Here is a 72,089-nt window from a genome sequence, read left to right on the forward strand (position 1 = left end):
ACAGAACAAAGAATACAAAATAATTATGCTCCAGCATGAATGCAAAATTCACGTTTCTAAACTTATGATAAATTTTAATTTGCACAAAATTATTTATTTTGCTAGATTCAAATGCTCACAAAAATTCTTAAATAAATCCAATTAATTTCTATTAATTGAAATTCACATTTTGGGTGTTACAGTGATGATGAGGTGCGTGCATTGGGACTGCGTTCTCACAGACTATACCATGGAATGCCTTGATGGCGGTGTCATGTTCGTTGTCCCTCGCAGACCATGCTACATAACACCTCAGCGACCAAATGGGAATCGAGGGCTTTGTGGCAGCGAGGGCGGAGGTGTGACACATGAGTGGTGGAGTAGGCAGCAAGAAAAAGGCGAGCTAGCTAGGTGGGCGTGGAGATCGGGGAGCATGGACAACTATGGAGTGATACCAAGGGAATGACAGCAGTGGTTAGTAGGCGAGTGTGAGGAAGAGAGAGAGGGGGGGGGGAGAGAGAGAGAGAGCATATAGGATGGTGTGGGCGTCATGTGGATGGCGTGGAGCATGACCACGGGGGAGGGGGGCTCGTCCATGGGTGGGAGTGGTCGTTACGTTTACAAATTACACTGAGCTAAATTATTCTTACTTACAGTTACACATCTTTGGACATACCAAGAAAAACTTCAATTTCTAATGGGTCTTTTAAAATGAAAATACTCTCATCAGAGCATCTTCAAGAGTGTTTCTCTTAAACTCATGTTGATATCGAAATCATTATGTGGAGAGCTATTTGAATACAATTTGCTATCTATGTTTTTGCAACCTCTAACAAACTTCTCTATATCTTTTGCACACTCTAGAGAGCTAGACCCACTCTTCATCTTTAGCTAGCGAAAAATCCGAAATAGAGAGATGATAACTATTGTGAAGATTTAATTAGAAAAGATATTGGTGTGTATTTTTCTAGCAAAATCTCTATTCGTATCATTAGAAACAATATAAAAAAGACTTTTACACTTGCTCTTAATATTTGGAACATCGATCCAAATCAGCGCTTGGTAGTTTGATTTTACCCAGAAAATTCCATTTGAAATTCTGAGAAGGATGCATGTGCCACTATGTGCGCTGGCCTTAGACTTCGGCACGAGTCCTCCCACGTCCGCTTGGAAAGCATTGACGTTGGCGCAGGAAAAGCCCACGAAGCATGGTCGGCGAGTGAGTGATTCGCGGCAAGCAGGAACACAGGATAGGTAAGACTAACTGGACTCATGCATGGCTTCCAAGGTGGAAAAAATTCATATTACGTTACAAAAGTCTGTTTTTACTCCTTAAACTAAAATTAGATAAAATACTTCTCTAAACTTTTTAAATCGTTTGTTTTACCTCCCTAACTGATTATAAGTGGTTTTTAAAGACGGTTTTATATTTTTCTTTTTTATTTATTTTAGTTAAATCTTTAAAAAATCATAATAAATCACGAAAAATTATAAAATTAAAATTATAATTTTATCGGAATTCATATGAGGTGATTTATGCAGCGAACATATAATATAATATTGCTTTAGGCCGTGTTTAGTTGGTGAAAGAAAAAATTTCGTATTGTTTGTTTGTGGTAATTATTGTCCAACCATGGACTAACTAGACTCAAAAGATTCGTCTCGTAAATTTCAACCAAACTGTGCAATTAGTTTTTATTTTTGTCTATATTTAATACTTCATGCATGTGTCTAAAGATTCGATATGATGGGGAATCTTGAAAATTATTGTGTTTTTGGGTGGAAGTAAACAAGGCCTTAGTATAAATTTTTCGTTGTAGGTTTACACACATATGCTTTTCTATAATTTGGAAGTGGAGCGAGGCCCATGAAGCCGTCGATCGGTGCCTTGTACCTATTGTATTTTCCTTGCCTGATAAGACAAAGTTTACACTGGACTGTACTCTACTGCTTCATTAGAAAAGGCCCATTGTCTGCCCTATGAGCAGAGAACGTCGGATGCCTATGGGCGACTGCACCGACGACGATTACGGCGGATTTTTTTTCACGGTTTTTTCCAGATAGATCGGATCGTGTCGCCGTGTTGGTCTCGACTCTCAAACTCGGCAAGTCTCTTGCATAAAATTCGCAGCTTCAAGACACTTGCCCAAGGAGAGCACTCGTGTCGTGCATGCACAGCACAGATCGTTCACAGGGCAATGATGGCGCTGTCGTCGGCGTCGCAATCCTCCCATCTCCGCGGCGCCGGCCGGCGACAACACGCCAGCCGCCGCCGCGACCTCCGACGACGAGGACGGCGGCGTCCTCCCCCAGCGGCTGATGCGCGAGGTCCTCGTGCGTCTCCTGGCCAAGCCGCTCTGCCGCCTCCGCGCCGTCTGCCTGTCGTGGCGTGGCGGTCGCCACTCTCGGACCCGATCGACCTTCGTCGCCGCGCACGCGTCCCGCCACCCGGGGGCCGGGGCCAATCTTCGCCGTTGCCGACATGCATGGTGGACGCGTCTGGCCGGCTGCTCAACTAGGTGCCCGCGGGTGCTGGTGGCGCAGCAAGGTCATGGTGCGCACGGACCACCACCTCGCGCGGCCCTCGCCGTGGAGGACCGGCCGGTGCCTCCGCCTCCGCGTGGTCAACCTGGCCTCCGAGGTCGTGTTCTTCGTCCCGATCGAGCCGCCTCCCAGGGGCGGCGACAACGACGACGCGCGCCACCGCCGCCGCAAGCCCCCCCGCACCTGTTCACGGGGCTTGTCCTTGGCCGCGCCGCCTCGGGGGAGCACAAGGCGGTTCGCGTCCGCGGCGGCCTCGCCAGCCACACCTGCGAGGTCGTCACCATCTTCCTGGTGGATCCACGCGGCCGCGGCGCCCCATTCGGGTACACCCTCCACTACTTCGCGGAGGGCGGCATCGCGTGCTTCGACCTCGCCGCCGAGCAGTTGTCGCCGCGTCTCCTCGGCGGGCCGCCGAGCACCGGCGGCACCCGTACGGAGGAGCATGACATCTCCTACTGCCGGAAGAGCCACGTCAGCCTAGCCGCGCTCAACGGCCACCTCGTCGTGGTCCACCGCAACGACGACGGCAAATCCCTCGACCTATGGTTCCGGACAGAGAGCTTCGCCGGCGAGGAGGACCGGGAGGCGTCGTCGTGGATGAGGAGCAATGTTTTAAATAGCGGCTAAGCCTCTTAGCGGCAGCCTCTCTAAAAGGCTAAGAAAAACTATAACGCGCTAATAGCGGGCTAAGCCAGCAAAAAATTTCTCAAACATCATATAATTTTATACATAATAAAGATGAAACAATTATGAATACCAATAGAAATAGATATTTCAAAGTCTTACTAACATATTACTTCAAAGTTCGTTGTTCATACATGATATATCAATAATAACATACATCACATGGTGACATATCGCTGCTATTTGGGCCTCCAAGTTATTTGGGCCGATAGAAATTAAGCCCAAGGCCAAATAGCGGCGCTAAACTAACCCAATTTAGCGAAATTAGCGCGCTATTAACTGCTAATAGCGGAAACAATCATTTAGCGTTAAAATTTTCATAGCGTTCTCTTCTAAAAACGCTAAATTAGAACAGGGATCAGGAGGTACGCGATACGGCATTACGCGATCATGCCGGACGACAGCGACCGGGGTGCAGAGCCCCTGTGGGAGATGGCTGACGGGAGGGATGGCCGTGCGGCGGTGTGGGTGTGGGAAACATACTCGTCGACGGAAGGCCGACGGCGACTGCTGCGGATGTACGATCTGGCAGACAACAAGGTCTTGTTTAGTTCCAAAAATTTTGTAAAATGAGCATGGTAGGATTTTTGTCTATATTTGACAACAATTATGGACTAACTAGGCTCAAAAGATTCGTCTCGCAAATTACTGGTAAACTATGCAATTAGTTATCTGTTTTATCTATATTTAATGTCTTATACATGTGCTGCAAGATTCGATGTAACGTGAAATCTAAAAAATTTTGTAAAATTTTTTGGGAACTAAACAAGGCCCCAAGTGCGTGGATGTGCTCAAAATGTCCAACTGTCTACACGCCGGGTGCTTATACAGGCAGCATGCTGTCAGAATACTGTTTTAATTAATATACTGTACTTAATTAGCATACTCATGTAGTAATAACTTGGTACCAAAATAATAATGTCACTAAATCATAGAATGGAACTAGGAAAATAAAATCACGAGCCGCGAGGACTTTGAAGCCGAGCTAGTGTGAAGGTTCCACCGCAACAAACAAATCAAATCACCTGTGCAAAGCCCGATTCGCCCAAATAGCTCAAAGTGATCTACTAAGCTAATATTTCATCTGACCCAAAAAAAAATATAATTCTCACTTTTCAAGAAATCACCCAGTTTGAACTTCAACCTCTACTATATGAATAGAAACTAACATTTTATAGCAATAAGATTGATTATGAAAAATATTTACATAGGAAATCTATATAAAGACATAATGCTGATACTTTTTTACTACAAAGTATATAGGTTAAACTTGAGAAAGTTTGACTAGTCTCATGCTATAATGCAACTAATTTAGTATTTTGGACAATGAAACTTTCACGAACCATGCTGTAATGTCATATTGGTATTTTGTAATGTTACCTAAACTTGTGAAAACATATTTTTATTCATCAAATTCGTATTTACCATGTCTTTTTTATCAATTACTCGTGTTTTTCTTGTATTTCTTATAAAACACTATATATAATAGCGCCGCTATAGCTACATAGCTCCTGAAAAAAGTTGCCGCTATTTTCAATAGCCCGCTATTTTAAACTTTGATGCCCCCGTTTGGATACAAAGTTTTGTGTTTTAGATCAATACCATGGTTTTTTAAAATACCTAGGTATCCAAAAGAAAAAGGTGTTTTGATGTAATTAATTTGGAGTTTTAGAAAACTAAGGAATTAATAAAACTATAGTTCTTTTGAAGTCTAAAAAACTCGGTCCGAACCATCTTTATTTTTGACAGAGCTCAGCCCGCGCGTCGACCTCTGATGGTGTGTCTCATTTTCAGTGCTATTTTTAAAGATATACATGCTATTTGTAGCAGCAAAGACACAACAAACTAATTCCAAAAGCAACGTGTATTGATGTGTAGCTAAACACGTCATGACTTTTCTTAAACAGAGAAACAATGCGGTTTCTGCATACTATATGTTATTACATGTCTACGGTTTTTTAAACTGTGGTTTCACAATACTACAATTTTAGAAAACAGCAACACCCCCCGAATAGGACCTACATCTCTAATCAAACTAAACCTCTGTATATAGACCCATTGGCTAGATAAAACAGTCTGCACTATTAGTCACAAGCAGGACATAAATATAATCAATGTTGTCGTCGTGAGAATACTTTTACTATATATATATTTTTCACATTTTTGGGGGCAAATACTAGTACCACATTGAAATATGAAAGAGAGCGATTGGAAGTCGCATGCCAGAGATATTATATTCCAAAAACCTGTGTTTTTGTGATGAGCATCACCCATCTCATGGTCCATCATAGTTGTCAGTTGTTGAAATAAAACAGTTATTAACCGATCGAGATCCAGAAGGTCATGCATCAGCGCATCACCTAACTAACGAAACAAGCTCGATGCATGAATTTACTAATGGAATATCTACTACAAGCAGTCGGCATGATCACCTGGGGGAATCTTTCTTTGGCAAGCCAGCTAGGTTGTTCCACATGCACGCACACGCGAGGAGATGTAGATTAAACTTAAATTTACGGCAGATTACGTACAGTTGAAATATAGCTAGAGGCCGTTGAAAGCTAAGCGCAGCTTCATATGTGTATTCCTGGAACCAAATAGGAAGCCAGCAGCACTGCAAACGTAGGCACGGTATATCTAACCGCTTCTTCGGCGGCGATCATCTGGAGAGAATCATATCGATCGATATATGCACATGCACTACCAGTCCAATTAGATTTGAGTGAGTTTGAAGAAGACGACATGCTAATGCTGCATGCCGGCCGCCAACAGATACGGATCGGAGCTGCATAACAGATGGGCAGATACAATGCACTCGATCGTCCGAGCTAGCACAGATAATATACTCTATAAGTACAATGTAGTAACTGAAAAGACACCAGAAAGCAGGGTAATATAGGTACTACTTACTAGTATATATAAAGACACACCTCCAATGAGGAACAGCAGATACACTGTACTTATGGGGATGGTCCTTCGAATAGATACTCGCAGTTCTTCTCTAATCTAACTAACTGAACTAAATAAAAAAAATAAGAGAAAAAATTGTCTATTTCGTCCATTAAATTAGATTAAAGAAAACCACGGATACCCATTTGTAGCACCGTCATACTAGTTCATGTTCGTGCCGCCTGCGTGGTTCATCAGTTCAATGAACAAGCTAGCGAATAAGGCCTTGTTTAGTTCCCAAAAAAATTTGTAAAATTTTTCAAATTTCCTGTCACATCAAATCTTTAGACGCATGCATGAAGTATTAAATATAGACAAAAATAAAAACTAATTGCACAGTTTGGTCGAAATTGACGAGACAAATCTTTTGAGTCTAGTTAGTACATGATTGGATAATATTTGTCAAATACAAACGAAAGTGGTACTATTCCTATTTTGCAAAAAAATTTGGAACTAAACAAGGCCTAATTAACCTACTAGTATATATGATAAGCTGGCAGTAGGATTTTGTTGTTATTTTACGGAGGAAGCCCTGATGTGGAATTTTCTCTAATTTGGCATACAAATATAAATATATTATTGTTTGTGTATTATTGTTAGTATACATTAATCCTCAGAAAAAAAAGCCTGGACATTGGTGTTGCATCAAGTAAGTTTCCCCTTATTACTTCTGTATATATGACTGCATTTCATCATTGCATTATATTTATATATTGTATGATGCAAGTTTTCTAGCTAGTAGATGTTTTTGTGTCTGGACATTTGTCTAGGGAAGGTACCTTATTTAACATATGCATGAGTTGTTAAAAGACATCTATATATGTCAACGATTTTATATATGTACATAATCTGCACCATCTTTTAGTACCGCCTACTACAGGTACTACCATGTACTTTAATTTAAGCATCATCTCGATTTGTACTTCATGTACTACGTATACTATAAATGTAGCAACAATAGTACATGTATATATATCGAGTTACGTATATTTGTTAATAGCTCTGTAGCAGCCATCCGCAGCTTCGTATACACTCGATCCTTCACGTGCTACCGGTTGCTTCCCAGAAGGCCAGTACCATACATATATGGCAACTAAATGTGTGCGTGCAAAAATCTATCTGTTACAGGATATGCGAGCTGGACTGCACAGGAGCAGCACCCTGCCACTACTGTACTATCTAGCTACATTTCCAGCAAACTTCTATCTCGGCTGACTGCTGAGGCAACTGCATATATCTGAGAAAAAGTTTCAGAATATCAGATTATGTCGGCTGCTGCGTGCAGAGTTTAAAGGTTTGAGTTCAAAGTGTGGGGGTGATAGTTTTTTATTATTCTTAGTAGCCCCTGTTTATTTCAGATGGATAGATTACTCTGGCGCCTGAAATAAATATCTATATGTCTTTTAACAAATCCACCACCACCCCCTCCCCTTGATCCACAATCCAACAATCCAAAACTCTATACTAGTTTTTTATATATATCCAGCTAGGTTGCCTTAAAGGAAGCCCACAACAAACAATAATCCAATGTAACATAACACACCTGAAATCTGGATTCTGGACCATGCATGTTTGTTTGAGCTTTATTTGACCCTCATTTTCGGCACCCATCATCATCTAAAAGCAAACTTTTAGAATGGCAAAGTTCAAAAAACACTCAAGCAAAGCACACACGGCAAAAAAAATTATGGCAAAGGATGCTTTGCCAAGTGTCCTTTGTCAGGTACTCGACAAAAAATTTACCGAGTACCACTTCGACACTGGGCAAAGTAAAGTTGCCGTGACGGGAAGGGGTGCTATTAGCGTTCAGTTTGCCGAGTGTCGACCAAACTAGGGCAGTTTCCGGTAGTGTACGGTAACTGAGTGATAGACGGATTCGGTGATAAGTCCTATAAGAGCAGCCGCAGTGTACGCGTCGAAGGCGGTGCTATACATTTAATGCGCCTATCGTACCCAGTACGATACACTGTGGCCTCGTTTCGATGGAGAAGCAGCTCCCAGCCATAGAACCAACCGCTGTGCAATAAAAAAATATATTACTGTAACATATGGCATGGCTCCAACGGCTCCAACTGCCATGAGCAGATGAGCATTCAGATTTCAACGGTCCTTTGCAATACACGAAGTCAAGTGAAATGCAGGTCACTTGACCGTTGCCTTGAAAAAAAAGTGTTCGTTGTTGCTTCCTACAGCACAACGCTTCTTCAAAAGGAGCCCCAGCAGCTTGCTTCCTTCCTCCCAGCAATCCTCTACTGCCTCCTTGTTCCCAGCAGCCTCCTCCTCTGCTTCCAGCAATCTTTCCCTGCCTCCTCGTTCCAACAGCCTACAAAAAAATAGAGAAGCAAACTCAAAACAACTCAGTACTCATATTCTTAGTTCATATGGAGCCCTCAGAGGGAAGTTTTGGTAGGTTGCTCGCCACTGATCCTAGAAATCCAAGAGCAGATAACACAAACTTCCAGCACATCCCAAATTTCACACCCAACACTTTCAACAAGACTCAATTCCCCACCCCACCACCACCATTCAATCACTCCCATTATTCCCAACATAGTCAACCTACTTATGGCATGCACAACTTGAATCCCTTTGGTGGTGTAGGCAACCTCCAACAGTATGCCCAGTTTTCACCAAGTTATCAAGGTTTTCAACCATTACCCAACTTTGGCTTTCCAAGTGGAATGGTTGTAGGTGCTGCTGGTGGTGCATCTTCACATGGCTCAGATTCCTCAACCCCGCAATCACAAATAAGAGAGCCGGAGCAAGATGAAGAAAAAGAATATTCAAGCGCTAGCAGCCCCGATGAAGGAAGGAGGGCTGTGAGAATTAATTACACTGAGGACGATAACCTAAGCATCGTAAGTCTCTGGATTAAGCATTCAGTAGATCCAATTCGTGGCACAGATCAGAGCAGAGAGGCCTACTGGAGCAAGATAGCAGAAGCATTCAACTCGGGCCTGGCTGAAGGTGCAAGAAGAAGGTCAAAGGGACAACTCAAAAGTCATTGGGTAAGAATTAATGCAGCTGTTACCAAGTTCAATGGGGTCTATGGTCGAATGACCTATTGTAGTGGGGAATCTGATGACATGCTAATGGACAAAGCACGTGCTGCATTCAAAAGAGAAAACAAGAAAAAGCCATTTACACTTGAGTATGTCTGGAAGATTCTGAGAAAGGAACCCAAATGGTTCAGAAGTATACCTAGTATGGATTGTTCAGAAAAGAATAAAAGGACAAAAGTAGATGAATCTGGAGCATACACTTCATCTTCCAACCAAGACACAGACGAGGGGGAGACATTCAACGAAGTGCGGCCTGAGGGACAGAAGAAAGCAAAAGCTTGGATGAGAGGGAAGGGGAAAGGAAAGGCCATACCACAATCTCCCCTAGGCTTGCAGCCAGATGAAGACATGGTTTTGTTTCATGATGCTATGTTGAAGAGAGCTAGTGCACTGGAGAAAACAGCAGAAGCATCAAAGGAGCAGGTTAGAATGGAGAAGATAAAAAACTACATGCAACAGTTTGATAAGGATACTTCGAACATGAGTCCAGCAATACTGAAGCTGCACGAACAACTCTTACAGAATCTAGCCAAGGAACTATTTCCATCTCCAGAAAACTAAGCAGATCATTATGTATTAGTGAGGACAGTGTATGTGGCACTACCTTTATGTATTAGTGTGTGGAATTTATGTTATAGTAATTGTATGTGGCACTACCTTTATGTATTAGTGTGTGGAATTTATGTTGTAGTAATTGTATGTGACACTACTATTATGTACTATTTTTAATTATTGAAAATATCAATATTGGTTTCTGCCTGTTTCTGCAATGTGCCACCTGCTCTCCTTGTTCTCAATACCTGAAAAAAAGAGACGTGAAACTCAGAACTAGCTGGTGGAAAAATATTTAATGTTGTTGCAGAAACTAGCTGTTGGATAAACTAGTTGTTGGAGAAACTAGCTGTTGGAGAATCTATCTGTTGGAAAAACTAGCCGTTGGGAAAACTAGCTGTTGGAGAAGGCAGCTGCTAGAGAAGCCATCTATAAATATTGTGAGCGACAGGAAACACACAACTCATTCATTCTCATATGCTACAATTCCTTGTACTCTATTGACCAAACTAGACCTCTACCAACAAATGGCTGAAGACTCTGAAAACCAGTCCATCACTAGTGAGGACCTCCAAAAACTCATGTTGGAGGAAATCAATGACCCAATGGTGGCTCAAGTTGAGGCAAAAATGCAAGCTCGGATTGAAGCTAAACTTCAAGCACGGTCAGGCAGCAGCGTCAACTCGCGAAGGTACATTAATAGGGATCATGAAGCTGGCCATGCAAAATTAGTTGCTGAATACTTTGCTGAGAATCCTTTGTACACTGAGTACCAATTTTGTAGAAGGTTTCGGATGAGAAAGCACATATTTTTGCAAATTGTGAACGCATTAGAAAATTGGTCCCCGTATTTTCAGTTAAGGAGAGATGCATTTGGTAAGGTGGGTCTTTCACCGCTGCAGAAATGCACGGCTGCCCTCCGAATGTTAGCTTATGGATCACCAGCAGACCTTATGGATGAAGCATTTGGAATTGCTGAAACTACAGCTTTAGAGTGTCTAATCAAGTTTGTTCAAGGTATTAGACACATATATGTGGAGAAATATCTTAGAAGACCTAATGATGAGGATATCCAACGGTTACTCCAAGTTGGAGAGGCACGAGGGTTTCCAGGGATGTTGGGAAGTCTAGATTGCATGCATTGGCGATGGGGAAATTGCCCAGTTGCATGGAAGGGACAATTTACCCGTGGTGACTACAAGGTACCCACTATCATGCTCGAAGCTGTTGCCTCCTATGACCGCTGGATTTGGCATGCCTTTTTTGGCACACCTGGTTCCAACAATGATCTAAATGTGTTGAACCAATCTCCATTGTTCACACAAGTGCTACAAGGGAGAGCCCCAGAAGTTAAATTTACAATTAATGGTTCAGAGTACAATATGGGTTACTACCTAGCTGATGGAATTTATCCTGAGTGGGCAACATTTGTGAAAACAATTACTTTACCTCTAACTGAAAAGGACACACTCTTTGCTCAGCATCAAGAGGCAGCAAGAAAAGATGTGGAGTGTGCTTTTGGGATTCTACAAAAACGATGGGCCATTATACGTCATCCAGCACGTCTATGGGATAGGCAAGAGCTAGAAGATATTATGATGGCATGTATTATTCTGCATAATATGATAGTTGAGGATGAGAGGGACTCCTATCAGTTGCATCTAGACACCACATATGAAGAGGGTCGAGCTACCCGACCAATTGAAGGACTAGACCATGGACCAATTAATGGATTTACTAGAATTCTAGAGATCAATGATATGATTCATGACAGAGAGACTCATAAACGCCTACGCGCAGATCTAGTGGAACAGATATGGCAAAAGTTTAGTGGTCGACAACCTTAGAACATGTAACCTGTAGATGTCCTTTACATGTATCTTTTGTTATTTTTAGTTTTTCTATTATTGTTGTAAACATAAATCTATGAAAAAGTACTGCTTAATAGATTACACAAAAAGATTCATTCATCGATGTCAAGGTCTGCAACTCTGCATCCATGTCCATGGCTTCCCTACTGAAAGAAAATCATCAAGTTCTTACCCTGATTAGTGTGCTATCATCGCTGTCTTCACTTCAATCGTGGCCGTCAGTCCCTAGGACGACGGAAGAGGTCACCGTGTCATCCTCCCTCCTCGCAGCTCGCCAACGCCTCCGCGGCCTCCTCCACACGGTCGCGCTGGCTGATGCCGTCGCCTCATGGACTGCAGCAGGCGGCCATGCCCTTCGTCAACGAGAACCATCTGCTGTCGCCGAGGTCTCCCATGGGCACCATCGCGCGCCGCCCCGCGGTACACAAGGAGGATGGGGAAGTGGCGGAGGGCGGATGGGGACGAGGCAGCGGCGGATGGGAAGTGCAGCGGCGGCGGATGGGGAAGTGCAGGAGGGCGCCGCACGAGGCTTGGATTGGCCGGATTTGGCGGATCGACGAACTTGGATGGGAGCCGCAGCGAATCGGCGAAACGGAGAGCGAAGATGAAGAATGGGGAAAGAAGGCTGACGGAGATATTGCGCGAAAGAAACGCTTCGTGTCCTTTTTTTCTATGTGTGGGTCCCGCTATCGAGCCGGATTCGGTTCTATACATTGTGAGCTGAGTACCAGGACCCGTTAAATCATTGGTGGAGCCCTCTATCGAACCGAACCCGGTGCTTCCCACTACGGCTGCTCTAATGTTACTCCCGCTTGATACGAACTGAGGAGAAAGTGTTGACTATTATTACGATGACGTGTTGATGAGATGAATCTGAAACCAAACTGCATCTGTTGCCATATGCAGGATGCAGCCTACCCTAGCTACATGCTGGCTGCAGTACTGCGGGGCACCTTGCACTACCAAAATGGTGGAGTTCTCTTAGTGTTTTTAGGTAGTAATAAAACACTACCACTAGTCAAAACACTAGAGAATCCTCACTAGGAGGTATTTACTAGGGAAAGTTTATACTAAATTTTGAATGCTAAAATACTAGGAGAACCCCACACTACTAGGAGAAATTTAAAAATCTGGTTGTGTTGTTCCTTCCTATGTACAGTAGCCATGCAATGGAAGCATCCATGACAATTCTGCGGTGCTTCTTCCCTCGCTCGGTACGCAGCCATCCAATATCTCTCTCCACACATGTGTTAATTAGCTAGTAATTAACGAGCTAGCAGTAATCCTCTTCTGAAAATATCTCATGTACTACACTACTAGAAAAGAAATAATTGGACCAATGCAAGTGGAGAGTAGTATAGCTGCAGTTGTCCCCCTGCCAAGGTAGCATCTTGTCGATGGACTCGACTATCGAACAAAGTCAAAACTAAACTATTCCATCAAATTTGGGCTGTCATTAGTTACTTGTACTATCGAGCTAGCTACTTTTTAAAGCATGTCATTAGTACGAGAACTGTATATATAAGCACCTAGACCGCGAGCTTTACTTGTTAACACAAGCCTAGCTAGCTATTCTAGCTCGTTCGTTAACTTGGACCAGACCATACTACTCTAGTCATCAGCTAGCTAGCTAGCTCTACGCATAGATTGCCACACACATTTGAACAAATTGTGGAGTGATCAAGTGCATCCATCCATGGAACTCCAATTCAGCAGCAGCTACTACTATGGCCATGATGCCGGCGCCGTCTCCGCCGCCTACGCGCATTGTGACTACGGCCTACAACGCTACGACGACAGCCCCTACTACTCCACCAGCGCTATGGCCTCTTCCGGCTTCTTCCAGCCCTCCTCGGCCGCGTACTACGACGACGATGCTGCTATCGCTTACAGTGGTGATGGTGACCATCACCCTTCTTCCTCGTCGACGGTGTGGGGGGCGTCGTCGTCAAGCGATGCCACACCCTCCCACCACCAACAGCAGCTGCTGCATTTTGGCGGCGGCGCTGATGAATACTACAGCTACCAGCAGGATGGCATGGGCGCGGTGGACATGGACCAGTTCAGCGTTCTCATGGGAGCCACCTGCATCTCCACCACCAGCAGCTCCTCGAGTGCTTCGACGACGACGAACACGCCACTTGCGTATCCCTCGCCGGCGACGACGACAGTGCAATCCAGCGCCGTCGTCCACGGGGCGAGCCCCTGCGACTACCTGCAGCAGGAGGCGGCGTCCGGCGGCGACCGCGACGCGCCGCTGATCGGGGTGCGGAAGCGGCCGTGGGGCAAGTTCGCGGCGGAGATCAGGGACTCCACGCGCAATGGCGAGCGCGTGTGGATCGGCACCTTCGACACCCCCGAGGCCGCCGCGCTCGCCTACGACCAGGCCGCCTACTCCATGCGCGGCCCCGCCGCGGTGCTCAACTTCCCCGTCGAGCACGTGCAGGAGTCGCTGCGCGCGCTGGGGCTCATCAGCGACGGCGCCGCGGACGACTCGCCCGTGCTTGCGCTGAAGCGGCGCCACTGCATCCGTAAGCGCTTGCCCAAGAACAAGAAGGCGGCGGCCGGCAAGGAACAGACGAAGGCGGCGACGAGTAGCCATGGCCATGGGCATGCCAAGCAAAAGCCGCAGGCAGCTTCTTGCGTGCTGGAGCTGGAGGACCTTGGGGCGGATTACTTGGAGCAGCTGCTCGCCCTGTCAGATCATCAATGAAGAAATTCGTCATCGAGCAAATCCTCTGTGTCATCCATCACTGACACATGCATGAATTATCGTGTGCTCAACAAGTAGGATGTTCTGTCCTGCGGTTGTGCGCGATTGCAAGGACAAACATACGCACACACGTGTCATGCACTACTCATGCTTTGTATAGTGGTATTCACATTTATCACTACTCACCAGCATGCCCTTTTGCTAGATTTTGTTGCTAGGTTCAATTCAATCCTAATAAGTTGATTTGTTTTATTTCAATCTCTAATTTGGGCCAAAACAAAAAAAAAAGACTTCCAAGCTAGGCTTATTAGATAATCTTATATAGCGCAAACGCCTAGCTAGCAGCAATGCAAATTGAGACATGGTAATAATCTTGTAGGTGATTTGTGCTAGATTCCGTAACGACGAACCGGTCAATCGATCGAATGAAGTACAATCACATCTGTGATTGCAATAATTTATCTGTTGTTTCATATTGTGCACATATGAATTGCCATGTTTAAGGTCATTCCTCCAATTTATGCAATTTGGGTTAGATGTTTTCATTAGTGTTTCTGTTTCAGCTATGGTTGTCATAACGGATACAGTTTCCGTTTTTCTCTGCTGCGTTTGATATACATCGAAAGGTTGTAAACTGTTAGAGATTCCGCAAGATTACTAATTATTTCCATTTGTGCATGTTCAGGGAAGCAGTACCCCTTCAACAATCTGTGAAAAATCAATTCTTACCTCTCTTCACCTAATAATGTTATGTGTTTAGTATAAAATCACAATAGGCAGTACAAATGTGGAGTTTTACTTGAATCTAATGTTATTTTGAACTACATATATGGGTGAGGCAAGGAGTGGGAGAAAAATTACTACTATGAATATATTTGTACATTCGTTAGAAATTGTTATCAAGTTCTATTGTTTTGTCTTAACCATCCTAATCTTGTCTCTCTAGTCATGCACCGTCCACCGTATTCTTCCTAGAAACCTGACCAATAGACCACAATGATGTTATTGCCGGTCTGTTCTTAAGCTTTAATTAAGGCCCCGTTTGGTTGCTCTTGGTAAAGTTTACCGTCCGTCACATCGAATGTTTGGACACATGCATGAAGTACTAAATGTAGACTATTTACGAAACTAAAAACACAGATAGAGAGTATTTGCGAGACGAATCTTTTGAGCCAAATTAGTCCATGATTGGACACTAATTTCCAAATAAGGCGAAAATGCTACAGTACCTATTAAACTTTAACACCTCTAACCAAACGCCCCCTGATAATACTACTACAAAATCAACTTTTGGAGACTCCAACTTTCATTAACAGAGGTGGCACATTTGTATGGTCATCGCTTAAAATGTAGATCCTTTTTGGAGAATCATGTTTCATGTATAGAGGTGGTCCATATCAAACCTCTATATATGAAAATCAAGCTCGACCCATATGTAACCTTAACTCTAGCACCTACCACACAAGTCTTACACACTCGCCTCCCTACCACAGAAGTCTCTCTCTCTCTCTCAACCGCACTCCCTTCCTTGCTACACTCTAGATCCCCAAGCGCCCTGTCTTCTGGCTTGTTAACCGGCGCCTCCCTCTCCCTAGTTCCAAAGCTAGTGCCCGTCTCCCTACATTGACGGCTCCCAGTTACTCCTATAAGGAGCTGGTGATGAATCCCTAATTCCCTATCGGACAGACTCCCAACTCTATAGCACCACACGCTAAGGAGGTTTTGTCGGTGAAACTCGCATATGAGCCAGGGACAAGATGATGATAAATGTCATGAGAAGGCCAAAGTGTCAATCTCAAGAGGTGGCAATGTTGGATCTCATGAGGAGGAGGTGGCACAACGGCGTCAAAACTCATAAGGGTGAGGCAATGGCAAATCTCGTGTGGTGGAGGTGCTGGAACTCATGCCCGCGTCAAGTAGGATGCAAGAGCGGTTCTCGTGAGCAAGCCAAGGAGGCAGTGGCAATGAATCTCACGCACAGGCAGAGGTGAAATCCTAGTGAGGTAAACAATTGGGTCTACATGAGCTCTGATCCCTCTCCCCATCCTTATATAAAATTACAGCTTCAGATTTAGTTTTGTCACAATCACAAAAAAGATTTAATTTTGTCACCATATACAAAAGAGAATAGAAAAACTACTACACATTCCATAAATTTAATAAGGAAGAAGTCAAAAGTAATCATTCATGGTCTATTTCTCTGTCTTTCTATGAGCTCATTTTGAATATATCAGATTTATCAACGAAATTTCAAATAAAAATTGATTCAAATATAATTCCAAGAATAGTACCTTGTTATAGGTATTCTCATGTTAAAAAATATTCAAGTTACAAAAACCTAACCCAACATGCAGTGTTGCAGCTACCTAGAACCTATACACCTGATAGAGCAACAAACAGATAATTTACAATACTAATATGTTGTCATTGAAAAGGACATGTATATGTATTATGGTGCCGGCACAGGTTCAATGTATATACTCCATTAGTATCATGCACATGCTCACATTACTATGCATCTGGAAGCAAGCAAGGAACTCTTTCCGCGAATCTAGCGCTACTTTACTCATTTTATATATGTAATCATAAGAAAAGAAAGTAGTACATGCTACAAGTATTTGTATGACTCTGTCTACTACCTGTTGTTCATTAACTAATCACCTTGTTCCGATCTGGCAGTGACCTATATCTGCTGCTTTTAGTTAATCACGCTTACAGCTCCATCCATGTTTTTTTAGGGCAGAACAGCATCATCGATGTGCACTACTAGCTTCCCTAAATCCACATGCTGACATACGTATATAGATTCCTGCTGGCTCGCAGTAGGTAACGTACAGCCTGTAATAATACCATAAATTGCTGATGTGAAAGCGATTGCCATGGAATGAGAGTTTATACATAAATAAACAACAAAGACCAGGGGGCTCTTTTTAATCTAATTCAAATTCAGTAGGAGCCAAAACTGACTCTCGGAGAACTCAAATGGAGGTGGACCTTGAAAACCACCAAGAAGCAAGAAGTGCAAGTTTCTCCTGAACCCTTTAGAAGTAACCTTATTTTTTTTTAATGAAGGGATCCGGCGCGTACTTAAACTCGTATAAATTTTGCAGAAGCTGTGCAAAAATTCTTGTTGTTATATGTAAAGCTAGTTTTGACAACAGAAAGTACGATAGTCTTTTGTTATTCTACCCTGATCCAGATATTACTCATACACAACTGGCAAGCAACCATCTGATTAGATAGTATACTTGAAGTGATAACAGGGTAAACAATTAACTAGTTCTAGTCCAACGTTTAATTTACATACACTCCATCCGTTTGTTTGCATATTTTGGTCAGCTATACGTACTATATACCTTTTTTTCCATCTTACAGATTTTCTTCATGACTATAAATATTGCAGAAATTAAGTTGACTAGGATGCTATATATATGATTGATCCAATATTATACTGTACTAAATATAGTGAAACTTTGTCTTATTTCTTGTAGTTAATTTTCAGTATTGTTGTTGTGACATCAGAGCACAAATTATAGAAGGTGTTCAGAATTTGATAGTCCTGGTGTGATATATGTCTATAACACAAGAAGGCTAATAATGTTTAGCTGATAAGTAACGACTGTGTACAGATGGACACATGTGACGGTGATGACGTTACGTATTTTGTCGTATCCAGCCGCCCTACGTCAGTCATATGTGCATGTGCAGAGCTGAGGTCTATGACATTTTTTTTGTCCTATATATACCTAGAACGGTAGTAGCTAGTAAAAGATTAGTATACGCTCGTAATTTAGTACTCGATTGTTAGTAAAGTAAAGTATAACCTGTCCCTCTTTTACTATTCTTTTTTTAGTACCAGTAGTACTGCAGTACTTGTAAATTTTGATATTGTCTTCTCTGTGTGGATCTAGCTGCATGGATAATGAATATCTATTATTGATCTATGTGAGTATTAGCATGTACGAAAAAAGAAAAGGTGAGGAGTCAAAAAGCAATTTCAGGTCTATCGTTCATAAAAAGCTGTTGAGAATTATATTTAATGAGTAATTAGTAGATAATTTTCATCATTAAAAATCCCCAATGACAATTCCCATAGAAGGTACTCCATCAGTCATGAAATAGAGTGCATTATGACTTCTAAAATTTGTATTAAAATATAATGCATTATACATAATGATTATGTTTCGATTTGGTAAGATTTGTTAAAAAGAAAGCTACGATTTGAAAAGAAGTTCTATAATTAGAATAATCTAGGGGGTATATGCGTCACTTAAGTATTCTCTTAAGTTGTTTTAAAATTTATAGAACGCATTATATTACATGATAGATGGAGTAGAGAGGAGCGTGTGCAGTCTATCCGCACGCTCTCTAACGAAGAAACTACACTCCAATTTGTGTATCTTGCTAATATACTCCTCGGTCCTAAAATATAGTGCATTGTAGCTTCTAAAATTTGTATTAAAATATAGTGTATTCTAAGTTTGTTAAAAAAAACCATAATTTGAGGAAAGACTCCTTAACTAAATATAATCCATGGGTACCTATGTCATTTGAGTATTCCATTAAGTCATCTTAAAAAATTAAAATGCTAGTACAAGACAAAGGGAATACTAATTAGAAGTTATAAATGGAGACCTCATTTTAATTTTCATCAGACAGGCTATAAAAAAGATGGAACATTCTCACAACTCCAAACATCATCACTAATAATAGTAATTGGATTTTTTTACAATTTATAAAAGAATTACCTACCACTGCAATTAAAAAATACATAAAGTTAACCCCACCTCCTATTTTTGCATCTAAACTACTCATCTGTGCTATTATGAAAGATAATTCAAAATAATCTCTAACTTTGTACATAAATTACCTACATATGTCATTATGAAAAATAATTCAAAATAGACCCCAAACATTGCATATAAATTATCTACCTTTGCCATTATGAAAGATAATTTAAATTAACATTGTAACTTTGTATCTAAATTACCCACATTGATGATTAATATATATATATATATATATATATATATAATACCCTTAATGATTTCATAGACTACCAACCTTTTTCACTATGAAACCTCCTAGGTCAGCATGCAAACTACCTATATATGTGAAAGATAATATAAAGTATTACTGTTATATTTATATTCTAACTCGGTCACTATAAAAAATATAAACAAAAAATATGTTAAATCTACATGTAAATGCTAATATATATTGTTACAAAAAAAAAAATTTGTATCCATGAAGTCAGGGGCGGGTCTAGGCCCGGGCTGCCCGGGGTGTGGCCCAAAAATCCATTTAATACCTCCATTATCCAGCCTAAATTAGCCCATGAAAATATATATATTTAGCCCTACCCGATGCAGCCCAAAATACCCTTACACTATTTTTTGCCCCCCTTAGAGATGTTTCTGGATCCGCCACTGCATGAAGTATGAGACATATATTCAAACTTCAACAACCAAGAAACTTGATAACCATAATGCTATGTTTCACTATACATACCAAATAAACACGTATACACTATATTTTCCGTGCATTCAACTTAACACGTATCATCCTTATAGGCTTCCTCCCAACTACCCGAGTGAATTGCCAGGGCAATTTGCTTTGCTCGCCAAGCCTTTCCATAAGTGACCTCTTACCCAACAAAAGTGATTATGGTCTCCTGCAAGAAAGACACTGATACGTCGTTGTCCTTATCTACAAGACCCAATATACGGCGAGCAAGGTACCGAGCCGTCAACTGGAGATGATACCGTTTGCCCTCGTTAGTCTGGCATCTGTGGGGCTGCTCCACTGAAGTTTCCTTCCACTTCCCATCACTCGACATTTTTCCGTGCATTCAACTTTCATGAGCACGGGAATCCTGCCTTACATACTATGTGGAATTTTACCTCCTTGTTGGAATGCCGAACCGTGTAGGGGCTATGATGATACACAGCATAGTCCTGGAGGAACAACTTCATCTCAGACATCGTATTAAAAAGCATTCCCTTCCTAAGTATTAAATTTTTATGGTTGTACAATGATTCCTTACATATCTGCAAACCCGTGTCACAAACCGCCATATGTGACATGCTGACATCCATATAATTTGGGACACCGGTAAAGGGCAAGCCAGCCTCCCTCAGCTAAGCTCTGCCGATGTATAAGAGGGTGGTGCAACGTAAGGTTTTGCCTCCCTAACCCGGCCCCATCCTTTATATTCCTCTCCATCATCTGGATACCCTGTGGCTAAAGTGCCCGGAGTCTGCACGGCATGCAGTACCTCAAGCGGCACTCCTGAGGGCATGCCACAAACAGGTGTACACATGGCAGGTGGATCTCCTTCCACATTTTCTGATTCGTCAGAATCAGTGCTAGCATCATCACCAATCATTTCTTCCTCTGCCGCCTCCTCCTCCTCTTGTTCAAACTCGTCTACATCAAAATCATTGCTTATATGACCAATTGGAGGAGAATGAACCCGCTCCTGCGTCCAATTACCATCCAAGTCCATACTCTCCATAGTTTGTTGGACCTGCACACCACAATCTCCTTGAGTACCACCGTCGAAGGACGGCTCCTCATTCTCAACATTCTCCAACACCAACTCAGCCATGCCGACATTCGAACCTTAGATGACCCTATTGTATCGGGACCGCTCAGCTTGGTTGCACAAGTCCATCATCACATAGTGTGCCCTATTCTTTCCAAACATCAAACCTACCCTTTAGTGTGAAAGCATCGCCAAACTTCAAACTCAAACAGTCACATAGAGCGCTGAAACTAGGGGGGCCATCATACCATTCCAATTCCTCATACATATCCTCAAACTTACAATCATCTCTCCTAACACTTCCTCCATAAAAAACTCTTACACCGTAATCCATCTACAAAACGATTTGACATCCGATGATCAACTAACAAATATGGTAGTACTAAATACTAAATAACTAACTAACTAAGTACAGTAATAACTAACTAAATTATTAACTAATTCCGACATAACCAACTAACTTACTAACTACTTACTACATAACTAACCCTAAACCCTAAATTATTAACTAACTAACTAAAAACATACTTAACTAACAAAAATAACTAACAAAAATAGCTAACAAAAATAACTAACAAAAATAACTAACAAAAATGACTAACAAAAAATATACCTTAGGCCGCCGGAGGGAGGGGGCAGAGGGCCACCAAGGCCGCTGGAGGGAGGGGCAGGGCGGCCACCAAGGCCCACGGCCACCAGGGAGGGGTGCGGCGAGCGGCGGGCGCGGCGACGTGCAGGGCTACGGGACGGGGCGGGGCGTGCGAAACAGCAGAGAAAGGGATGGGCGGGGCGGGCCATTTTGTCAGGGTATACCCCGCCATGATGCGCGGCGGGGTACCCTAGCCCGCCATGATGCGTGGCGGGGTACTCTTTGCCACGTACCCCGCCACGTGTCGGACACGTCGGCGGGCCCTCTCCGTATCCTGCCACGTCAGCAGCAGTAACCTGCCACCATGCATGGCGGGGTACTGTGCTTTTGCCACGCCATGCATGGTGTCGGGGCCAAACGGCCTAGATTTAAAAATATTTTCAAAAGCGGATCAAATTTGTAATTTGTTTTGAATTTGGGCTAAAAATAAAAAAAAAATTCCCCAGCGGTCGGTGGTTCTTCCCTGCTTGGCTCTCACCCTCGGTCCTAGTCATGCGACTCAATTTCAACTTTTCCCTTCATTTTAGGCTTTTAGCTATTTCTCTCTGTACATATATGGAGTAGTAGCTACCGTCATGGAAAAACTTTCTGGGTCCGCCGCATAGCGATGGTTACGTGGAAGAAGAAGACCACCTCAGAGGTGAAAGTCGCCGCGAATATGCTTCCGGTAAGCTCGAGTTGATGGCTTCAGTTCAATGCTAAACTCGGCGTGTGGCTTTTATATATAGGACGATTCCGGAAATAAAGTTCCCTATATATTTATAGGGCTTTTATAGGGCGTGTGGCTTCAATGCTAAACTTCCTGGAATAAAGTTCACTATCTATATATTTCCACCCTCTAACAATCTCTCTACATCTTTTAGACACTCTAGAGAGCTCAACCCACTCTTAGCAAAAAAGAGAAACTATTGGGGCGTATTTTTCTAAAAAAATCTCTATTCCTATCACTACAAAGAACTAAAAATACTTATAGAGTTGCTCTTATCAGCCCTTGATTGTTTGATTTTTCCAAGAAAATTCCATTTGAAATTCTGATATATCCTTGTCAGCAAGGATGTGCTACACCATGTGGGCTGGCCTTTAGCACGAGTCCTCGTCCTTGTCACCTCTGTAGCGCTGGCCGCCCGGCCCAATAAGCGGCACATAGGATAAGGCCGGAGGCCCAACTGAAGTCGGAGCCTGCCCAACCAACCAAACTATACTGCCTATTTAAACTAACGAATCGTTCAAGCGCGTGCGTGCAGAGCCACGACGAGCTAGCTGCAGCTGCACCCGATCTGCTTTCAGAGATGCCGTCGTCAACCCTAGGTCGTCGGAAGAAACAAGCCAAGCTCTCTGCTCCGGTCGCCCTCACCAACGAGAACGATGGCCAGCTGCCGACCAACGTGGTGTATTGTACGAGCTAGGTCCTGCTCCCCCTCCCGGCCAAGGAGCTCTGCCGCCTCCGCCTCGTCTGCTGGTCATGGCGGTCGCTCACCTCCGACCCGGGGTTCGCCACAAGGCCCACGCTTCCCTCCACCCGCCGCTCGTCGCCGGCATCTGGAACCACACCGAGGTCCACCTTCTTGACCTGACTGCTGTACTAACATCGTCGGGCGGTTTCGCTTTCGAGGAGTGGACGGCCCAGTACTTCGCGGACCACTGACTGAGCCGTAACAATTCGGACAGTGAGCTCAAGTTCAGTCGAAACAGGGAGAATCTCCAGTTATTAGTGTTGGATGGCTGCCTCTGGTCACGGCACATCACAAAAATCTGGATTGCTCAATGGATATGTGGTTTCTATCGGACATGGACATCGACAAAAGGGATCTGGACGACTGGACCAAGAGAGATATTCGATTCGTTGCGTTCCCTGTTGCAAGGAAGATGATGCATATATATAGGCCTTGGCATCTCCACTACATGTTTTGGACGACGGAAAGATACTCATGCGGGTAGCCCAACAGGAAAGGATCCTCGGAGTAATACGATCCAACAACAAACATGTACGCTAAGCTAGCTAGTATGGAAGAGTATTGTTCCGTGCGCGGTGCGCATGCATATAGGAAGCCTTTTGTGTTCATCATATCAGGCCTTCCGAGCTGAGCATTGGGTAGGGTGTAATATAATCACATCTAGGAAGCAGCGAATCGAGCTTGATCAGCAGGGTGTACCGTACGGTTCTAACCCGAGGAACTCACCAAGTCAAATTCCTATATATACTTAGTAATGCATGTTAGATTGATCTCAGGCCCAGCCCAACGGCTGGGGCCTTCTTCCCTCTGGATCGCGCCCTGATCGGGGGCGCCCAACCGATCAATGGTTGGTGGGCTCCCGATGCGCTGCGCTATAAAAACAGGAGTGGGGGCCGCAGGCACACTAACCTAAATTGGCTGTGCACACAACCCCACTCGACAAACCCTAGGCCATCCGATCGGCTTGCGCAGGGGCGTCGGGAAGCACCACTGCGCCACTCTACTACTCCATTGTCGTCGGTCAGTGCCGGTGGAGGCCCGAACGACGACGAGATCTACTCCGCCATCGCGTCAACAATCTCAACATGGACGCCGCCGGATCCGCTCTCGCCGGGAACGCTGATGGTCGAAACCCTAACCTATCTGTTTCTCTGTTTCTAGCAGTAGATTAATCATATGCATGTACCACTGTTTACTACCGTTTACTATTTGTATCCCGAAACCCTGTTCATCCTATTGCTAGTAGATCCTGTAGATCTATCAATGGTATCGGCCGATCTAGTAATAGATCGAGGTTTTTCGTGATTTACCCAGCAAGAACAGCAAGTAGAAGGAGGGAATTTTTCCAAATCCTAAATCTAACTCAGTCGAAACCAAGAACACCCTAACCCTAGCGCCCAGATCCAAACGCAAAACACTGAGAATAGGGTTATCCTAACCCTAAAAGCACAGATCACAAGCAAGATCAAAGGGACACCCTACCTGTCACGAGGGATGGAGGCGGAGCGGCCGGCAGACGCCCGGCGGTCCGTTTTCCCTCGTGGGTGTTGTCCAGACCAGCGAGGCAACGCGCTCGAAGCCGCTCGATGGCAGCGCGCTCCGCAAAAGCGAGCGCGCACACCGGCGAGGGGCTCGGGGCGGCGCCGTTTCTTCTCCAGCCGCCGAGATTGGCGCTGCTTCTGCGGCATCCATGATGCTGGCGACGGCGCGGACTGGAGAAGCAGAGAGCAAGAACTAGGGTTTCTGGGAGAGAGAGAAAGCCGCGCGAGGGAGGGAGCGGTGGCGCCTCTGTGTGGCGCGCCGGATCGCCGCCGGCGGCCCTGAGCCCGAGCAGAGAGAGGGAAGAAAGACAAATGGCTTAGGGTTTCTGGAAGGAGCTGGTGGCCAGGATCCCCTGGTTTTGTTCACGCGAAATTGAAGGACGGCCGTCGGATCACATCCAACGGCCAAGATCAGCCAGAATCGCGCTGGGCCACTTTCGGCCCAGGCGGGAGCGTGAATTCCCGGCCTAGGCCCAGGTTGCGGCCTGGGCGCGGGGGGCGTCAGCGCAGGCGTGCGGTTTTCGGCCTCGGGCCATCTTGGCCTGTTGGGCCGCGAAGTATTGGGCCGAGAAGAAAAAAAAAGGCCGCGCTGCTGGGCCGCTTCGGCGCGAGCCGGCCCAGAATGCGGTTTTTCGCCAGCGCCTGCGCCCACGCATGGGCTGGCCCAAAACGCATAGAGGCCTAGTGGCCAGCTCAGCATCAAATAGCACAGAAAGTTTTCCTTTTTCCTTTTAAATTTTTCAGAAGCTTTTGGATATTTTTAGCCAGTCTTGACTCTATTTAATTTGCACCAATGTGTATATTATTTAGAAAGCACAGTAACCAAGTTATGCTTCTGAAAATAGCAAGTAAATTAATGTTTTCCGCTGCGCAAGATATAATTTTAATTCTCATATTAAATTGAACCAACGGGATATTTAATTTGAGAAACCGAGTTTTAAAGCCCAGAATTTTGTGATATTGTTATTTTTTGACCAACGTTAATAATAGCAATATTGCAAGTTCCTAGTTCTAATTTTATGCATTTATTCTATTCTGCCCAACGGTGATTAGAATTTATGTAGAAAGTTAATTTTTGTATATCTTGATTTTGACCAACGTTAAATTAAGATATGCAATTATTTTTCCTAGATTTAATGTTGATGTTCTCACTATTTTCTCATATTTAATTTCAGACCAAGCGCTGAATGCGATGCACTTCATCAGTGCAATCCCAAAGCTGACGGGGCAGAACTATGTTCTGTGGCGCGAGGAACTTGATGCAGCTCTAGCACTTGCTGAGATAGATTTGGCTCTTCAGGAGCCAAAGCCCACTGAGCCAGAGGAGCCCGAAAGGGCTCAGAATGAGACTGATGAAGCTTTTGCTAATCGGAAGCGAGACTTTGCTCCCATCAGAGCAAAGTATGATCTTGAGAAGTACAAGTGGGAAAAGTCAAACCGTAAGTGCAAGATTGTCATCAAGAAAACCATCACAGAGGGCCTAAGAGGTGCCATCCCAGAATGTGACACAGCAAAAGAATACCTTGAGAAGTGAAGAATCAGTTTACTGGTTCCACCAAAGCTCATGCTTCTACCCTGATCTAGAAACTCACTAACATGAGGTTCACAGGGGGAAGTGTGAGAGAGCACATTCTGAGCATGAGCACCATGGCAGCCAAGTTAGAGAAGCTAAAGATGCCCCTCGCTGATGGTTTCATCATTCACCTAGCTCTAAACTCACTTCCCAAAGAGTATGAGACTTTTGTTGTTAACTACAACACACAGCCAGAGGAGTGGGATTTAGAGAAGGTGATTGCTATGTGTGTGCAAGAGGAAGAAAGGCTCAAGAATGTAAATGGTGCTTCTGTGAACTTTGTGAAAGGAAAGAACAAGAAGCCATTCTACAACAAGAAAGCTCCAGATGCCTCCACCTCCCAGAACAAGGGAGGAAGCTCTTCACAGCCAAAAGCACAGCCAAAGCAAGACAACCAGCAGAAGCAGGAGGATCCAGATCGTTGTAGATGGTGCAACGAGAAAGGGCATTGGAAGCATGAATGCCCTAAGTTCATGAAACATTGCCTAGTGAAAGGTGAGGACATTATAACTTTTGTTGATGAATCCTATAATATCTAAGCTATGATAGATCCACATGGTGGATTGACTCAGGTGCAACTGTTCATGTTGCAAACTCTTTGCAGGGATTCAATGGAGGGAGAACCCTTCAAAGAGGAGAAAGACAGATTAAGGCAGCCACTGGTGTTGAAGCTGAAGTTCAAGCTATAGGAAATTTATCTCTAGATTTAGCTAGTGGCTTCACTCTTGAGTTGCATGATGTTCTTTATGTTCCCTCTTTAGCTAGAAATTTAATTTCAGTTTCATGTTTATCAGACTATGGTTTTGATTGTCATTTCAGCAAGAATGATTGTAAGCTACAGTTAAATAATAAATGTGTGGGTCTTGCCTTCCGACAAGACAAACTTTATTTATTATCTATGTCTGAGAATGTGAATGCTGAATGTAATAATGCTGAGAATGCAATACCCGCAGATGCTAGCAAGAAAAGAAAGAGAATTGATTCCTCATCGAAATTATGGCACTGTCGCTTAGGCCACATTTCGAGGGGGAGAATAGAACGCTTAGTCAAAGAATCAATCCTCCCACCACTAGAACTCTCAGAGTTAGAGCAATGCGTCGATTGCATTAAAGGCAAGTTAGTAAAGAACATAAAGAAAGGTGCTAAGCGAAGCACGGGAGTACTAGAATTGATCCACACAGACATCTGTGGACCTTTTCCAGTGACATCTGTGGATGGTTTTGATTCCTTCATCACATTCACAGATGACTACTCTCATTTTGGATATATCTATCCAATCAAAGAACGCTCAGAAGCTCTAGACAAATTTAAGATATTGAAGGCTGAGGTTGAAAACCAACTAGACAGAAAAATCAAAGTAGTAAGATCTGACCATGGGGGGGAGTACTACGGTCGACATACCCCTTATGGACAAGTTCCTGGACCTTTTGCGAGGTTCTTACAGGAAAATGGCATAGTAGCCCAGTATTCAATGCCAGGGGACCCACAACAGAATGGAGTAGCAGAAAGGCGTAACCGTACTCTAATGGATATGGTGCGCAGCATGATGAGCTATTCCACTCTGCCACTGAGTTTGTGGATGGAGGCCTTAAAACTGCCATTCATATTCTCAACAGAGTTCCAAGCAAGTCAGTACTTAAAACACCGTATGAGTTGTGGACCGGCAGGAAACCCTCAGTCAACCATCTGCGTGTCTGGGGGAGCCCTGCTGAAGCAACAGTTTTTAACCCAAACATAGGAAAGCTAGACCCCAAAATAGTAAGTTGTCATTTTATTGGCTATCCAGAAAAGTCAAAAGGTTATCGTTTCTACTGCCCTGGTAGACATACCAAGTTTGTGGAAACGAGACACGCTAGTTTTCTAGAAGATCAGATGATCAGGGGGAGCAAGGCAGCGCGAGAAATTACCCTTGAAGAGAAGCGGGTGTTCGTGCCCATTCCCATGGTGCAAGAACCCTACTTCACGCTGCCTGTTGGATCTACACCAGTAGTGACAACACCTGCTGCTTTTTCGCCTATGGCTAATTCGGAACCTGTCCTTCAGGAGCCGAATGAACCCATAGTTGAAGAACAGCAGCCCCAACAAGAGCAACCTCAGCAAGAAATGCCAGTAGCAGAAACTTCTGGTAGACCTCAAAGAGCGAGAAAGTCTCCTATTCCAGATGGCTATATAGTCTATGAATGCGAAGAAGTTCAGATGGAGGATGAACCCACTTCATTTGAAGAAGCCATGAGGAGCACCGAAGCATCTAAGTGGCAAGAAGCCATGGAAGATGAATTAAAGTCTATGAGTACCAATAAAGTTTGGGACCTAGAGGAAATTCCTGAAGGAGCCAAAACAGTAGGCTGCAAATGGGTCTACAAGGTGAAACGTGACTCCAAAGGGAACATAGAAAGGTACAAAGCAAGACTGGTAGCCAAGGGTTTTACTCAGCGAGAAGGGATAGATTATAATGAAACATTCTCTCTCGTCTCGAGTAAGGACTCTTTTAGAATCATAATGGCCCTAGTGGCACATTTTGATCTAGAATTGCATCAAATGGATGTGAAGACAGCTTTCCTCAATGGGGATCTAGAAGAAAGAGTATACATGGCACAACCGAAAGGTTTTGTTGTGACAGGCAAAGAAAGAATGGGCTGTCGCCTGAAGAAATCCATTTATGGATTAAAGCAAGCATCGAGGCAGTGGTATTTGAAGTTTGATAAGACAATCAGAAAGTTTGGGTTTAAAGAGAACGTTGAGGACAATTGCGTATATGCAAAGTTTAAGAACGGGAAATACATTTTCCTAGTACTGTATGTAGATGACATTCTACTAGCCAGTAGTGATGTCACTCTATTGCAGGAAACCAAGAGATTTTTGTCCTCAAATTTCGATATGAAAGATTTAGGTGAAGCTTCTTTTGTCTTGGGCATAAAGATTCACCGAGATAGAAGTCGAGGGGTATTGGGATTATCCCAAGAGGCATATGTAGAGAAAATATTGAAGAAATTCAATATGCATAAGTGTAGACCTTCACCTGCTCCTATAGTAAAAGGTGACAACTATGGGGAACATCAATGTCCCAAGAGCAAGTTCGAGCGCGATCGCATGCAAGCCGTTCCATACGCTTCAGCTGTCGGAAGCTTACAGTATGCTCAAGTGTGCACACGCCCAGACCTGGCTTTTGTGACCGGGCTACTTGGTAGATATCAAAGGAATCCAGGTATGGAACACTGGAATCTAGTGAAGAAAGTCTTAAGGTACTTGCAAGGCACGAAAGGGCTCATGTTAACCTATAAAAGATCTGATGACCTACAAATAGTAGGGTATTCAGATTCTGATTACGCGGGAGATGATAGAAAGTCTACCTCAGGGTATATATTCACTCTCGCGCAAGGAGCCATATCATGGAAGAGCTCAAAACAAACAATAGTCACTGCATCGTCCACAATGTATGCTGAGTTTATTGCTTGTTATGAGGCATCAGGACAGGTGAATTGGCTTAACAAATTTATACCTGGTTTAAAGGTGGTCGACAGCATCGATAAACCACTAAAGTTGTATTGTGACAACGAGCCAGCAGTGTTGTATGCTCACAACAATAAGTCAATCAATGCCGCCAAGCACATTGACATAAAATATTATGTTGTCAAGGATAAAATCCGGGATCACGTCATAAGTCTTGAACATATAAGCACAGAAAAGATGCTAGCGGATCCGCTTACGAAAGGCTTACCGCCCAGTGTGTTCAGAGAACATGTAGCCGGCATGGGTTTAAGGGAAAGCCTGTGATTCCTGGATAGTGAGGGGCCCAATGCGAGAATTCATCTCTAAACAGAAAAGTGTTTGTGGCTGTCTAATCTAGCAGTGATAACTGTTAAGATGAAGCATGCTCAATACACTGATTTGTGATGGGGTGAGTTGACAAAGAGAGAAAGCATAGATGAGATCAAGGGGGAGAATGTTAGATTGATCTCAGGCCCAGCCCAACGGCTGGGGCCTTCTTCCCTCTGGATCGCGCCCTGATCGGGGGCGCCCAACTGATCAATGGTTGGTGGGCCCCCGACGCGCTGCGCTATAAAAACAGGAGTGGGGGCCGCAGGCACACTAACCTAAGTTGGTTGTGCACACAACCCCACTCGACAAACCCTAGGCCATCCGATCGGCTTGCGCAGTGGCGTCGGGAAGCACCACTGCGCCACTCTACTACCCCGTTGTCGTCGGTCAGTGCCGGTGGAGGCCCGAAGGACGACGAGATCTACTCCGCCATCGCGTCAACAATCTCAACATGGACGCCACCGGATCCGCTCTCGCCGGGAACGCTGATAGTCGAAACCCTAACCTATGTGTTTCTCTGTTTCTAGTAGTAGATTAATCATATGCATGTACTACTGTTTACTACCGTTTACTATTTGTATCCCGAAACCCTGTTCATCCTATTGCTAGTAGATCTTGTAGATCTATCAATGCATGCACCTGTGGCTTCTACTACTGATTTTTAGTGAAGCTTTGAATCTGTTTAGAGATGATTTGTCCAAATGAATAGTTTTTTATTTTCTAACCAGGCTGAGGATTCTAAACGTCTGTACAAATCAATGGACCGTACGTGGCTGAGGATTTGTAGGGGTGGTTGAAAACACAGGTTGCGCTCCTACGAATTTGTATTTTAATTTTCTCAAAAAGGGGTGCACAATATAGCCAATAAAAAAATTACTAAATGTTGGTTCCGAGCGGAACTTGCGACCTCAGGCTCACTCCACCTAAGGCTCTACTGGTAGCATCTCCAATGGTTTACCATTTTCACTTGCTATCCTTGTTTATTTGGCAAAAACTATAAATTTGATTCTCCAAAAGTTTGTTAAAGGATTTGCCAAATTTTGAGGAGTTGCTATCTAGGGGTGCTCCACGCGCAAATTTGCGCGCATTCCGTGACTTGCCATCGCGTGAGGAAGCCTGTGCCGCCCCTTCTCCCGCGTTGCCTCGGAATTTTCCGGACTCCTTCCCGCGCGTCTCCAAGTCTCCTTGCTCGTCATATAAATCGCCGCGCCGTTCGGTCTCCTCGCCGATGAGATCGAGTCCCTCGCGTCGCTGAATAGATCAAGTTCGTCGCGGCACCGGTCGGTCCCTCGTGCTGTGGTGGTCATCGCAGCCCCGTCCTCTTGCCTCCGTCGTCTGCACGACCGTCCTCCGTCGTCATCCGCGTGGCTGTCCTCCGTCTCTTGTCCGTTATCCGTGCGGCCTCCGTTTGTCCACTACACCACAACCTTTAATCAGCGACTGACTTGAAGTTGTTGCAAGGGGTGTACAGCAATAGACAGTCCGTTGCTAAAAGTTATAGCAACGGACCCTAGCAGATGCTGTTGAAGCCGTCGTTGTAGGTATACACGCAGCCGTCCTCTGTCGCCGTCCACGCAGCCTCCGTCCCTCGTGTCCGTGAAGGTATGTTCCTAAACTGGCCAACTGGGTAGCAATAGGCTAGTAGTACTGATGAAGGTCGGTAGTTGTAGAGTTACGGATGGATTGATAAAGGTATATGTTAATCGTCTTGTGCATGTATCTGCTAGATCGATCAGCTCCTTTATTTGCCCTATTGTGCATGTATCTCTGCTGTCCATCTGCTATTGTAATCAGAGACTAGTGTTCTTTTTGTGCATGTTATTTGCCCTATTGTGCATGTATCTCTGCTGTCCATCTGCTATTGTAATAAGAGAGTGATCTTTTTGTGCATGTATCGGCCAACAGATGGAGATCGCCGCGATGAAGCAGCGACGCACGGTGGCCACGAGATCTCGGTGCCGAGCATACGAAGAGACACGAGGCTGTCCAGGCCGAGAGTTAGGACAGTTGAACGGTTGAAGGAGGGCCTCCTTTCCTATTTTGCCAAGCCCAAATGCTAAACCATTGGAGATACAAGATTATTTCACTTGCCATTTGTTTTAGCCACTTCCCAAAACATAAGATTTGGTAAGTGCAATTTGGCAAACCATTAGAGATGCAACCGAATTTAAAATGAGTGTTTGGAACTCAAGACGAATTTAAATGGAAAAGTGATCAACAATAAAGTTGTATAATGTTTATAAATTTTATTTTTTTTGTTTCTTCATCCGAGGTCATTTGAAAATTTTAAATTTCAAATGTGCGAAATTTAGATGTAATTATCCTTAACTAGATGATTTCAAATGGAAAAATAGTCAATTATAAAGTTGTATAATTTCTGAGATCTACAACTTTTATTTTTTTTATTTATCCGTTCATGGTTGTTTGAAAAATTCAAATTTCAAATGCGAGAAATTTTCAAATATAATTTTCCTTTACAAGATGATTTTAAATGAAAAAATTATCAACTACAAAATTGTATAACTTTTTGTCTATATTTTTTTTATTTTGGTTGTTGGTCTATCTGATGTCATTTAAAAATTTTTAATTTCAAATTTGAGAAATTCAAATATAATTTTCTTTAACAAAATAATTTCAAATGAAAAAACTATCAACTAGAAGTTCTATAACTTTTTGAGATTTATAGCTTTTATTTTAGTCATTTCTCTATCTGAGATCGTTTAAAAAATTTAATTTTTACTATTCGGTGTATAATTGTAGGGGCGGTTCTAGATCCGGCACCCCCTACGATTTTGTATGGGTTATTGGATCTAGAGCTGCCCCTACAAATAGGGCCATTTGTTGAGAGTGGCTAATAGCACCAACAGCCTCGTAGATTGAGCTATTTGTAGGGGTGGCTCATTTAGGGAACTACTCCCTCCAGTCCAGTATATCTGGCGTGAGCAAGTTTTTAGCTTAGGCCAAGGTCTTGTTTAGTTCCAAAATATTTTGCAAAATCAACACTGTAGTTTTTTCGTTTGTATTTGACAAATATTGTCCAATTATGGACTAACTAGGCTCAAAAGATTCGTCTCGTCAATTTCGACCAAACTGTGTAATTAGTTTTTATTTTTGTCTATATTTAATACTTCATGCATGTGTCTAAAGATTCGATGTGACGGGGAATCTGAAAAATTTTGCAAAATTTTTTGAGAAGTAAACAAGGCCCAAAATATGTGGCGAGATGAAGAATCGAGGGGGCAATTAACTACTCTTCTGCTCCACTATTACTCAAAACGAAGTGCTGCATGTATGCATGCGTGACTAGCAACAGAGGGGATGAATTAGCCTTGGTATCTGGAATGAGGCCTTGTTTAGTTTGCAAAATTTTTGGGTTTTGGCTACTGTAGCATTTTCGTTTTTATTTGACAAATATTGTCCAATCATAGAGTAACTAGGCTTAAAAGATTCATCTCACAAATTACAGGTAAATTGTACAATTAGTTTTTATTTTCGTCTATATTTAATGCTCCATGCATACGACCAAAGATTCGATGTGACGGAGAATCTTGAAATTTTTTGCGAACTAAACAAGGCCTGAGGCTCCTCACGCCAAATATAGTGGACTGGAGGGAGTATTTGTAGGCATGCTTCTAGATTGAGCTGCCGCTAAAAAAGAGACGTTGCTACAAATCCATTTGGTTTCTTAACTTTTCTTGTAAACTCTCTTTGTTTACCCTTTTATCAATATAATAAAAGTTCTGTTGGGGCTCTGACCCTTCCAGTTCCATAAAAAAAAATCCATTTTGTATAGTAGTGAAACAAGAGGTAGCAAAAGTGTGCGGGACGGTATGTTTGGCACTAATGAGGAGGAGGGTGTTGAAGGCCCAAGGCTCAAGCTACGTACCAACATAAGAACACACGTGTGCAAAAAAAATCAGCTTGATTTTTTTAATCGTATTCTTGAATTGGCTATATGGAAATTGGGATGCAACAAGTGGCAGGTTCTGGGATTCGTTTTGAAAAAGAATTCGGTCCCAATTGAAATGGACGAATTTTAGAAAAATTCGGTCCAACTTTGGACTCAATTTAGCAAATTTTTGAGATTTGAAACATAAAATTTATTTCGGACCTACTGAAATGGACGAAATTCATCAAAATTTGGACTGACTCTCGGTCGAATCTCAGATCCTTTGTGGCAGTGCCATTGTCCAGTCAAATAGTGATAGCATAATGATAGCGTTGCCAACATAATCGTGACGTCAGGGTCACGATTATAGGGCACTAATCAGTCGTCAGGGTCCGATGTGGCACGCTTGGCCATGGATGTGGTAGGATGGTCCCAATGCTCAACATAATCGTGACGACAACAGGGTAGATTGGCACTCTCTGATTTGATGCAAGACGCAGTAGCCACGCAGGGGAAGGATATTCAAGGGCTTTTGTGGAGGTCCGCCGACAACAATGGCTTGTCACAAAACCAAGAAGAAAACATTGTTTATCACTGCTAAAAATTAGAGAAGACCTCAGTTCGACATTGCTGATGACTAGTGGTGGCCAACTGATCTATAGGTTCACACATACATCTATCTCCTTTAGGTTGGTGCGATGCTGTGTTGCTTTAGAGGCGGTGGCTCAGAACTCAGAAGTGAGGCCGCCGGCTCCATACCACGTGAGAAGATGATCGAATACAGTGACTTTGGATCTCAAACAAGAATCCTCGTGGATCCTTTACCGTGTACTCCAAATCTGTATCGCAGTATCGGCAGGACAAACAGTACAGTACGTACGGGTCCTGTGATTGCTATTGCAGCATGTATGGAAGAAAGTACTAGGTGTCTAGGTCAATTTATTGACGTTTGAACCGGGAATTGGAGCAAGAATAACCAGCTATATAGGTAGATATATATGATTTGATTTGTGCTACAGTCTTCCTGCCACCACAGTGTTTCGTCGGATTCTTCCATCATCTAGGTTGGGAAATATACATGTGCTAGGGAAAACGAGATCACGGCAAGAAAAAGGAGGACTGTTTTTTTATTAAGTCATTACAATTCTTCGAAGTTAGAGAAATACCATTACAATTTGGCTGAAACATGCCATTACAATTCTGGGTCTCCCTATTGGTTGTCATTTTCCACGTATTGGTTGGGCCCACTGTCAAGCTAGGGTATGCATGAGCAACTAGCATATGGACACCAATGCCCTTGCGGCCTGCCTGCTCGTTAGAAGCGTCGTGGCCCTCTCCGTGTTCCTGTCTGACTCCTCTCTAAAATCTTCCTCTTCCTCTGTTCCAGTCCACTTACTGGCCATTGCAGCTTGGCCAACGAACAGAGTGGAAGAAGAAGACACCGGCAGAGGGTGGATGCTCCGGTGGGGGCGGCCGATCCGCTTGGGTGCGGCCGCTCCAACGGGGGTGGCCGGTCCGCCTAGGGGCGGGACCTCTGGTGGGGGCGGCTACTCCGCCTAGGTGCGGGCACTCTGATTGGGGCTGGCCAGTCTGCATGGGGGCTGGACCTCTGGTGGGGTAGCTGGTCCACCTTGGGGCAGGCGCTATGGCGGGCGCGGGCGGTCCGCCTAGGGGCGGGGCGCGGGCGGGCGCTACGGTGTGGGCAGGCAGTCCATCTAGGGGCGGGGGCGGGCGCTCCGGCGGGCCTACGATGGGGCTAAGCGCTCTGGCGGAGGGCGGAGTCTCCGGTGGCTGCCTGCTAGGATTTGGGGAGGAACACGATAGGAAGAAGAGAACGACAGGAGTAGACAGGGAAGAACCGCGTTCATCACAGGCAGTGACGGCTTGTAAAGCGAGGGGCATCTGCGTCCATACCAAAGTCATGTATGCGTACCCTGACCTGATAGTGGGTCCAACCAGCTTGGATACATAGAAAATGGCAACCAACGGAGAGACCCAGAATTGTAATGACATGTTTCAGAATACCAAAATTGTAATGGTATTTCTCCAACTTCGAAGAATTGTAATGGCTTAAATAAAAAAAAACTTTTTTTTTACAAAGACACTCAAAAGAGTAGTGACAATTATAATAGGACAGATGAAGTAGTGACCATGCCAATACTAGGAAACTATACTGGTACGATTGGGAAAAATGAGAGACTTGGACTTAGCAGCATGCAACTTAATTCATTCACAGCGGAGGAGGCATGGTATTTTACTTTTTTTTTCTTCAACTCTTCATCCTTAATTTTCTAACGGGAGAATCAAAATTTCCCGAGTGTCGCAGGCTTCCCCGAGTGCCAAAAAACGGACACTCGGGGAAGCCAATCTTCCCCGAGTGTTGCACTCGGGGAACAATTGCACTCGGGGAAGAGAGGCTTTCCCGAGTGCCTAGATTAACTGGCTCTCGGGGAAGAGCGACACTCGGGAAAGGCCCTCTTCCCCGAGTGCAACACTCGGGGAAGAGCTACACTCGGGGAAGAAAAGTGTTATTTGACGGCCCAAACCAACGGTGTCGTTTCAACTTAAAATGGAAAAAATCTTCCCCGAGTGCCAAAAATAACTCTCGGGGAAGACGCCCTTTCCCGAGTGTTATGACAGTGACAGGGCTCTCGGGGAAAATGCTGGCTTCCCCGAGTGTTGTAGGCTTGGCACTCGGGGAAGAGACTCTTCCCCCGAGCGTCAAGCCCACGGCACTCGGGAACGGCACTCGGGAAGCCAGTATTTTTCGGCAAACAGGCCATGCAGCTGGCCAACCTGGGTCCACGCCGGGAATAGTCCTTGGGCCTTCTCCCGCAGGCCCATCTAGTGCGCAGCTCATCGCAGCCGTCGATCCCCTAATCGGACGACTAGCCTTCTTTCTTTCTTGATCAAACACCAGCTGCCCCCAAAACCCTACCTTAGTCTTTTCGTCCCCCTTCCCTTTTCATCCACGCAGCAGCCAGCCGCCGCAACGACGACGCCGAGTGAGGAGAAAAAATCGCGTCGCCTTGTGGTCCGTCGCCGGCCGGGGCGAGTGCTGCGAGCCGGTCACGGCGGCATTGTGGTGCCCCCGCGCTCTCTGCAGCAGCAGCGGCTGCGGTGGTCCCATGCCGCTCTGCGCCCGCGGCCATCCACCACAACTGGGCACTCCGCGTCCACCCGTCTCACCTCCGCCGTCGAGGACAAGAGGTACGGTGAGGCACCGGCCCGGGCGGAGGTGGCTGGCGAGACAGCGCCCGCTTGCGTGATTGAGTTGCCGCCGTCGCACCTTGTGGACTTGCGGCCCCAGGTCGCTGGAGCCAGCCTCCCCGTGTTGTAGTGCTGCTCATCCTTCAAGTACGACCCGCAAGCTTGGGCCTTCCGGTGGTAGGCGCTCGGCCATCACGGCACAGAGCTCCTATCTGTTTCTTACTCTCAGGTACTTCTCTTCTACTCTGGGTTCAGATCCAGAAACATAGCAATCCAACAAGAAGTCCTCTGCTCCAAGCACGTGGAGGTATAACGCAATGCTATTTCTTTTTATAATGGATGAAGCTAGCTGCAAGAAGCAGAAATCCAGTTGTTTAGTATTATAGTAGTGATCCACCTCTATACCTCTGTAGGATTATAGCAGTGATCAATTCACAACAGTGCCTTTTTTCAGTTCTACATATTCACACTCATATTATTATAATTTAATTGAATGATCTGTGTCTAGCAATATAGTACTAATTTACACATTTTATTCCCAATCTTGTGAAAAATGGCAAATTCTGAATAGTTGCATTGGACCATGAGGAGACCATCAGATTCTTGAACCTTCGGTTGCTTTTAGTGTGAAATGAGTCCTTGAAGAGCAGTGCATGCTTTTGAGATGTGTTAGGTAATATGAAATAATGGATATATGAGTTAGCTCTTAATTCAATTGCATGTACTATCAGTGGGATTTAGAGCTACTGGTTCGAATAGTAGTAGTGCACAGGATGTTCTGAACCGTATTAATGTTTACCTCTCCATCATTGGGTAACTTTGTTGCGATTGGAGACTTTGGAGTGGAGTAGATGTTTCTTTGCATATTCAAGCTATTAAAAACTGGTTGGCCGAACACATTTTATCTATATTTTGAAAAGTATTCTTTCATATGCAGGGATAAGTGAGAATATGTAGCTGATTGTTGACTCCAACACTTGGAACCCTGGTATGTAGGGATAAGTGAGAATATGAACAAAGTATTTAGTTCCAAATTTCTATAAAACGGGATACATCCTAGAGTTTGTGTTAGCTACTAAAATTATAATCATGGTTTATCTTTTTATTTGCTTTATAGATTTATAGATCTACATTTACATGCTATATACAGAGTATAGTTTTAGGAAGCGAGTGCAAGCTTGAGCCTGCATTTGAGTAGTAAATGAATGGATGTAAATTAGAAAAGAGCAGCCATACAGAATTACCAGCTTTTAATATGCTTGGAGATTTTCAGTTAAATGGTTCAGGTGCAGATTTTCAGTTCGGTGTATCCCTGGTCCAGAGATGCATTCTCAATTTGTTGACTGTTCTATCCTTCTTGTTTGCTCACAGTCTGTCTAGTTTATTCCAAGTGCGACCTGTTTAGTTTGGTAGACTGTAATAGTATCTACACAAAGCTTGTTTTTATTTTTCTTTTTATTTTCAGTTCAACGCAAAGCTTGTTTTAAACTTCAGTATGAATGTTTTTCTTTCTTTGCTCATGCTTAGCGTCAAACCTATATTTTCTTTACACTTCTTACATTTTTATCTTGTCACTCATATGCAATGTCCTCTCTTTTTTGCAGCATCAATCGGGGGCGGCGTCGAACCATGTTGGAGGGTCGGCGGCATCGCACGGCGTGCTATCCACACCCGGACTATCGTCAGGATCGCAAGCTGGGGCGTCCCAACCCTCGCCAGCATCGCACACTGGACCGTCGCCGTGAGCCGCCTTCAGAGTTGTTTTTATGTATTGAGCTTGTGAACTTAGAATAATGTGTACTTTTGAACGTGTGGTTTGTAATATATTCTGGATTTTGTACAAATTTGATCGTTTGTGATATATAAATGTGGTATGTGATATATTATTGTTGATTTGTGGTTTGTGCTATATATATAATATATATGCTTTGTTGTTTACATGGAAAAGCAAAAAATAAAAAAAAAGATTTTCAAAGAGGCTTCCCCGAGTGCTTGGGCTGCGACGCTCGGGGAAGAGGGTGTCTTCCCCGAGTGCCTGCGCTGCGGCGCTCGGGGAAGATTTTTTTTTTAAAAAAGAAGGAAACGGCGTCGGCTGCCACCAACGGCGTCAACTCTTCCCCTAGTGCTAGGATGGCTCTCGGAAAAGCCTTCTCCAAGTGCATGATTCTTGGCTCTCGGGGAAGACGTCTTTCCCGTGAAGAGATACCCCGGGCACTCTTCCCCGAGTGTTGCACTCGGGGAAGGCTTCCCCGAGTTCAACTGAGCCTTCCCCGAGTGCATTTGGCACTAGGGGAAGCCACTGCTTCCCATAGTGGTAATTCTAGCAGATGCGAGGCGGGGCAGTTGCTACGACCCATACGTTTGACGACCACCATCAATTGGCGAACTTGAACGCGATGTTCAGCGCGCGCCGGCCGGTTGAACAATGAACAGTGTCCATATGAAAACGCACGTGCGCGGCGCGCCGGCGGCGGCGTGCCGGCGTCAGTGGTTGACTACCCTATTAGTACTACTACTACTACCAGTACCTGTCATTAACGCGAGAACGAACCGCGAAGGGTATGATGTTCCCGAGAAAGACAATACACGGCACCGGCATGCATTGGAGTTGCTGATATCGCATCGACATACAACGAGTACAGTCACAACCTTGTTGTGAAAAGGAATCCTTGTGTGCCTAATGGCTAGTTCAGAGTTTAACACGAATTAAGACTTGTCTTCGTCCTCAGATACAACAAGTCCTTGTGGGCACGACGTCACTACCCACTGTTTCGCAATACTACTTCATTCGCCCTGGCGTAGTGTGACACCTTTTTCATAAAATGATAGAAGATGTTGATAAGTTGGACCCATGCATGGACTTGGGTTGATGAGTGAAAGCAACGGTCTCCACTTGCCTACTTTCTAATTTCTAGACCACAAGTTCGTTCTGGTTATTTTATGTACATAGCTTTTTCTGTATACCACATAGTAAAAGCAATGTATCTAAAAAAAAAGTAGAAACACTTACAATTTGGCAGGGATCAGAGAGGGAGGAGCAATAGAGTCAATGATTTTCATATTTACTTCAAAAAGTAGCAATAAGATTCCTAGCCTATTTTTTATCTTAATTTACCCCTTTTTCTGATTATAGCCTCACTGGATACAATCTTTTATTCTTTTTCTACTTTATCATATATAAACTTATATTATCTAGCTGCATTCATTTAAAAAACTCATAATATAGTTTTTGGCCCTTATTGGCATATATATGCTTCCCTACTATGCATCGTTGGATGTCCATGAAGATATATATGCGCACACAACTTCATATGCATTCAATGATGTATGTTAGAAAAGTACATGTCTTTAAGCATGGCCTGTTCGTTTGAGATTATCAGCCGAATCTGCCAGCCATTCAGTTTATGTTTTTCTCTCACAACAAATCAGCCAACATTACTTTCTATCATGGCTTATCAACCAAACGAGATGTCTTGAACAACCCGGGACATAGTTTACCTTTTACAATGGATTGATTGCATATGCATGGTTGATGATGTTGAGTACCATAGCATAGGCTACTATTCCTAAGAAGACTGCTACTAACTATCAAGGTAAAGTTTTTGAAACCTTGAGAACTTTCTTCCTTGTTCTCTTGAACTTATCATAGCATAGGCTACTATGTACTATAACATAGGCTATCTTGTTCGCTTGAACTTATCAGCACTACTTTTCAGCCATAAAACATAATTTTTTTTCTCACAACAAATCAGTATTAGCATCAGTATCAGCTATTTTTTCAGCCAGCCATATTTTAAAATATACTATTATAACACTCAACTATGACTAAGTCTATTTTTTCAACCTTGGATCATGAAACCATTCATTTTTCAATATCAACTATCAATTACGTTCACTTTTCAAGTTGACTCAAAAGAGAAAAGCTTATATATTATAACACTCAACTATGACTGAGTCTAGTTTTCAGCCTTGAATCATGAAACCATTCATTTTTCAAACCTCAACTATCAATACCCATGCATTCACCTTTTGAACTTGACTCAAATTTAGAGTGTCTTTACGTAGCATGACGTCGACGTGGAGACATGACAGACAACTAAATACTATTTGAAGTATTAAATTTATAAATAGATTTAAAATTCTGGAACTATTTTAAGTGAAGTAAAATATATAATAAGACTACACTATAGATAGCACAGTCACTCAAACTAATCTAAACCTTTTTGCATCGATCAAATTACACTCCATACTAGAGTGATTTTAGTAATGTAAAATTAATTAATAAGGTGAGTTGATGTTCAAGCCGGATTAGGGCACTCAGCAAAGAATTTTTTAATATATATATATATATATATATTTAAAAAATGATTTTCCATTATTTTTTAGAAAATGCCTAAACTCTTTGCCGAGTGCAAGATCAGGGCACTTGCAAAGAATTTTTTTAAAAAAAATATATTTTTTTAAAAAAATGATTTTCCATTATTTTTTTTAAAATGACAAAACTCTTTGTCGAGCACAGAGCACTCGACAAAGATTCTTTTTTCAAAAAAATATTATTTAAAAAAATGCTTTTTCAAAGATTTTTTAAAAAAATAAAAAAGGAAAAATATTATTTTTTTAAAAAAATTATTCTTTGCCGAGTGTCACCTGTTCCAGCACTCGGCAATGGCTATTTTTATTTTTTTCAAAAAAAAAATTTACTCTTTGCCGAGTGCCACACGTTATGACAGTCGTCAAAGGTGTTTTATTTTTTTATATATTTTTCTTTGTCGAGTGCCATCTTAAAGCACTCGACAAAGTTTTTTTTGGCTTCCAAACTATTTTATGTTATTTTTACACATTATTTTGACACACATGTTAAACTTTGGCATATTTCTCGACATTTTTGACATATAACTTTAATTTATTTTATTTAAACGTATTTTTATGGAAAATAGAAGTTTTAACTGCAGGTGCATCGAATTATAGAATTTGACAATTACAAAAATAATATTCACGATACATATTGTAGTTTGAGGCCGTAATTTTCAAGAGCAAGCCCGAAATTTTAAAAGTGTTATACATGAAACATGACGACAAACTTATGAGAGAAATACATTTTAATTATATAAAATCCAAATGAAATCTAAAAGACTTGAAACCTAGCAACACGTCTTGACATCACATGAGGAGGCGATGGCAAAAATTTGGGAACATTTTATAAAAGTTGTCACATACGATAGTTATAAACCTACACCTCTCACTTCATCTCACATGTGGTGAGAGATGTAGGTTTATAACTAACGTACGTGACAACTTTTGTGAAACATTCCCAAAATTTTATCATAGCGTCCACATGTGATGTAAAGACGTGTCGTCAGGTTTTATGATTTTCGGCCTTCATTTGTAATTTATATAATTAAAATGCATTTCTTCTACAACTTTGTGGTCATGTTTCGTGTATAAGATGTTCGAAATTTTGGACGTGTTCCTGAAAATAGTCTCAAACTACAATAAGTATCATGAATATTATTTTTCTAATCATTGAAATTTATGATTCGATGCACCTGTAGTTTAATATTGTATTTTTAGAAAAAACACATTTAAACGAAATAAATTAAAGATATGTAGGAAATACATTGAGAATTGTGCCCAATTTAAACATGCACATCAAAATAAAGTGTAAACTCAGTAGAAAAAGTTTAGAGGGAAAAAAATCTTTGCTGAATGCTAGATTTGGCACTCGCCAAAGGCTGCCGGTGTGTACCACCGTTAACCGTTGCTGAGGGCCAACCTTTGCCGAGTTCTTGACACTTGGCAAAGAAGCTATTTGTCGAGTGCTAACCTGTACCGAGTGCCATGCTTTGCCGAATGCGGCACTCGGCAAAACATATGACACTCTCGGCAAACGTCTGGTTAGTGTGTACATACATACATAATATGTGTGTGTATGCATTGTCGTGGCAAAGAAGCTAAAGTGTAAAACCTAATATACTACTTTTTGAATACTAGCTACGTTCAAGGCCTTGTTTAGTTCTCCAAAAATTTTGCAAAATTTTTCAGATTTTCTGTCACATCGAATCTTTAGACGTATGCATAGAGTATTAAATATAGATGAAAATAAAAACCAATTACACAGTTTGGTCGGAATTGACGAGACAAATCTTTTGAACCTAGTTAGTCCATAATTAGACAATATTTATCAAATACAAACGAAAGTGTTACTATTTCTATTTTGCAAAAAATTTTGGAAGTAAACAAGGCCCAAGTATAGTTGGATGCAGATGCATTGATCATGAAAGAAAAAGAAATAGAGCAAACCACATGAATCAGGCATTGTTTAGATGCACTCAAAAACCCAAAACTTTACAAAATTCCCCATCACATCGAATCTCTCGGCACATGCATGAAGTATTAAATATAGATAAAAGAATATTTTTACAATGGTTGAAGAGGCGATGAGAAGCAATTGGTGTGTCTATGACCGGTGGACCCAGAGCATGAAAAGCGATGAGAGGCGATGAGCGTAAGGCGATGAGAGGCGATTGATGTGTCTATGGTCGGTGGGCCATAAGCGTCCCGTCGCCTCCCATCGCCTCCGAAATTGAGAGGATTAGGGATCTAATTAGAGGAGTGGTAATTCCTTTTTTTGTAGTTTTTTATTTTAATAAAGGGTAAAAAGGTAAATGTGTAATTGTAAAATGTGTAGTATAGTTGAGTATGTATAATTGAAGTAATATAGTTCGATTGGATTCTAAATAGATTAACATTTTGAGAAATTTCTAGGGTTCATCAGGCCACCAAATCCTCTGCTCCTGATGACATTCAGACTGTCGCGTTCTAGGGTTCATCAGCTGCCGCATCCTCCTCTGCCACTGCCTAGGTCCCGCCGGCGCTCCCGACCTCGGGCGAGGACATCAAGGATGTCATTGTCAAGGCCGGCGAGCTGCGGGCAAGTAGGGGGAGTTGGATCCGAAGACGCGATGTACATGAAGAAGCCGACGGCGGCGGCGGTCTCCCCCGCGCCCAAGCCGTCAGGCTCTGGCTCTAGGAGCTCAGGGCCGCCGCCTTCAACGTCGACGCCCTGCTCGACCGCCTGGGCACTGTCATGGCTGTGTCCAGGCTAGCGGCCGCTGAGCAGTCGCGGAAGCGGAAGCGGCCTGGCCCAGCGTCGAGCTCAGTCCGCGGCAGCGATGGGAGCTGTACAGGTTGCAGGCCAGGGACGGGAGGAGGACGACGGTTCAACCAATGCAGCGCCCACGGTTCCTTGAATCTGCCGCGCATCGCGACGAGAGGCCCATTGGCCACAACGAAGAGATGGAGAAGATTGTCCGTGATCTGGTTTCTGACAGTACAGAAATGGAGGTGATTTCCCTTGTTTTAATTTTTTCAGAGTTCGATCCTTGTATTAATTTTCTGTTAATTATTTTCTGATCGATCTCGAATGGTCTAAACGATTCAGTTATCTGGCTCTGGCTAATACAGGTGGATTCGACACTACTCATTGACAAAGGCTATGTTTCTAATCAGGTTGTGGGGATGATTTTGACAATGTGCATGACATACTCATGTGAGCAATTCCATCTCAGTACTTGGATAATTTTTTGTGAAAACTTTGGAGTGCTCTCATATGTCTAAATTGACAGCAATTGCCTATTGTCTTTTGATTCAACTCTTGTTTGTGTTAAGTCAGCACTTATCTCAGTTAGAGACTGATCCTAGTTGCTAGTTAGTGAAATATCACTTTACAGCTTTGTATTCCACTTGTAGAAAGGACTGATTTTGTGGTGGAATATCATATGGTAGAATTTGGTTTTCCGGTGAAATAATAGATTTATAATGGAAAGAATAGCATGTTGTCATGAGGTTTACTGAAAAGAATAGCATGTATTGTGTCATTCAGAATGTTTGAAATAATTTAGCATGATAAAATTAGTGGCCTGTTGTGAGTATGGCCCTATGATTCAAAAGTAGTCTTCACGTTGTAATAATTTGTACACATGATGAATGTGTTTGTAACGTGATCCCTGATGACAAAGCTCTTCTGAGTTCTCTGAGTTGTGTCTATGTCGCAGGTGTTGGAAGAGCTGAAACAGCTAGAAGATGCCAAATATGGTTCACCATTCAGATGCCGCCCCAAATACGCCAATGAGTTTAACCTGTACCATGACGCTCACTTGGAGCAACAGCAGCATCCCCATTGGCAGGATATCGCACTGCACAAGTGTGCTAGAACTGGATTTAGAGAGGCCACACCCTGTAGGTTGTATATTTGTTGGTTGAAAGCAGTGAGCACTGAGCAGTGTTGTATAACTTTTGCTTCCACTCATGATTGTGTATGGCACTGGAATATGACCATGTGAACCTATGATAAGTTTGCTGGCCCGGTGTCGTGACTTTTCTGAGATACATTTATGTGGCATCAATGAATATCATTATTCAGATTTTGCCAAATACGGTTCACATAAGTTAACTTGATCTCTTTTTTTTGCTGCAATGGAATTTCACAACTGAGTTGCACAATTATCAACAGCAGAGTATGTCATCGAATCAATCATATTTTGACAAACGAGCACTCACATGAATAGATAAACAAAACACAAGTGCAAAACCAGACTCACGTTCACAGAATAAGATATTACGGATAAAAATTACACCAAGAATAGTGCAAGATAACAATCTAAACCACAAGGAAATTTATTTTAATTAAACTAAGGGTCCTCAAAAATTGAACTAAGGCTCCTCAGTATTGGCATTGTTGGCAGCGACCTTCTGTTTTAGTTCCTTGATCTGCCTAGACATTGCATTCTGATTCTTTCGTAGGAAGTCGATCTGGCTATCCAACATTTTGTACCTCCCATTGAGCAGCTTGATCTGTACTCCGTGGATGTAGGGGTCCGGCGGTAGCTCTACCGACTGTGGAATGAAAATAAAGATCACTAATTAGAGGTTTTTAACTGTTAGCGGATCTAATAATGTCAACTCACAATCCATATGGATTTGGAGTTAAACGTAAGGCCAAAAAACAACTGTTCAAGAACATACCTCATAGCTTGAATCGCTGTCGGTGGTCATATCTATGGACAGACATCCATTGACGCACGTGCGCAACTCTCGGTTTTCATAGTCCAAGCAGTTGCAACACAAGCCAAAGTTCATGCTGCCACGGCACAGACACGGAGCCGTCTCATTCCTGCAGTTGCGGCACGTCTTGACGCCACCGACCTTATTCGAGGACGGCTTCACGACGAACGCCGACTTGACGACCCTGTCGCTCTTCGGGGACGGCTTGATGGCTGCCGACGAAGCCTTCCCGGTGGATTTTGCCGGCTTTCTCATCTTGGTGGCGCGGCAGCGGCAGGACGAGGGATGCGAATGTGAAGGGGAGGAGGAGATATATTTATGGAGCCAGAGATTTGATATCACGGATGCGTATGATTTGGAATGTGCGATCCTATAATTTAGGAGAGGCACCGGTTAGTTTCCAAATGAGATAGCGTTGCATGCAATCCAGATCGTGATTGTCGGAGGCGAGGCTTGGCGATCGGCGGCGCGGCGTTGGCTTCAGTTTTTTAGTGAGCGTGAACTGAAACCTAATGTAAATGGGCCTGCAGCCCAGTTTCAAACCAACAAAAATATTGGTTACATACAATTCAATTATAAATTAAATGTTTTGGAAAAAAATAGGCTAATAACACAAATTATGGAAAATAAATCAATTTAAAAAAAATAGTTTGGTAATTCAATTTAAAAATATATGGTTTGGAAAAAAAACTTATGCAAATAAATTCAATTAAAAAAATAGATTGGCAAAAAACTAAATAATGTCAAAAAAGTTTGGCCACAGGCCAGCAGCAACTAGGCCAGGCTCAACCGCAAAGGGGAGCCCAGACATGTCGAGCCAGCCCGTTTGGCCCAGGAGACAAGTGGTTGAGCAGGTATTGTAGTATAGGAGTTCGGCAGCTGTTGTTCGCCTCCGCTTTTAAGTTATGTTCTTGGTCATTATGCAAGCGAGGTGGGACAAAACCTCGCGGTTCCCTGCTTGCTTCTGCGAGTGGTTTGGCGAGGACGCCGCGATGGGCCTCGGCCCAGCTGGATCCGGTCCCCTGCTTGCTTCTGTGCATGGTTTGGCGAGGACGTCACGATGGGCCTCGGCCCAGCTGGATCCCGGCCCCCTGCTTGCTTCTGTGCGTCAGTGCGTGCGTGCGCAGGCCGTAAGACCGAGCAACCAGGCGATGCAGACCCAGACTCCCAGTGTTGAGTGGACAAAAAAATATATATTACCCGTTCATGCATGTAGTATATATATATTTTTTACAAAAATTGCATTTCACACTCAGTTCAAATTTAATTATATTAACTTATACTTCCAATTTGTGGAGATTTAGTGGTTGGATCCCACGTGTTGTCTGAGTGTACTCGTTGTCCCAACACGATACGAACTCAATCGACACTCTCATTTTTGTCGATATGGGGTCATGAACCTAACTTGAAAGAAAGTGAATCAATCATTCTCATGTCTCACCAGAGTGAACTACTTTCACATGTCATCCAAGTTGAATAATGGGCTAATAACATGATAAGAAAGTTAACTGATCACTCTTGGACTAGTACTCTTAGCACGATAGCAACTGAACCTTGAGCTAATAACACAATCAGTCACTCACTTGGAGCAGAAGCAGCATCCCCATTGGTAAGAAAGTGAATCGATCAATCTCATGTGTCACTAGAGTGAACCACTATGACGTGTCGTCCGAGTTGAATAATAGGCTAATATAGATTGAACCAGAGTGGACTAGTACTCTTAGCCCTAACATGTCGTCGCTATCATGTGTCGTCCCAATCCGGGCCTCTCTAAGATTAGCGACGATGAAAAATAAATACATTACATAGGATTGGATATAAAAGCTCATAGCCTCTCTACGAACAGTTTAAACAAGAAATCAATTTTGCAATAAATGGTTTGTAAAAACAATCAAATTACTAACAATAATTCAATTTCAAAATAAATTGTTTGGCAAAAAATAAATTATTGTAAATAAGTCAATTTTGAAATAGATGGTTTGGGAAAAAATAAATTATACAAAAAATCAAATTTAAAATAAATAGATTGGCTAAAAATTATTTATGGCCCAAATTTAAAAAATGGAACCCGTGGGCAGAGAAGGCGGCACAGGCTAGGTCAGGCTCTACCATAAAGGGAGCCCAACCAAACCAAACCAGCCCAATCAGCCCACGCAATTCGTTTTTCAGATCTGAGTGTAACATACAAGAGTTCAGAAGGTGCCGGGGCTTCTGCGCTTTTAACCTGTGTTCTTCTTTAGACTTCAAGCGAGGTGGGACTAAATATTTGGCGCTGACTGTTGTGCCTTGGCTTGGTCAGGACTCAGGACCACGCAATGGGCCTTGGTCCAGTCGCGGCCCGCTTGTTTGTCTCAGCAAAACAGGCTCGATATGGCTCTTTGCCGTTAGATCAAAACGGATGGTTGAGATACACTAGGATTGGAATATAAATCGAAGAACCCTAACTCTTTCGTCTCATTTCTCCCGCGTCTCTCCTCTCTCTCGTTTGCAGCCGCCGCCGTCCTGTACAGCCGCGGGAGCAGCGGCGCCCTACCACTCGACCTCGCGGAGTAGCTAGGGCGTGAGATCCAGTGGCAGTGGCCATTTCTGTGTAGGTTGCCGCGGGATGCAGCGTCCTCGGCTAGCTCTGTCAAGGAGGGCGTGGGTTTCGGACAACTCGTCGCGGCGCAGTGCGCGAAGGTGGCCGAGGCCGCGGGTGCCTCGCGCGACGAGGTCGCCTCGGCGGTCCACGCCGCCAGGGCCTCCACGGACGCCGGCCGCGTCATCACGCTCACCATGGCCACCGCCACCTGTATGTCTCGTCACGGTGTCGGCGACGTCGAACAAGCGCGTCGAGATCGTGCTGCGGATCAAGAAGACGAACCTCGTCGTGGCCTTCTCCCACGCAAAAGAAAGTAAGGAACCGGCGCGACCTTCCCTGTCTCCTCTTGTCTTATTCCTCGGACAGACTGGACTGACACAGCAGCCACCTGGTCACGCACCCGCGCGCAGTTGTGAACCGCGACGTGCGGCCGTGCGCCCTGGAGAAGCCGAGCCACGACGAGGGCGCGACGTACCCGATGGTTCGCCATGTACCGCGACCTCGTCTCCCAGTGCTGCTGTGGATTTGTGCGTGCAGATCTGACCTCCCCTCAAGTGCTGCTGTGCTTTGCTGGTTATTGTGCTCGTTGACGTGGGTATTTTATTCATCTCCTCCCCCTCTCTCCTCTCCCTCTAATCTGTACCGTGTGATGCATGCCATACTTTTGTGGTTAAGAGGAATTATATGATGATCCCTATTTTGCTAAGCTATTGCTGAAGTCGATGATGACATTTTTTCCTGAGCTATTGTCCTAGTCTATGATGATTACGTTGTTATGTCTGAGCATTTGTTCAAGTCTATGATGATTTTTCATTATGTCTAAGCTATTGTTCAAGTCTATGATGATTTTCAGTCTTTCTATAGCGCCCTCATTGACATGTTCTTATTTCTATAGCGCTTAATGAAAGAGCTGAGGCCAACATGTGTTTTTTTCCCATTGGGTAAATTCATTGATGAATATTTTTTTCCCTAAGATACTATGCTGGATCTGAGACTATGGACATATGCAATGATGATTGTTTTTTTCCTAGGATACTACACTTGCTGGTTGTAACCTTACCACTCAAACATAGTGGTAACTCCACCGACTTAAATTGTTTGGCCTATGATGGTTCAAAATACATTTTGAGGTGGTTGTGTTGCTTATTTATTATTGTTTCTCAGTTTATCATGACTGTCATCAGGACATGAGATACGTCCATCCCCAATGCAACAGGTGTACAATTTGGCACCTGATGGCTGAGGATGGCGTGTCTCATGGCCCCATGGCAGCCATGAATGTTTTGTTGTCCCAGATTGACCAGTTTTGTGCCACCAAGGATGAATGTCAAAATAAGCATTAAGTTGGGAAACCTTAACACCTGAGGCCCCTTTGCCTTCTTTATGTTGTCAATGATGTCACTTGGTCTAAGGCTTTAGGCAGTAGCAATGATGATTTATTTTATATGATATACACTTGATCTGAGGCTTTGGGCAGTAGCAATGATGATTTATTTTATATGATATACACTTGATCTGAGGCTTTGAGCAATACCAATGATGATTTATTTTATATGATATATACACTTGATCTGAGGCTTTGGTGTTGAGAGAAGTCAGGTAGCTACCACTTAAAAGAATGCAGCCCTCGCAAGAAGCAACCTGCTGCCGCTGCCGCTGTCCCTATTTCAACTGTTGATGCTTATCAGAGAATGCTTCCATCCATTCCTGAGTTATCTAGGTTTGGAAGACTCTTCAAGGTTTTTACAACATTCTATCTTTTAAATTTTGATAAGTGCATATGCTAATTCCCTCAATTATGGTACTCTGAACCCATGGAGCTGACAGTATGCTGTTAGTGTGGTTAAGCACATTTATGATGGCTACATTGTATTGCAGTACAATTGTGCAAATGCTAGCAAAACTGACTTGTCTTATTTTTATGTGATTTTCAGGTAGCAAAACTGACTTATCTTTGATAGCAAAACTGATTTGCTACCTGATGTTTGATCTATGAGTTGCGGCCAGAGGTTTCAGGTGCTCATGGTGGCTATTTTCATTAGTCACAAAAGATGTTGTTGTCTGAGCAAACTATATGAGTTGTTGCTGTACAAGCCAACATTTTTAGTTTTATAGGTACTTGAGTGTAGCTTGGTTATTGTCTTAGTATTTCGTGTGAAATATTGTAAGTACAAATGTTGATGGTTTCAATGAAAACAATGAGCAATGTTTTGTCAATTGTGAGCTTTATTCTTATTTATTTATGTTTTATGAGTGTGCCACAAACACATGGGCTTGAATAATGGGCCACAAACAGCCTACTAATGTGTAGCAGAATTGCGACGATTCATTTTGTCACTATTGCCCTATGGTATTGTTGTTGACCAGTTCATTCATGATGAACGAAAAAACCAATTTGTCATGGTCCATTTTGGTGCAACAAATGTATGCCGTATCTGTCGTAGTCTGGTCCCCATGTGCTCTGGTCGTCTTCTGTGTCTGACTGAGCATCCCCTCGCCTCTTGTGGCGTCGGGTCTGGTAGTGTTGGTGCGTGCAGGTGAAAGATTGCCACCAAGAGGAGTGTGGGCACCCTCGGCGAGGCGGATCTTCTACTGCAAATGTACACTGGCATGTCAGACTTGCAGCCTGCTTCACCTACAATGGATCGAGGAATTGCATTAAAAAAGGTTCCATTTCTCCTCAAGTTGTGGTTGAACTTGGTTTTATATAATTCTTGAGCATGTTCGCACTTAATATAGTATAGCTCTTTTTAGATGTGTGTTTAGATGTGAAGTATAAATTTTGCCAATCATAACTCAGAACAGAGAGTCATAGCTTATAATTATTTGACGAAAACTTTGTAACTAAAAGATAATAACACTACCCTGTAGGAAGTTCTTTGTGCATCCACTATGTGATTCCAGCTATACAATTACTTACCCCAAGGGCTACCATTGTATGGCCCTGCACGTCGCACTCGTTTAGTCAAAGTTTTAGTGGTTTCCAGAGGGACAACATGAGTGTTGGTCGCTTTTGCTTGTTTAGCAATATTTTTGGTGGTAAATTGGTCCACCACAGATTTAGTGTTAGGAGTAGGTTTTTCCAACTTCCTTGGTCGTCCTCTTTTCCTTCTTATAGATCCCTCAGCTGTATTTTCTTCTCCTCTATTTCCTTCCACTTCTATCATTAATTTCGTGGTAGCCAACACAGTTGTTTGAGTGGCCTTTGATGGCGATAATATCTGCACATCGTCAGTATCTTCTTGATCCTGCTCATAATCCGATCGTTCCTCCGGATTCTTCGCGAAGTATTCTTCCTTCTATATATCATTAAACAAAAAAAATTATATACACCAGTATATTTTGTGCAGTCCTAAACAAACGGTCGGAACTGAATAATTTTAATATGAAGTAGGAGCACATACCGTGATTGGTTTTTCATATGAGTGCAAGTGTTTCAGGTTGCGATCAGAATAAAGCAGCCTCGTGCATATTCTGTATTTAAAATTTTGCATTTGTGGCTATACAAGCATAAGTAGAGCACGGTCACATAGCAGTTTTGGTGAAATCATCAGCCATATTTGTAATTGACATTAATTATAAGACTCACAGTTGTGAAATCATCAGCCATTTTTTCTCCGTCCCATGCGAGCATGTATTTTATTAGAAAGGCCCCACATGATTCACTGCAGCAGAACATAAACATAAATAATGGGAGTACAACATTAATATAGAAAGGAAAAGGGGTAAGTACCTGTCTTCTTGCTTTGGAATGCTATGATGATAGGAAACTGTTTCCCAATCACCCAAGTTAATTGGGGTTTCAAAATTAACCAAGTTCTTATCGACTGAAGCATCGATGCATGACTGTATGCCTTGCACCTAGTAGATGGTGACATACATGTGAATTTTGATCAATCTGTGCATGTACTTTAATAAACAATAGATGGTATGGGATACACAGAGGATCTGGATTTACCAATGCCTTCTCTTTGTTTTTGTCTCGTCCACCTAGGGAGTCAAGTATTTGTACCTCTTTCTTTATAAAATTGAGAACTAGGACAGCCCAATGGTTCTGGTTAATGTGCATTGGCACAAAAACCTGGAAAAGTAATGAATGGATGGCTAGAATCCAAATAGGCAAGAAGTGTAACAACAAAATCATTATAACGTACCAAATGCCTTCCTTTGCATTTGTTGGCAATTAGCTTCTTGAAAGTGTCACGTTCACCCACATTAGTTGCCAACTTGTGGGCTTCGTATGTTCTTATATAAGATGTTGCATCTGTCTCCAGGTTGCTCAAATGAACAAAGGCATTTATGACCTGCAAAGTGTTGACTTAGTAGATAGTTGGTGTGATGTTGGTACTGATGACATGGATCTGAAATGATATTACCTCATCTGCTATAAAGCCACCTTGTGTGACATTTCCACGCAGCTGAACTGCTGTAAGAACATGACCATCTATGTCTACAACCTTAGCATAGTCATAACTCTTCCTTATGAAGAGGGCAGCGACTGTGTCAATTCTTTGCATATGGTAATCAGTGTCAATAATAGGTTTCCTTCGTTTGATATGTGCTGTAGAGTGGTCACCTAGCTGCTGCTCCACCTTTTCCACCGTACCATTTTCTTTAGTGGGTGGTTCAGCAAATATTTTTTCCCGTGTATCGTGGAAACGTTTTAAAGCTGGTTCCTGCAATTGATGTTTTTTTGTTAAATTACAAAGTATCGATTCTAGCATCAGCCGTGACCTAGTGATAAATGAACTTATCAAGATGCAATACCTGAACATGTGTAGTTTTAGGCATAGGTGCTTGAACTTGTGCAGATAATGGTATAGGTTCGTGAACATGTGTAGTTTTAGCAGTAGATTGGTCAAGAAGAAGCTGCACTAGGTGTCGGATTTCCTGTTTTTTTGACAATTTGTTAGAGAATGAAGCATTGATGGCTACATAAAAGGAGTACTATCATGCTGTTTACCTTGATCTCTGTTCTCATTTGTGCGTTATCAGTTTCAATCCTCCGCACCCTATCTTCCAGGCTTCTGTCCCTTTTCAACTTGTTAAACTCCTCCTTTTGTGATATCATTTGCATTTTAAGTTTGTATTCCATATCACATAATTTCCTTTCCACTTGCAGTGCAAGGTCTGTTGTGGCGTCATTCTTCCAATCTTCAAGGTTTTGCCTCTACATAATTAGGAAATAATATATTAGGCACACAAATGAGCTAGGGCACAAAAATAAATGTCAAACTAACTTGTTCGTTGCTTATATCCTGCTCGTGTACTGGTGAATTTGTCTTGTACCCCTCGGGTGCTGTTTTTGCTATTCGCTCGGGTGACATTGATGCTTTAGTTGCTTCTTTTTTTTGATGGGTGGTTTGGCAATAAGGGGGCAACATAAGCTGCAAACAATTAAGATAGTTATATTGTGCATGTAAGAACATCAACCTTAATCATGCTATGTTTGCAAACTTACAGATGCTCCATGGATCCCTTCTTTATTGTAAGCACTCGTTCGAGTAGTCGCATTAGTTTCATCCCAGAACACCATCAGTGGTGGTTGGATTTTATTTTTTTTGTAGTACTCGACCCCATATTTGCTGGCTGAAATAACGCGCTCCCAGTACCAAAACTATGAAAAAAAATCAAGGAAATGCATAAGACCCAAAATAATCAATGTTTATAGGTGTTGGTTGTCCCATATAGAACTGACCTGTAGCAAAGCCAAATTGCCTTGTATGCTTTTTTTGCCCTCTGTCTTGTAAGTACGCAATGAGTGGAATAAATGGTTCAGAGTGAATTGGCCCCAATTGAAATTTCGAATTTTTGATACATCTCGAACTACTTCTATATAACTCCAATCAACATAGGTCGTTGTAGTTGATGCCAGAATCACACCAATTGTGAACAAGACAAATGCTCTTTTGAAATCATCGTCCTCAGGTTGTGATGTATCAATCATGTCTTCCAGCCCTCTTAGCTCAAGTTTGTTATTTGCAGCGGCATACCTCTTAAAGAATTCAGTTTTCACTATTACCTCTTCATTCTTTGCATTTTCTTTTAAGTATTTTTCTATGTCATCACCTTCAATCCGTAGTCCCATTATATTATTGACATCTTGTGGATAAATACTAAGCTCTTCACCACATAAATTGAAACTATGGTTGCTGACTTCGTACATGCCTGCAAGTTCCTGTAGCATGTATTTCCTGAGATTCGTCTGTGGCATATGAAGCAGCCCCCCAAATCCCATTTCCTGAATAGCATCCTTGTGGGCTTGTGATGAGTTTATCTTTTGTACAGCTTTGGAAAATCTCGTAGGCGAGTGTGCTAAATGCCACGACGCACTCTGCAGGAACCAATTGGTAAGTGGGTAAGAATATAGACTTGCATAAAAACTAGAACTGGATAGAGAGATTACCTTGTTGGTGCTCCCATCTCCCTTGCTTTTTGAGCTACTCCTATTAGGATTGGCATCTGCATCAAAGTCGCCAAGAGTAGAATTTTGTACTGTGTTGATTAATCATTGATTCTGTGTTTTTAATTGCAGTGATAGCATGGATGCAACAGCAGCCGAGCAGTATCAGTTTCTGGAAGTGGCAATGCTCAACCATTTTTGTCATATGGCGTTTTGCTAATGGGTTCATCTGCAGTTTTGTTCTATTGGGAGCATGATCTTCACAGGTTCTAGGAGTTTGTAGTGGGTTAACATGTTCTAGGTGTTTGTGATGGGCTCACAGATTATAGGTATTTGTAATGGATTCACAGGTTTTAGGTGTTTGTCCTATTCATGATCAGACAACAATGTAGCTTCATTCCTACAATTTACCTGTGCCAGATGTTAACCTGTGGGAACAACTGATAAATTAAGAGATGTGTTATATACCTGTACCGATGTTGCTCGGAGTATTGGGCTCGCCTACTGCCGTCGCCATGGTGCGAGCGTGGATTTGGTCTCCAACCACGGGTACGCCTCCTGCCGTCGCCATGGTGTGAGTGCCGTTTTGGTCTCTGCCAGTGCCAGATTGATCTCAAACCGCTGCCCTAGCCTTGCCGCTGGAGAAACCAAGAATGAAGGACGCACAGAAGATTTGAGGCGGAGAAGATAACTACGATCGTTTCTGCGATCCTAATTACGGCGGCACATATTGTAATCTGAGGGTTTCCAAATGAAGAGTGCCTCAGCCCATGTAAGAGCATCCTAGCCCATGTAATAGTATTCCAGCCCATGTAAGCCCGATTGACACAAGGCTCAGCCCATGTTTGGCATTTTGCAGTCATTTGAAATTTAATATGTTAACTTATACTTCAATAAATTACGGTAGATAACAAATGAATTAATTAAAAAAATAAATGGTTTGACAAAAAAAATATTATGACAAATAATTTAATTATATAATAAATGGTTCCATAAAAATGAATTGTGGAAACAAATTTTTTGAGACAGACCAAAGATGAACTCAATTGACTCTCTGTAGTTGTAAGCCAAACATGAAAGAAAGTGAATCGGTTACTCTCATGTCTCGCTAAAGTGAACCACTGCCCCCAACATAACAGGAACTATGCTGCTACTATCACGTGTCATCGATCTGAGTGCATGGAATAATGGACTAATTACAGAATAAGAAAGTGAACCGACCACTCTCACGTGTCATTTGAGATGAATAGTACTCCAAGCTCGATAAATGACGATAGATTTCAAAGGATTTTAATTTTAAAATAAATGGTTTGCCAAAAAAATTATGACAAATAACTCAATTTTTTATAATAAATGGTTGGATAAAAAAAGAATCATGGCAAAAAATTATTGAAAAAAATGTGAGCTATATGTTCTGGAGTCACCTAAGGACTACTACATGCCCACTCTCCCACTCGTACTACATGCCCGCCTTGGCCCGCTCCGGAAGGCCCAGCAACTGCGGCCGAACCAATGGATATGCAACCCGGCTGCTTGTTCCCCGCCGCGCCGTAGGAACCGGGCGAAGCCACCGCCGTCCGATGCCGACGTCCGCGCCCCCGAGGTTCCCCGCCCATGCGCCTATAAAAAGTAGACCCAGAACGGCGCGCTGCTCCATTTGAACCATATAGTGCCGCTCGGATCCCTAGCCCTAGCCCGTGCACCGCCATAGCCACCGCCCGGAGCTCGACCAACCGCCGCCGCCTCCCGAAGCTCGACCCGCAGCCGCCGCTGATCTCCGCCTTCACCGGCGTGGAGAACCACTCGACGACCTTCTCAACGAGGTGACCAATTCTTTTGAATTAAATTAGGTGTAGTTTCTGATTTCGAGGGTAGCTGATCAGGAAAATAAAAATGAGTTAATTTATTTGACATAATTCTCAAGAGCCTCCTTGAGAGGACAAACACGCTCTGCCTGTTGCTGCAATGTTTGCATCTACTACCTATATAAGAACCATTCATGGTCTGATAAAAGAGCACGTCAAATGCTTGACTGTGAATTTCTTCAATTTGATATTTTGGTTCACTTGCTGAGTTGCAGATTATGACTGAAAGTTAATATGATGTTTTTAAATCCCTAGGTGGCATGGAACCAGTTCGGAGGTACCTACATGAGTCTGAGGAGAGGGTTACCAAGCTTGAAAAGGACCGGAAGGATATGGTTTGCAAGATACAGCTTGCTCGTACCCAAGATGACATCAATAGTATGGACCAGGAACTTGAAAAAGACCAGTACATATCGTGTCAATGTGCCCAGCTTGACATAGCGAGTCAGAAAGAGCTTACTGACTTTGGCAAAAGAATTGAAAAAGAACAGGTTGCCCATCTGAAGAAAGCCTTATCTGATCAGCGTGCTATGTTTGCCCATTTCATTGCAAAGGAACGTGATGTTGCAAAAGAAGTGTTACGACAGACCCGTGAAGAACATGAAAATAACATAAAGAACGAGCGAGGAAAAATTGACTCCTTGAGTAATCAGGTACGGACACTATTGGTTGAGTGGAACAATGAACGCACAAAGCTCAAGTCCCTGATTGAGAACTTGACCTTGACCCAGAAACAGGAGGTCCATGGCAATATGAATAACGAGGTAACTAAGGTACTATATTAAATTATATTTTGCAATATATAACACTGATCTGAACATGTACAATGTTTGGACTTAAAGGGACCAGAAGAAGCGATGATTACTATGCCACGATGGTACTTCTCGATCGCAGTGGACTACTACTGTCACCCGGTACTCAATTTTTGTAATTTTGTTTTTTGAGGTAACAATTTGATGTGCTCTAATGATTTTTAGTCGTGTAATCCCTACATGCAGGATGTGGTTATGAAATTTTTTGTTCACAAAGTGCCCAAACTGTATTCTGACCTGCTAAAGTACGACCTCCGTGCAAGATTGGGACAGTTTACAATTGCAAGTCCAACCACTAGTATTGAGTATGCTGATGTCATCGACGGTCTATATTGTCATGGATACATAAGAGATGCAGAGGTATACTACCTCGATCCTACTCCTGGGAGTATGCCATGCACTGGATTGGTAAAGATTATTGAAGCAGAAGATGTAAAACTAATGGTGTCTGCCCATGCACAAATGGGTACTAAGATTGCTCATCTCTACCTAGTGAGCACATATGAAGACCAATCTCCGCACGTGAGTATTTGTTCCTCTTGTCAAATATCTATTAAACACATACAATTGACCAACCACCAATCAATGATGTTATCACATCTGATGGACTTGTAATGCAGGATGAGTTTAGCACATATGCAGACCTACATCAGGATGATGATGTGAGTATTGGTTGTACTTCACAAATATTTTGTAAACATAACCATTGACCAAGCACCAAGCAGTGAAGTTATAATATGTATTGGACTTGTATTGCAGGCCTATCTATTGGAGCTCGATGAGGAAGCTGAAGAAGGCGAAACATATAATGCGATGAATATCGAATAGTACTCCTTAGGTGGCTGGGCATATTTCTTAATTACAGATTTCATGAAATTTTATAATTCTTAGCTCAAGGATTGTTGGATATTCATATTTTATTTGGACATTTACTCTTGTTTGAATCATACTTGTTGAATCAGTGGGCATAATTCCATGTGGTAGTGACTAAATTGAATTTGAATTCCGATGTTAATTTGTAAGCTCTAGCTATTACTACTGCTGCGTATTCAGTCGTCAAGTATGAATTCCCTTGAATTTCAGTTTGTTCAGTGTAGGCAAATTAAAACAACCAAAATACACACCATTTTCTCCACTCCCCTACAGCTACCTCGACACGATCCCGAACCTGAACCGGGATGAAATCATGAGCCAAGCACAGCACAAGGATGGTTCCGGCACTAGTGCGTTCAGGCAGTACGTCCGGCACTTCCGCCCCAAGAAGAAGCTAAATGCACAGCGCTAGGCTTTCTCAGTGGCAGAGGCAGACCTCCCGGACATCCAGCTTCAGCACCTCTTGTTGGAGCGCAACAACATCCAGCTTCAGCACCTCTTGTTGGAGCGCAAGCACCGGGAGAACATCCAGCTTCAGCACCTCTTGTTGCAGCGTCTGAAATAGATAGAGGATGTTAGATTGGTGGGCATGGACGTAGGTAGCAGCAGTGATCTTCCTCTAGGAAAGCATTCTCAATAATCCACGATAACAATGTAATTTAAGGTATAATACGCATTCTTAAAGAATTCAGTTTTCACTATTACCTCTTCGTTCACCTAATCAGGGTGTGCTGAGTATTAGTAGAGAAATAAAGAATCAAGTGTTCATCGTCTCAGTGAATCACACATGGACTATTTGATAGAGATAAAAACTGAAGAATTAATAGAAATCTACAGTAGTTGATATCCCACGTGCAGGAGAGATAGAAAGACCTATGAAATCAAATCAAATATTGATTGAGCTATGCTTAAGTTAAGTCTAATGAGAACATTATTTCAATATAGCAAGCAGAGGGAAAACTGTTCTTTAGAGGGACTCTCAAATCACTGAGTATCATAACAACACAAGCATCTCTTTAAACGAGTAATGCACCAGCGTACCTTTTATGCAACACCAAGCGGATCCTTCGCAAATCATATATCGAGCACATCCTCAGGGAGCTTTATTTCCTAAAAACGTAGAGGAATGTTAGTCATAAGTCATAACTACACATGCGTCACAGACAAGACATTGTTGTTGATGAAGATTACTCTTAACTACCTCTTTTCGCAGGGGGCATGTTCGTCGATTGTGACCCTCTTCCTTACATAGGGTACATTTCACCGTAGATTTCTTCTTATTTGAAACTGACTTCACCTTTTTCTTCGGTGCCCCTCTGCCTGGCACATGCATGGGATCCAAGACATTTGTGGACTCTGTGGAATCAATATGCTGGGCTTGCGGCAGCACTGGACCAAACTTGTTTCCTCCGTTCTCTCCTCCATTAGGCAGGACCATAGCAGCTTCCTCATGCAGAACACGTTTCAGCCGCTCATATGCTTCAGGTGAACGAGATGCTACAAAGGATGCAGTGTGACTGATATTACGTAGCTCACGGTACCTCTGTAGGCTATCAGAATAGTCATACATGGTGCTCTTCCTTATAGGAGGAAATGCACTCTTGGCTCCCATTGTCCACCTTTTCAAAACACAGCACTCTGGAAGCTTGCGTTCATCGCGATAGCCCAATACAAAGAAGATGTGTGAGCAGGGGGTTCCAAGGGACTGTAACTTAAGACAAGAACAAGAAATTCTCTTCAGAGTGCCTTCATCAACACATATCTCACATTTCACAAAGTACTCTTTGTCTCCTTTATCCACCCTTCCAACAATATATGTCTGCAAATCATAGCCATCTAGGTGCTCTCTCATAAAACACTTCATGCCTGCTTTTATGCTGAACTGCACCTTGGCAAAAACTCCTGGTGTGAACATTTTTGCAGCCTCCTTCTCAATAGTTGAAGCATCTAGTTGTAACATTGGCTCAGAATTCTCTGCATCAAAGTCCAGATGTGCTTCATTACTACGCAGCCGTGAAAGACAATGGTCAAAGTGCTGCACCAGCTCAAACAGTGTCATTTTACGATCTAGATTTACCTGAAGCCTAGAGTTCAGGCTCTCACTCCGCTGGTTGCTCCTCAGTCCTAAATAGCACTTACCAGCATGATACGCAGCACACCAGATTTCCCTCCTCTCATACATCTGATAAAGCCACGACTCTTGATCTGTAACGTTATGCTTATCCAAGAATTCTAGCCATTTCATCTCTAACTCTTCTATGGAGCAACAATCATAAAGGAAATACCTAAAATCATTCTTGACACCATCATCATGCAGATTACGCACAATGTTCTGCTCAATATGCCATATGCATAGCCTATGAGATGAATTTGGCCACACCACCCTGATTGCTCTCTGCATAGCAAGGTCTCCATCAGTGATCACGGAAACCGGATGCTTCTGAGCCATGGCATCAGATAATGTGCTAAGCAGCCACACATAAGACTCAATAGTCTCCTGAGCAACAATTCCACAAGCAAAAAGAACCGTACTGCCATGGTGATTCACTCCAACAAAAGGAACAAGAGGCAGGTTGTATCGGTTCGTTTTGTACGTGCTATCAAATACGACGACATCACCAAATGCTCTGTAGTCAAGCCGACATTGACAGTCACACCAGATCAGTCCCTTCAGGTGCCCTTCCCTATCAGTCTTGTACTGGAAAAAGAAATCAGGATCTCTACGTTTGCATTCTGTCAGGTAACTGATGACTGTTTGAGCATCACCAGCGGCAACTGTCTCCAGCTTATTGCGATGGCAGAAATTGTACAGGTCCCTCATTGTATATCCAACCTTATCGTACCCACCGTACTGCTTTTGCACAATATCCATTATCTGGTGTTTGCGGATCCCAGAAATCTGCATCTCCAAAATCTCAGCTTTCTGATCATCGCTGATTCTTCTATGTGAACGCAGCAGACAAGCAACGTCTGGTTCCGCCATCGGATGGTTGTGTCCACCGATGAAATCCTTCACATACCACTGCTCTGTGCTCTGATCTCGTGCAATCACAAGTTTAGCACGACATCCAACACGAGTAATATTCCGTGGTTTCCGCTTCTTACTCTCCCTCTTCAGCTCCTTCTCTTCTCGAAAACCTTCACGACTGCAGACAAACTTCCGAAGGGTAATCTCATTATGGCCACTGTCCCACTCACAGTAGCTTCTCCTCACACTAAATCCTTTCTCCTTAGCATAGTTGTTATAAAACTGAAATCCTTCTTCTTCATTACCAAACATCTGCCTAACAATTTCATTGTACTCCAGCAAAGAACCAAAACCCGACATTTCCTCCTGCATCAATCAGCAACATTAAACAAATTAAAATTCCACAAAACAAACTAAAGAAATCGAACAAAGACATGGTCGTAGCGGCGCAACAGAAAGCCTCATGTCCATGTTAAAATTTTCAATTAAAAAAGAAATAAGTATGCCACGCTGAAACAATACTAGTGCTTGCTATAAACCAATATAAATAGTAACAAGGATAAAAAAATTACTCTAAAAACTAGACCAAGCGACCTGCTAAGAGTAATTAAAGAGCAAATAGAGTTAAGTGCACAGCAAGATGCATGAATGACAATATGCAAAACCTCTACATCAACAGATAGGCTTGCACACTATATAACAAATCAGTGAATGATACCAGGGCTTCTTAAGATTGTCTGTGGCCTACTTATATGTGCATAGTCTGAGAGAGTACCACTAGTTCCTATATGATTATAGAACCTTAAGTATCATGTATCCATGTAGCTTGTGGCTCAGTCCTGCCCCATAGTGGTCATGTTTGGCATGATAGCTAACAGCCTTGTGGCCTAGCTGCTCAATCAGTTGGATTTTATGTCCAGTCATATTTATATGCCTAAAGACCTAAACCTTTGTACTAGAGTAGTAATCTGGTCCTTGAAGTTGAACGACTAGGAAGCTGTGGAAATGCTAGTTCATGTCATCTCTACATGCTTGAATAATTCTAATAGTTTGTTCAGATAAATGTAGTAAGTTGAAATAGCATATGGTTTAGAAAACTGTCATTTCACACTTATTCTTCATCAATCCATCTCTTTTTAGAAAACCTCTGCATCAACATATAGGCTTGCACACCATATTATTATTTTTAATTTCATGAGCCCACAATGTACTACTGGTTCTTTAATAGCACAAAAAAACATGGAGGCCATGGAACAATAATTTAATAACATAAACACACACATCTTTCAGACATTTCTCCTCTCTGAATATAAACAAGCCACTGATTATCAATAGATATTTATTGCAAACATTCTGTGCTAAATCATGCATTGTCAAATGGGTTTCAGTACCTATTGGCATGAATTGACGATAGTGGCGCAGCGGTACCGGTGTCGCTAGCGGACAGGTCGCGCCGGTCTCTGTAGGCCGGGTTGTTTTAGAGGGGAAATCCACCAACGACCGACGAGCAAGGACAATGGTGAGGAAGGAGGGAGGAGCGAAGGGATCCCTAGGCCTCACGCGGGGGAGGGCAGGCCAGCAGCGGCGGCGCTGCACGAGGGCCGGGCCAAGGCAGGCCACACAATGGCGAGGGCGACGCAGCGATGAAGCAGGGAGCCTGCGGCGCTGCACGAGGGCCTCCGGCTCGACGCTGTGCGGTGGTAGGGAGCAGGGCGGCGGCAGCAGTGGCAGGGAGCAGGGCGGCGGCGCTGGCCTCCGACGCAACTGTGTGCGGCGGCAGCAGTGGCAGGGAGCAGGGCTGCGGCGGCAGCAGGGGCGAGAGCGATTTGGGGCCGTGGGCCGTCGGGGGGAGGGGGTGTGCGTGGTGGGGGTGAGGAAGTGAGATGGAGAAATGACCCTTTTATCCTTCAACGAATTAAATCAATACAAATGATTATTTTGCGGAGGCGATGGGAAGCGATTGGAAGCGATTCCAACCATTGTAAAAGGTCTCTAGATAAAAATAAAAACTAATTACACAGTTTGGCTGTAAATCGCGAGACGAATCTTTTAAACCTAGTTACTTCATAATTGAACAATGTTTATCAAATAAAAACGAAAGTGCTACAGTGTCAAAATCAAAAAAATTTTGCATCTAAACAAGCCCTCATATATACGTGCACACTGACACACGCGTAAGTGCGGAACCCAGAGGCCAATTAAAATGCTAGAAAAAATGGGCGAGGAGACACTCCGCCATATGCAAGGACTGACATTGCAGTGAGACGTATAGCGGATTCTGTAAAGAATCATCTGTTTATACAGTACATGAATACAATTTTATTCCCCGCGCGCTTTTACAGATGTGCCAGTCATTATTTGCGCTAAAACTGCAAATTCAAAATCACTGCCTGGAAATTAAAGTGGGAAGAACGATCGTCATCGCACGCTCTCAATTTGTTCAATCCTCTGCATCACCGTGTTCGCTGCTGCTGACACCAGCTCGGCCAAATCACTGCATGCAGATAGAGAGATCACCATTAATAATAAGAAGTGATTTTAAGAGACAGCTCTTTTTATTTACAGTGGTGTTGCTGTGGTCTAAGAAATCCCTTTTCCCCACCTATATCTATTATTGGACAAGTCTAATTAGTTCTGCGTATGTGATTCCTATACTTTAGATAGTGCCTGAAATCAATTTCAGGCGACATGCTCCCACGCGTCCGCTTCGATGGCAACGGCGATCAACTCCGGCACAATCTCTCTTTTTTCTTCTCTAACTCTGGCGGGCTTAGAAAGGTTCTCAGGCGAGGTATGACAGCCAGGCGATGGGACGGCGTGAGGGTGGCGATTAGGGCTCTTGGTACGCGGTCAGGCCAGGTAAGTGTGGGGGGCGACGATGGCCATGGCAGCGGCGGGAGAGGGAAGGAAAAGAATGAAGCCATGTAGGCGCAGTAGGGTCTGCCAAAGGTCCGTGGCCTAAGGTAGAAGACAACACAGTGAAAATCGGATGTTCATCCTAAGCCTGTTTTGAGGCTGACTGTAGTATAGCACATATGTCTTAATTAGTTCCGATCGAGCTAATTTTATTATTATTGCATGCGTGCATAACATTATAACAATGCCTGCAGACCGGCAGAGGTCAGAACAAGCTCTGAGAATTTCAACGGCGCGTGCATATAGAAGATTATTATTAGGAGTAGATCAGTAGCTAGCTAGGTCAGGTCTCGGCGCGTTACGTAGTACGTACCCTGTGGCTGGGTCGTAGGCGAGGCCAACAGTGTACCTGGCCTCGCGGAGCGCGACCCTGAAGCGCTCGACGTCACGGGGCGCGTGGGTGTCGACGACGGCCTGCGGCAGGACCAGCGCGGAGGGCTTGACGCCGTAGAAGATGGGGACGATGACCTTGCGCGCCTCCAACAGCGCGGCGAGCTCGTGGATGCAGAACTCGGAGTCGAGGTAGTGCTCGGAGAAGATGGCCACGGCCACCTTGCACTGCCTCATGCCCTCGTTGATGCCCTCCACCAGCCTGTCCCCCGGCCGCAACGACATGCTGTCCAGGAACGTGCGGACCCGGCCGCCGCTCAGCTGCAGCAGCCGGTCGTGCAGCAGCCGCGCCACCGTGTGCCGGCTGTCCACCCCGCGGTGGTTGATGAACACGTCGTAGTGCGGCGGCGCCTTCACCTCCTCCGCCCCGCCGGCGGACGACGACGACACCACCCGCCGCGCGTCCGCAGACGACGAGTCGTTGTTCTCGGTGGTGGCTGCGGCCTCCGCCTCCGCGTTGAGGCGCGCTGCTAACGAACTGCTCATCAAAACACACCTCCGATCCGCCGACGAATGAAGCTGAATGGACGACGGGTCTCCTGAATCGACCAATGATCAGGATCGGAAACAGCACGTACGTATACTCTGGGTGATACAATGCCCGGGGATCGATGAGTTTTTATAGCGGCAGTTGGCAACAACAACGGACGTGTGAAAGCGTACGCTCCTTAGTGAGGAAAAATCTCGGTCAATTTTGATTTTGGATTTGAAACATGATGCATGTATGCGTGACACACTGCGCTGTTTGAAGGAAGAAATTTATGACGCGCACGGCTTGTCGTCCCAGCGCTTCGCGGCGTCGGGGAACATCAACATCGACACAACACAAAAGCCAGCAGGAATCAGAAAATGTGCGCAGGTGCTAACCGAAGCACATTGAGAAATTAAGGCCGGGGAAAAAGCTAAACATCAACCGGTTGTTTTTGTTGTCCGTGCTCACGCGTTTTACCGGCCATCGATCGGAATTTTGCTCACTCTTATATCATCCGCGTTGGATGCTTTGTTCTGTGTTATCGTCGTCCAAGCACTTTTGTTTCTCTAGTGAGAGATCACATATATAGCTCTGTTTTTTTTTTCTATTTCCTAGGAACCGCACCTATTTCTTCAAGTCGATTTCAGGCATTTCGTCCCTTTTGCTTTTGTCTTGTTTTTCCCTCTCGCTGGATGCTCGAGCTAGTCCCCGTGTGTCCTGTTATGGTTTTTTGCTCCTGTTCTATCGTTCTTGCCGATTTCCTCCAACAGCAAAGAAGGCATAGCTAGAAGTCCGTTGAGGCAAAGAAAACCAGCCAAGTCGGCTTGGATCTGGCCAGGATAGATTTGTCGAGCTCCTGTGCAGAGGCTCCCAAAATTGGCAAGCCGGTTGCTTGTTCCAACGACCACCAACACGCCTCCCAGTGATTTGGTACCAATCGAATCTCATATGTCTATGAGGCTATTGATGATTTTGATGAACTTGATAAATGAGGACAAGGTTTTACATCGCCTAATCCATTGGAAAAGGTTGATATATATTATAGAGGGCTCTCGGCCAAGGCTGGCGTTTGTAAATTAAAACATGAAAGCTGATTATAAAGTTAAGCTAACCAAGCTTCTCAAGTAATATACTCATTGTTTTGCATGGAATTATGCTGAGATGCCTAGTGTTGGAAAAATAGTTCCCAGCAGAGAGTAGGTTAAGACAGAGCCTTTGCATGCCTGAAGGCTCAACATAGGGGTGAGTATAGTTGGGTCTAGGTATAATTAGGGTTTCATAAATAGCATTCAATAGCTTTCGCTTTACATGGGGTTCACTCCCTCCAGTTAGGGCACTCACAATGCAAGACTCTATTACAGAGTTCAAGACAATTAATTATACATTATTGATGGTATTTTGCTGATGTGGCAGCATATTTATTGAAGAAAGAGGTAGAAAAAATAAGACTCCAAGTATTATTTGGACTCTAAATCCACATTGTTCGAGGTAATAAATAACTTTAGACTCTATGATAGAGTCTGTATTGTGAGTGCCCTTATAGGTCACTATACATTGTAACACTCTTTTACAATCATGCCCCTAGGCAGTACAAGCACATTCTCAGGATACTCCCCTACACATACAAATCTCCGAGGGCATCTTGGGTTTTGTACTTTGCCAACCGCTGTTCGGTCTCGCAACGATATTCGAGGCCAATATGCTATTCAGGACCCATGTGTCAGGGAAGATCCTCCTTCGGTCGGTAGAGACCCTCACCGATTGATGCTGCCTCTTGGGTCTTCTTGTCCGTCTTCACCTCGATGGCCTTCGCCTTGGCCCTGTATTGACCCTGTGTCACTCGGGGCCCTTGCCTTCATCCTTCAGCCTCCGCCTATCTAGCCAACGCGGGTGAAGGCTTCCTATATGATCCCTACGGATTGTTTCTCCTGTGATTCACAACATTAGTCTTTTTTTGTTAGGTTGATGCTTAGCCTCTATGGCTCATATATTTGTGTCCCAACCCCTAGATTGAGCCATGAGCTCATCGACTTCCCATTAAATTTGGGTTCAGGCCTCACAAACAACACTTGTGCCGCTTCAACTCTGTAATATACAAGTGCACTAGAGAAGAAATCAATCAGTTGTTGGAAGCAGGTTTCTTTAAGCCATGCAAATTTGCGGAGTAGGTCTTTAATATTGTGCCTGTAAAGAATAAAGACTCTGAAAAGTTATGAGTTTTGTATTGATTTTAGAGATCTTAATAGATCTACTCTGAAAGATGAATATCCTATGCATGTAGCTGATATGCTTATTAATGATGCTTTGGGACATCGCATTATCAGTTTTCTTGATGGTAATGCTGGTTATAATCAGATTTTTATGACCAAAGGTGACATGTCTAGAATGGCCTTTAATTGTTCTTACAAGATGATCACCTTGCAACGTCTCTAGTATGTATGAATTTATGAATATCATTTTTTGTCACCTTTAATAGACCTTCCTATCTCGGTGACCACTTGCTAAACTTGTTGCCCTTCGTCTGTGGTAAAATAGTTTTCCAGCTCCGTGACCACTTGAGCCTTATCCGTTTCAATATACTTCCAAAGCTTGTATATTTTCCAGTTACGTTGTCAATATCCATCATCATATCATGATTAAATCATTTGTTTTGCTAATTTATATGCATTCTCGACCGGTAACATGGCTTCCTGCCCATAAACTAGATCAAAACGAGTAACCTTAGTGGCACTATGCGTGGATATGTGATGGGCCCATAGAGCTTTAGACAAAACTTTATGCTAACTCCTGGGATCGTCCTCAATCTTTTTCTTGATAAACCTGATCAAAAAGTCTTATTAATCAATTTAGCTTGGCCATTAGTTTGAGCATAATTTGGAGATAAATTGGGCAACTTAATTTTATATAATTCGGCAATATCCTATACTTCCTTTGACACAAAATACGTCCCTTGATCTATAGACAATGTCTAAGGGATACCGAATCTATATATGATATGCTTAGTAATAAACTCAGTCACCTCTTTACATGTCATATTCTTCAAAGAAACAACATTGGTCCACTTTGTAAAGTAATTAATAGCGACCAAGATGAAGCGATGTCCCTTCGACGATGAAGGTTGAATTTGGCCAATAAAAACTAGCCCCCAACCTTGAAACGACCTTGATAATAGGATGCATTAACGCAGCAATAAACAACTAATTAATATTACTAAACCATTAGTACTGTCCGCATCAATTGTACTAGTGAAAGCAACGGCAATCACAGTTGGCTAATAGAAACCAGCCCGATGTAATAACCACTTTGTCTTTGTGTACCACAGATGCCTTCATCAACTTCTCCCATAACCATTTTGGCTTGATCATCCCCTGAACAGTTCAGCAACAAGTCTTTAGCAGTTCTTTATGAAAACTCATATTGTTCAAATAAACTTGAATACACTCCGGCGAACACTTTTATAAACTTTACCACTTGGTTCATGTAAATAATTAATTATGGGAGTCCTTCGATCAAGAAATATTGATTATAGGAAGCCTCTCAATGGAAACAGAGCTATACCCCAAAATAATGGATTTTTTTTTGGATGGGCACTATCCCCACCGTGCTCCCGTGAGCACCCATTGTAGATTAATGCCACATATCCATGCATAATCATTCAACAAGCTATGAATTTTCTTTCCAACTAATCCTCCTTAATTTATGCAACAACCCACGGATGCATGGTGGGTCGGGATAGTCCCCACCCAATGTTTATCAAAATAATTAAATATAGTAGTACGAGTAAGGGCACTCTCAATGCAGAAATCATCATGGTTTCTATAGACATTAATTATAGTGTCACCTAAGCATTTTACTGATGTGGCAAGAGAGTTATTGAAGAGAGAGAGCAAAAATCATAGAAACTGGGTCTAAGTTAGAAACCATGTCTACACAAAAATCCAAGACATGAAGTGATATGATTTGCTAAGAATGAAGAAAGAATGAATGTGATTGGGTAAAAAAAATATTCTATAGAAACTATCTATTGGACCATAGTTTTTATATATAGTGTCTATGAAAATTAATACGTATAGAAACTACATATAGTTTCTAGCATTGGGAGTGCCCTAATAAGCAAATGAAACTCAAAGACCAAATGAAGACCAACCAATAGTTGAGTAAACTAATCATCAACGACGACGACGTTAATTATTAGTTTCAGTCGCAGGTCCAATATAACCACCGGACCGGAATCGCCTCCTGCTCCGAAGATTCATCAAAATATATAACCCTAGATAGAAGACAACCAAAGCCCCCTGCGTTGTCCGTAGTCCGTACACGGCTTGACGAGTGAGTTGACGCGCGCGCCAAACACCACTCGCTGCGCTTGGAATTCGTTTCCTTGGCTCTGACTGCTGACCTTCTTTGTGGAATAACCTGTCTATTGATAAAACCTAGGTGACTTGTTTAGTGATCAACTAAGAGCATCCCAACCGTTTTGCAAATAAGCTTTGCATTCATGTATTTGCAAAAAAGTCTTAAAAACACTTATCCAACGGTTTGACATTTAGACTTTGCAATTTTGTTAACTTGGTAAAAAGAGAGGAAGGATTGGCATATATGTCAAACCTGTTCACACTTGGCATTGGAAAATTGGCGCAAAGTGATTAATGCCAAACCATTGGAGATTGCCTCTTTTCACCTTTGCCATATTTTTTTGAGACTTGGCAAACTCCTTCATTTGCCAAACCAATTATGCAAAACGGTTGGGGATGCTAGTATGTGTCAATATATCTATCCTAATTAATGCATGCGAGAGCGCCGCTGCATTTGCAGGTCAAACAAGAGAGTATGCATGTAGCCACGCGCGTCTGACTCACTCGTGAACTTTGTCTTTAGTGTTTACCAAATATATTACCCAAGTACTACCATATAATTTTATCTAGACTACTACGTACCACGCATGACCACGACACCTAAGGTCCTCGCGTGGATCTTACCGTGAAGTTTTCTTTTGGTTAATAATAAAAGATAGATTAAGCACGATAGAGCTGTTAAGAAGGAAGAGAATGGCACTGTCAGATTATAGTTGTGTCCTTTGCAATGGCTCTATGGACGAATCTCTGACCCACCTTTTTCTAAGTTGCCCGTTTGCCACATAATGCTGGGCATGGATCAATGTTCAAGTAGATCAAAATTCAGACCCCTTCTAGAACCTGGAAAACTTCAGAGATCAACTTCAAGTGCCTTTCTTCATGGAAATCATCATCTTGATGTTATGGACAATTTGGAAGATAAGAAACGACATGATCTTTCGCCAAGTGAACCCTGAGCTTTCAATCAGCTAAGGATTTCTTCAAGATAGAACTCCAGTACTACTTGCTACTGAGGGTGATAACAGGTTTAACTTAGCTTGGTTCCTCTCTGTGTTAGCTTTTATCTTTTTTTCCTCCTTGTTTGTCTCCTAATTCTGCTTTTAGTAGTCTTAGGGTCCCTTTGGTTGGGCTTTTGACCGTGGCTTTTGTCCCTCAAAAGCCAAAAGCCAACCAAATGGGTTAGCTTTCATCTAAAGCCAAAGCCAAAAGCAACTTTTGAGTAGTACAAATTTCACAGCACCTTCACCCCTACTTTCATCCGCTTTTGATCACAAAAATGACCCACCTGCCACTGGTTACACACGTACCATTTCGATCTTTCTTTCTTTCTCTCGTCTTCCTCCGCGAGTCCTCCCATCGGCGCTGCCCGCGAGTGGCCTCCCTCCCTCCAGCGTGCACTCCTCCGCCCTGTCCCCTCCTTCCACGTCCTCCATCCCTCCCCCCGGCGTGCTCTGCTTCGCCCCGGTCCTCTCCTCTCCTCCCTCCGACGTGCGCCACTCCGCGACCTCCTTCCCTCCAGCGCGCTGTGGCCTCCCGGGACGCGAGCCACACGACGGACGCGGGTCGGAGCGGCTCCGCCCCACAGCCTCGCTCCCTCCAGCACAGCGGGCGGCTCCTTGTGCATCTCCAGGTGCGCCCCAACCTCCCTCCCTCCAGCACGGCAGGTGGCTCCTTGTGCATCTCCAGGCGCGCCCCGACCTCCCTCCCTCCGGCGCGGGAGCGGGCGGGGCTACTCCGCCACATGGCCTCGCGGGCTCGGGCATCCGGCGGTCGCCCTCCCCAATCCTCTCCTCCGACGCGCCCTGACCTCCCTCCCTCCGGCACGAGCAACTGGCACCCTGACCTCCCTCCTGGCCCCTCCCCTGCGCGGCCGTCGGCAGCCCCCACCCGTCCGCGGCCGCAGGCGGCCAGGTCGGCGGTGTGCCCTCCTGCCGAGAGGATGAAGAAGAGGGAGTTTCTGTCTATGACAGGTGGGGTCCGCTTGTAAGGGAGTGAAGCATTTCCAAAAGCCGCATGTGTCTAACCAAATGGGCTTTCAAACTTCATTTAAAAGCAGCTTTCTCTAAAAGCCACAGCTCAACCAAAGGCACTCTTAGTCTAGCTTAACTTTTCTAAACTTTCACTGTTTTTGTAAACCTGCTTTTCCTTCAATAAAACGTCTGTAGAGGTGCAAACCCCTCCAGTTTCATAAAAAACAAAGAGGAAGGTTCCGAGTCCTGTTAAAGCATGGAAAAAAGGTACGTATACGACGAGTTGACGGTTCAACCTATGTCAAACACTGTTCGTCAGATTCTTGGTGGATGATCATCAACTCATCATGCATGCTCAGATAATCATCAACTCATCGTGCAACTT

At 43.4% G+C, this 72,089-nt stretch overlaps 1 protein-coding gene, 2 long non-coding RNA genes and 1 pseudogene across 3 annotated transcripts; 2 read left to right on the forward strand and 2 right to left on the reverse strand.

The window, feature by feature from the left end:
- On the reverse strand, positions 8,365-11,894 carry LOC110432155. Its single transcript, XR_002449556.1, has 3 exons — positions 11,814-11,894; positions 9,532-10,018; positions 8,365-8,479 (listed from the first exon to the last, which is right to left on the reverse strand). It is a non-coding gene; the product is annotated as an uncharacterized LOC110432155 (long non-coding RNA).
- On the forward strand, positions 13,338-14,432 carry LOC8063675 (annotated as a pseudogene).
- Positions 36,771-38,929, forward strand: LOC110432371. The gene is made up of 3 exons (XR_002449805.1): positions 36,771-37,265; positions 37,974-38,024; positions 38,641-38,929. It is a non-coding gene; the product is annotated as an uncharacterized LOC110432371 (long non-coding RNA).
- Positions 59,052-61,961, reverse strand: LOC110432588 (protein FAR1-RELATED SEQUENCE 5-like). The gene is made up of 2 exons (XM_021453344.1): positions 59,898-61,961; positions 59,052-59,252 (listed from the first exon to the last, which is right to left on the reverse strand). Exons 1-2 carry the CDS (start codon positions 61,959-61,961, stop codon positions 59,052-59,054), a joined length of 2,265 nt encoding a protein of 754 aa, XP_021309019.1.

Source organism: Sorghum bicolor, chromosome 2, assembly GCF_000003195.3.
Source record: "Sorghum bicolor cultivar BTx623 chromosome 2, Sorghum_bicolor_NCBIv3, whole genome shotgun sequence".
Taxonomy (NCBI): Eukaryota; Viridiplantae; Streptophyta; class Magnoliopsida; order Poales; family Poaceae; genus Sorghum; species Sorghum bicolor.

Excerpts from the sequence above, each read along its gene's own strand:
- LOC110432588 (XM_021453344.1), bottom strand. The coding sequence starts at position 61,961 with ATGTCGGGTTTTGGTTCTTTGCTGGAGTACAATGAAATTGTTAGGCAG. Across the intron at positions 59,253-59,897 it reads CAAATAAGAAGAAATCTACG|AGGAAGATCACTGCTGCTAC; the intron begins GTGAAATGTACC and ends ATGCTTTCCTAG.